The sequence below is a fragment of the Cydia splendana genome, chromosome 11 (assembly GCF_910591565.1).
Source record: "Cydia splendana chromosome 11, ilCydSple1.2, whole genome shotgun sequence".
Lineage (NCBI taxonomy): Eukaryota > Metazoa > Arthropoda > Insecta > Lepidoptera > Tortricidae > Cydia > Cydia splendana.
In genome coordinates this window covers 12,709,460-12,781,548 of record NC_085970.1, presented here as the reverse complement: position 1 = coordinate 12,781,548, position 72,089 = coordinate 12,709,460, and the positions used below count along the sequence as shown (strand labels likewise).

The 72,089-nt window shown below is 39.6% G+C and overlaps 3 protein-coding genes across 3 annotated transcripts; 1 reads left to right on the top strand and 2 right to left on the bottom strand.

The window, feature by feature from the left end:
- Positions 1-17,314: 17,314 nt before the first annotated feature.
- LOC134795134 (acidic mammalian chitinase-like) lies at positions 17,315-22,476 on the bottom strand. Its single transcript, XM_063766966.1, has 9 exons — positions 22,422-22,476; positions 21,925-22,107; positions 21,277-21,377; positions 20,874-21,005; positions 20,468-20,595; positions 19,748-19,868; positions 18,960-19,145; positions 18,701-18,826; positions 17,315-17,344 (listed from the first exon to the last, which is right to left on the bottom strand). The coding sequence occupies exons 1-9, from the start codon at positions 22,474-22,476 to the stop codon at positions 17,315-17,317; spliced, it is 1,062 nt and encodes a 353-aa protein (XP_063623036.1).
- Positions 22,477-25,997: 3,521 nt separating this feature from the next.
- On the top strand, positions 25,998-38,559 carry LOC134794797 (acidic mammalian chitinase-like). Its single transcript, XM_063766592.1, has 9 exons — positions 25,998-26,088; positions 28,813-28,992; positions 29,567-29,667; positions 30,203-30,334; positions 30,871-30,998; positions 36,533-36,653; positions 37,172-37,357; positions 37,968-38,093; positions 38,353-38,559. The coding sequence occupies exons 1-9, from the start codon at positions 26,004-26,006 to the stop codon at positions 38,557-38,559; spliced, it is 1,266 nt and encodes a 421-aa protein (XP_063622662.1). The 5' UTR covers positions 25,998-26,003.
- Positions 38,560-62,384: 23,825 nt separating this feature from the next.
- Positions 62,385-67,276, bottom strand: LOC134795133 (acidic mammalian chitinase-like). The gene is made up of 9 exons (XM_063766965.1): positions 67,222-67,276; positions 66,722-66,904; positions 66,056-66,156; positions 65,649-65,780; positions 65,239-65,366; positions 64,613-64,733; positions 63,843-64,028; positions 63,584-63,709; positions 62,385-62,513 (listed from the first exon to the last, which is right to left on the bottom strand). Exons 1-9 carry the CDS (start codon positions 67,274-67,276, stop codon positions 62,385-62,387), a joined length of 1,161 nt encoding a protein of 386 aa, XP_063623035.1.
- Between the last annotated feature and the right edge of the window lie 4,813 nt (positions 67,277-72,089).

The following is a 72,089-nucleotide window of genomic DNA, read 5'->3' as shown; positions in this document are numbered from 1 at the left end:
TTTTAATGATGTTACCGAGACAAAGTGATCGAAATCATCTAGATTATCTTATTACCTATACATTTATGTAAAAAACAAGTCATAAAAGTTTGTATTGTAGCCCTGAGATTGATTTATTGTTAAAAAAAGGCGTAACTTTGGATTTTTTTTCTATCGAGCAAAGTTTATCTAATCATGTTTTAGAGATCGATCACATATCTACCAGATCCTTAAGTATGAGATATATTTTTTTCACAATTCTAAAATATTGTTTCCTATATTTCCGAAGGATTCAAAAAACTGATTCGCTGAGCTCCTACGGGAAAAGCACGCCTTAATAACATGTACCTAATCAAATCTGCTACAAAAAAATCTACGAAATATGTGCATTGTGCAACTGATGGGTAAGTATAAACCGTTGTAGAGTTTATAAATTAAATAAACATAATCGTTTTCATAGCTCTTCCAATAGTGTCAGTAACACAAACTGCTATAAATTCAGCTAACGTAGGACCATCAATAAATCCCGGAGTCCGGCGATGCGATCAAATCGCGTGAAACAAGGACCCCCGTCAGACGTCTGACCTCGTTCGATGGTACAAAACACAGTTCTAATACATACTTGTAAAAATCATAATTAGATACTTAATAGGACTATTAGGTACAGGCGCCATCAGATATATCGGAGCGGTCAAGGTGCTCACAAATATCTGAACACGCCTCTATTGTCAACGCGTTAGAGTGCGTGTTCAGATATTGTGGACACCTTGGCCGCTCCGATATTTCTGATGGCGACTGTACTTGTCGAACGAGCGAGAAAAGCGAAGTAAAGTTCTCAGAGTTAACATAGAAAACTGGCTAGGGGCATGTTCCGGCATTTCGAAGTTTTTCGATTTTGATAGTTTGTTCTACGATAACTTCAGCACATTTGTTCTGATTAAAATGAAAATAAGTAATAGCGTAGTTGGCATAATTTTAAGTTTAAGTTCTAACATATACAGGATCGATCAAGGGGTTATGGTGTTAGAAGGCCCAAAGTGATTTGCAGGGGGGTCTAGGAAACCATGCTATATATTAATCAACATGTAACCTGTCTTTCTCTATCAAATTTCGTACCTAGTTAAAATATATGGTGTACACGACACCCATCAGTAATGTATAAGACCATTAATCGACAAGTAACGTACCATGACGTTAACCCTGTCGCCGCTGCCCTAATTCAGGGCGCTGTAAATCCGTCACGACCGTCACGGAAGCCGTCGCAAATTGAAATTGATGACCAACTGTGGACGTCGCTAAAGATGGCTTTTTTCACTTTTGTACTGGCAGAGGGAAGTTTTCGGCACATACTTACACAAAGTATTCTAGAACGATAGAAAATATAGAAGAGTCAAAGACTCTTCTATACAGGGTGTCCCTAGCCATTGGACAAAGCCGAAATGTACATATGCATTAGGGTATTTAGAACCAGTATACAAAGTATCATAACAATCGGTGTAGCGGTTACGAAGAACGATTTTTTTTTACTTTGGAGCAACCTGTATGTGTTAGTAGCTCCTGAGGTATGAAATCTTCTTGGACCGTTTAGATTATCTTTTTTATTTATGACATTAATAAGATTCTGACTTTTGACAAATATCATCATTGCCGCACATTTTCAAACAAATTGTCAAAAGCACTGCCAATGATTAAAATACAGTATGTTTCTTTTTGTTGTCGATTATTGGAAATAACTTTTGTTTGATAATTTATTTTTTATCTTTTGTTATAATTCTGGGACCTATTCAGAGAGATGACGGCACCTGGAGGATCCGGAAAAATGCCGAGATCGAGGAGTTAGTGGCCGAACCCAATATCGTCGGCGAAACGAAAGCGCACAGACTTCTCTGGTTCGGTCACCTACTCAGAATGGGAGAGGATCGGGCTGTCAAGAGGGCGTTCTTGGGACGACCGACTGGTAGCCGTCCGGTGGGTCGGCCCAGGTATCGCTGGGAATGACATCGCCTGTTTTGCGCCACTGTTGTACATGCACCTGTAATGGATCTTTTGTTAGACCAAGACAAGACGGCAACGATTTCGATAACACACGCAGGGCAAGCGTTATTTTAAACGTCAAACTTCTATGAAATTATGACGTATATATGTCGGCGGCCGATCGTAAGATCAGCCATATCGTGAAATTCCTAGGCACTTTGACTCCTTCCCTGAGTCGACGGAGCCCCGCTACGAGGGGCTCCTATTTCTGGGCAGTTTGCCCTTCGGGCATCTGAAGCAACCTAACGAACCTATCCTACCTATCTATTGAGTTAGTGTGACTATCGTCAAAACATTACCCAGGAACATTACGATCTGCCTGATCGTACGATCGGCCTACGACATATACAACACTTCCAGTGCGTATGCTATCAAAACGGGTGCAGACTTCTTGGTCTAACCCTAGCTAGTTTCTACTCGAGTATTTATTCTTACCAAGTGCTTAAAGTACTGCTGCTGCATTTTCTAAAATGTACTCCTGTCCCAACCGAAATAAAATTCCTATGTAGCAGCAACAAAATAAAACGGTACCGCGACACTTTCAATTTGCATCTCCAATTGCGGGATACGTCGCGTTAAACGGGTTTACATATTAAAATGAAAGGGGAAACCTCGTGAATGTCTAGCTTCTCTCAATTTAATTTACATACGCAGTCGCGATGAAAAACGCGACACTCGTCAAAATTAAAGTCGTTTTAATTTTTCTTGGATTGACTGATATTCTTATTTAGAGTAGGTACATAAATACAGTAATTTTATACATTTTGCGTTTGCGTCAAATCCGGTAGTTCTGATTTTTTGCTGACTTGTTTATGATGTTGGGCCAATGAATAATCCAAGTTTGAGACCTCGAGCGCCGAACGCAACTGAACCGAACCGTCATGAACCGTGATAGCTACCTATAACAGACAGTTGAAATTTTCACAGATTATGTATTTCTGTTGGCGCTATAACAACAAATACTAAAAAGTACGGAACCCTCGGTGGGCGATTCCGACTCGCACTTATCCGGTTTTTACAATTTACTATACTTTATTGCGATTTATGCACATAAGTCGATTAAATCACATTTTCTTACAAATCTCCGGTCGATACGGAGTGTTTATTTAAATTACAATTATTAAATTAGCTGTCGAGTTAAATATAAAATGATATTTCGTAGGTTTTATGGTTTATGTACCTAAACTTATGTTTAGGTACATGTCGGGGTTCAAGCCCAAGACGTCCTTATATCTACTGCTTGAGAAGGTATATACAGTTGTCATCAGATATAAAAATATATGAACACGCACTCTTACGCCTTGAAAATAGAGGCGTGTTAAGATAATTGTGAGCAATTTTGGCCGCTCCAATATATCTAATATCGCCTGTAAGTACTAGTTTCAGACACAGAAATACAACTTAAATTATTTTTGTACTTTTTATACATTGTAGGAATCTAAATTTTATTTAGATAGGTACAATAGCCTGTCTAAATTCTTCATAGCTTTAGAATCGTATACAACCAAGATCGAAGGAAATTCCTGTAAATGAAAATATTCTCGCGAATCCGATTTTTTAAATATCCGATTTTTAAGATGTTGGTTCCAATCTTCTATTGAAATCTGGGGGCACGGCCGTACCCCCGCCAAGACGAGACAAAGGGCAAAAGGCAGTGCATATCTTTTCTCGGTACGTTTCGTCGTATTTTCGAACCCTCGTAGTTTCGGCTTGGATAATGCTAGAGAGCTGAAATTTTTTGTATACTATGTAGTCAGTTACTGGACTTATCAAAACCAAGTTTTATTAGGCTACCTATTATACTTAAAATTTTAAAGATACTTTAATTTTCACTGTCCGAACCATATGAAATTCGTGTCATAGAAAATACAGACTATACTTCCTGAAGACCTAGAAGGCTGAAATTTGGCATGTAAAGATAGGACTGTATGGTGATGAGAAATCAGTAACTTTCGCCCTGCAACCTCTTGAAATGGGGGTACTTCAAAATTGCTGTAAACTTGAAAACATTGGTTCCTGAAGTCCTAGAATCGTGAAATTTTGTGTGGTAGCAGTGATTGGAGTGCTAATAAAGAAACAACAATAAAAAAAACAAAAAGTTTTCGAAGTGCAGATTTGAACCAGCTTCACGTAAACTAGTCAAGTAGCGCCCTCTATATTGGCAATGTTCTTGTCGTTATCTTTTCGAAACCTTACTACGGTCACAGACCACAGAGTAACATAGACCTATCTGCATATGCATAAAGTTCAATTTCAGTTTTGACACTTCGGTGACGTGGCGTCTGAGTGACAGCTTTTGTGTTTGACACGGCGTCGAAAAGGTTAATGTAATTATGTACCATCATAGTTATTTGTTGGTATAGTCAAACATGATAGTGATTACATGAAATTAAAAGGCTCGTTTATTTTATAAATATTTATTGAATTACAATTCATAATGAACTTTGTTGATACGGCGTAGCGAAAGTTCAGTGCATAGGTATGTTTTTGTTAATTTACTTAATGTTGTAGTGAAGTGTAGGTCACTACTTTAGTTTTGTGTTTGTGTATCGAAACAAGATTGCTTTGGTTTAAGGGCCAGTGTTGGAAAGTGTCTTCGTAAACTGAAAGAATCTTGTTTTATAGGTAACTGCATAAACGCACGTGGAACAAGTTTAAATGTTTGAATACTATACAGCTTTTGTTCGCGTGCGTGATGCCGTCACATTCTGTCGACCTTACTGCTGAACAGACTAAATTTTGTATCAGTGCTTATTCTCTAGACAATACATATCTTCACATGAACTTCTCATAGTTTACTTTTACGCCCTGGTTTAACTGTTATACCCAGCAATGCCCGCTGAGATGAGAGGGTACTTGTCTCCGCAGATGCCACCGAAGTCATCCAAGTCTACGGCCCAGTACATGATGCCTCCCAGGCCCATGGTTTTGGCGTATTGTGCCTGAAAATACAAAATACCTTAATTTTTTGAAATAAATAGATGTAAAGGAATCTAAAACGAAGCAAAGTACGCTTTTCCAGTCAGCTTGATGAGATAATTAAAGTAAAAGTTGCAATTAGATTGCGACATTTACGACTGCAGCTGCGGTATCAGGCGATCACTGTCAATTTCGTTGATAAATTGAGTTACTGTTGCCGGATTGCTGTCGTGATCAAAACTTAAATACGCAATTCATTTTAACAAGGAGATTGACAGTGACATTGTCTGTTTCCTGCAAGAAATAAATAATTCATCCTTTATGAATCCAGTGCGGTACTATAGGTAATATGTGACGTCCCACGGTCAAAGGTACCTTATGGCGGGTATGGAGTTATGCATACCCCAGTAATCTACAATAAATAAGCTATCGAAAACACAAAAGATCAACCTTCTAGGTTACGTAGTTACAGAGATATGATTTTTTGAAAATAATGTTGTGAAATGAGCAACTTTACGATAGAGAAGTTTTAAGTTTAGCCGCCTAAAAAACTATGTTCCTGAAGTAAGTTACATAGTTGACTACAAATAATAATACCTTATATATCTGAGATTAAAAAAATATTGCGACTTGTTCTGTAATGCAAATAGAAACTTTTGATATCAACTGATTTATGTGTATACTAACCAATCTCTTGAAAATAAAATTTTATTTCATTTTCACGATTGATTGCAATGAGCTCTCAAGATTTAAATTTTATCTATTAGAAAACGACACTGACAGACAGTTTAAGCAAAAAACAATACCGATTTAGAGGTGAAAATGTATTTTCTGACTTTTTCATATAAAATCACAAAATTGAATATTTTTACTTTTAATGTGACACACAATCAATTTTTCTGAGCACATATGAAAGAAATTCTGTCATTCAAATGAAATAAATCCTAAAACCCCAACTAAATACTATATTTAACCCCTTATGCCACTTTAAACTTACATAACAATAGCAGTATTTGCTCCATACATTTACGAAAAGGTACCTTATGGAAATAAATCTAATAATACATCACTACAAAATATCAATCATATTACAGTTTATCTTTTATGAATAGAAAATATTAATTTACATTAAACTGCCCCAATTTTAATTAGTTCTACGTCATAATAATCTTAAAAAAGACCAATAATTTGTATGTAATGAAAAGGTACCTTGTGGTCAAGTTACATGATGAGGCATGATGATGATGGAACAGTTAGGATAAACTAATAATATTTTGGGGTTAAGATGGTATAAATAGTCTATTTCTTATCAATAATATATTTCGGTTGCTATTGAAGATAAGCGGCATTGAGGTTCAATGACCTCAGATATTCCATAAGGTAATGCGTCGGGTATTGGCATTTTTCAGCAAACCAATGGCTGATTTACTGCATGCGACCAAACCAAATGAAGATTATTCTAGTTAAGAAAGACTTGACGAGAGTAACTTTGGTATAATAGCAGTCTACTTGGATTTGTGATGTCGGTCTATGTAAGGTTATAATATTTGCGAGGCGCCCCAACCAGAACTGAAATTATCAAATTAGTTTTGCAGAATGCTAATACAGTTCTCTACCAAACTTCTTTTCCCGTATTGACTAGTTTTTTTGGGAATTTACAATCTTTTTTCCATAAGGTACCTTTTCTACTAAACTCTGAGACGACATTACTAGGCTTATAACTAACTTATAACAAAAATAAAAACAGGTAAACAAACGTTACGCATTAAGGTTTCAGATCACACAATAAAAAAAAAATGAGCATTTTTTCACCTCTTTACAAAACATTTCATATCTCCGAAACTAGAAACCCTCATAAGGTACCTTTTCCCGTGGAACGTCACATATAAGCTTTGAGAATAAGGCTTAGAGGATATAACCAACGGAGACGCCATGTCTAAAATTTTCGGTACACAATAGTCTGCCGTTTTTTGCGGGGGAGGGGCACATCAAATGTATAGGTACGTCATGTCAGATAAACGTCAGTTAGCTGAAGTTCTAAGGTCCCGTTTTCTAAGGGGACCTTGCACTTTGGAGACAAAGCAAACCGCTTGGAACAGATGTTCCTGGGGGTGATCTGAGCCGATTAAGCCCGGTTGCCAAAAGGTTCCCCCCAGCAGGTGGGCAGGGGCGGGGGGGGAAAAGTGCCTCCGGCGCGCCTCACTCTAAGCTTTATATCTGCATACATCTCGCAACTATATCAAGTTTGGTGTCTTTTTCGTGTAATACGGGGATGAAGAATTCATTTCTGTGCCTAAATTTTTACTCACCCATACAAAAAAATCGAGAAATTCAAAAATCAAAAAAAATCTTCTCACTTTTTTTTTCGAAAATCCTCTACAAAATTAAAACTATGAGGATTATCTCTAGAAAAAAAATACCTGTGAATAGCCCAGTTATCATACTATATAGAATAGTAAACATGTCAAATATTTTTCCTTTATAAATCTGTAAAAAAAATGTTTTGTGTCGCGCGGCGTACCGTGCTGAAGTAGGTACCTACTCGCATTTAGTTTAGGCACGCGTTCGCTTTAAAACTTTATTCTACATACGCAAGTAGGTACAGAAAGTAAATATTTAAAAAAAAAGGGGATTAAAATACGATATATCTGAATATTGGATTATCCTATGCAGAATGAGTTGTGTACCTACTATACTGGGGGGCTACCGCCAATACCGAAAATCGTCAATTGCGGGCAAAAATGACAGCTAAAACACGTTTTCTTACCGCGAAGACATCCGTCATCGAGCGGCCCGTTCGAAAGACGATTATGGATCGAATATCGTTCCATAGACCTACCGCGAAACGGAATTTACGCAGTTTTTGACAGCACGAAATTCGTAAAGAACTGTCAAAACACACGTTACCTCAAGAGCTAACGTTGTTATTTCGTTTATCACAGTGCTGCCAGATAACTCACCTTTCAGCTTTTTATCCCGTTTTTGTGGCAGTGAATCCGCCCATTACTTTGCAATTATTTTGAATGTCCTTAGTTTTTGAGGACTGCTGCGGGATTAATAAATAGATATTTGGGGATTATGCTCGATCAACTCGCGGTTTCAAAGCAGTGCTCCTATTTTTTCAATTTCATGACCTGGCAATTTCACAACTGTCATAATCATGTATCATGCCCTTCGTGTATCTTATTAGTATAGTTGATTGTGCTGTGCTGAGTGAAATTGTACTGTTTGTTTGTGAATAACAGAAATGTTTCTGTCGCAAGAGAACCGGGCTGAAGAAATCCGGCAACAAGCCGCTCGTATAGGTGCCTAATGCGGGAAAAATTCCGCTAAGTGAAAGTTCTGGACGCGGAGTTTGTAAATACCACGCGGCATATTGTATATGTCATATTGTGAAAAGTTTTTAAGGAAATAAATATATTTTGATTTGATTTGATTTGATATTTCCACCTCCACGACGGAATAGCTGTAGGACCCTGTTCGATAAGGTATACGTTTTAGATTCAATACATTTGACATTCACAATAACAGGTCTAGAACATTGTAAGATGTATGTTTCAAATTTTCTAAGTTCTAACTTCATGGGAAGCTTTGCAGTGTCTGTCAGTATCTAATTAAAATAATATATTTGTGTACCTATCATACAGAAGATATTAATTTAATAATATAAATGTTATGGGACAATCTTACCCAAATTGACAAAGCCCCAGAATAAGCTCAAAAAAGTTTGTGTTGTGATATAATATATAATAGATACACACATGGAAAACACAGACCCATGACTCAGGAACAGATCTGTGCTCATCACATAAATAAATATTGCCGGGATTCAAACGGATGACCATGACTTCACTACAGTGTTACTAAGCCAGGTCTGTCATCAAGTTATTTAAATCCGATTTTATTATAAGAGGATTAAGTTACTTACATTATAATCACTTTTATCTCCGTCCTTTTAAATTAAGACTGCTGTTGAAATTAACAGCGGTGACTTTTACTAATATTTTGTTATAAACTTAAATAGATGTCGTATTAAAGAAAAAGTGGTAAAGCTAATGATTTTGTTTTTTCTTTAATTCATTACATGTGACAACTATTTAAGTTTGTAATTTACTGTAATTCATATTACTATTCCATGTCATAATCAAAGTATTCATGTATGGAATAAAAACACATGTCATTAAGCCATAAAAATAATTTCTTTTTAAACTTGTTGATTGGAAAGTCTTTTATGTAACGTTAGGTTCGTTCATTTCATTCACGTCGGTCAATTCTATGGATTCGAAAGACGTAAGCCGAAACGAAAGAGTTTCGCGGTAAGGACGAGTTGGTTCGTTCGAAATAATTTACGTGCGGATGGCACTCGATCGTTCGATTTTCACGGTTGCAGCCCAGTGCAGTGGCGCTCGCGCTCTCTGACAGTTGGAGGGAGGGGGTAGGCAAGCGAGCGTGGGCGCGGGACGGGAGTCGTCGACGCAACCTGTAGCGGCAAGGACACGTCTTGGGCTAATATTTGTCACAAGGTTAAACACGTAGATAGTTGATGGGCATTCTTGCTGCGATAATATTTATTCTATATCATAAATTGTGCTGAAAGGATTTTAATGACATTCATGGATTGTGAGTACCTACTATTTTATATTTTCTCTACATATTATGTGTTCAAGAATGTATTTACCTACCTCTAATGTTTGTTTGCTGTGAAAATTACATCAGCGATGTTTATTATACATGCCTCTGACCGCGGCTTCGCACGCGTGAATGGCGGTTATTATGCTTTTGGTTTGACTATTTATTTTCTTGCACTCAGCACTACTAAAATACTAAAATATATTTACCCAGCGTTTATGAAAGACATATACAGCTTTATAACCTAAAATATAAGTTATCACTTTTTTAACCACTTTAGTACCTACGTTATGGTGTCATAAAAGGGTTCATAGTTTTTCTTAATTTGAATGGTGTGGAAAATATATCTTAATTCCTGTCGCCATGTTTGTTAATGGTTACGGTTTTGCAAATTTTAGGTATAAAGTTGTTTACGTCTTTCATCGACGCTATAAGAATACACCATATTGTTATACGCTTTGTTAACCAGGTGGGAGAAAATGACTTGAGCATGTCTGATACTAACCAAGAAAATGATAATCCCACCAAATGGGAGCTTTGTTTTTTTTGTCAAAAAATAACGCAAGAAAAGCTTATTAATCCTTCGTGCAAAGGCTATGATTTGGTGGCAAAAAATCTAATGCAATTTCATGAGATTGGGGAATTACCGTTTGCTTTAAAAGAGTCTTTGTTTACGTGTGTAAATAACCTTAAAAAAGTCTTATGCGATAACCATGCGTCATGGCATAAGTCCTGTTATTTGGAATGTAGTAACTCAAGACTTGAACGAGCCCAGTTGCGAACCAGAAAGAAGCCCCAAGATGACCATCCTCAATTACCAAGTGTCATTGTCAACACTCGCAGTCGCCAATCCACTGTTTACAATAGCGACACATGTCTGTTTTGCGATTTACCAGGTACAAAAACTTTACCTCTTAGTCAAATTATGAAGCAGTCATGTAATGATACTATAATTAAATGCGCTACGATATTAAAAGATTATAAAATATTAGCAAAGGTATCTGAACGATGTGATTTAATTGCGTTAGAGGCGAAGTATCACCACATATGTTTATGTGAATACAGGCGTAGGGCCGCCACTCCAAATGACGATATAATAAATAGTGACAAAAACAAAAAGGAGCAGGTTCAAAGCATAACATTTGCTTGGCTTGTTGCATACATAAATGAGGCACGAGAGAGCATAGAAAACCCAATCTTTAATATGGCAGATCTGGCTAAACTACAAACTGAGAGCATGAAAGATTTAGGAGTAGACTGTACTGTTCACTCTACGAGACTGAAAGAAAAACTATTAAAGGAATGCCCCTACCTCATTGCATGCAACCAAAAAGGAATGACAAGCCTAATTACATTTAAAGATAACATAGATTTCGCATTACGATCTCTAGCTACTCGGAATTATGATAGTGAAGGTGATGCCCTTAGCAAAGTTGCGAATATCTTGAGATCTGATATGTTTAATGATGACAACCCCAGCGGTATACCGGCGTCACTTATAGCCCTAATCACGATGATTATGTACGGTCCTACTTCAACATTCAAAGGTGAGGTTAATAATGACGGTGCAAGTCGTCACATCGCTGAACTCATTGTTTACAATGCTATTAAAAATGAAAAAAATAAGAGTAAGACCGCTAATCACAAGCATCTGCAATCCAGAGAAACACCTACTCCTGTCTTTTTGGCTGCGAAATTGTATGCTGAGACGCGAATAAAGCATCTGATTGACTGTACATATCAACTTGGTCTGAGTATTTCATATTATTATTATTTGTATGTCTTTCCCATCACGGAACAATGGTGTTCCGGACCTTTGGGAGGCGTGCGCGGAGCCGAAGCCAACACGTAGAGGCCCTTTTGACACTTTAATGAAATGTAAGGGGTACACCGAGCGGAGGCTGCCCTTGCCCGTGTCATGGGACGCACGCAGAGGCAGCACCCGCCAGGGTGTAAGGACTATTGAGAGTTGATGGAATCTAAAATTAACTAGGTTATTGGGTGAAAGCGATGGACTAAGAACTGAGCTATGGGGTAAAAAACCGGACGCCTGCCTAATAAAACGGTATGCAATTTTATTTCCGGCAGACGGTGACTCGCCCTCACAAGATGGGCCCCCACAAAAAGCGACATCTAGGATGGCTCAAGGGCAACACCGGTGTGAGCGGCTCAGGGGTGTCGAGAGGTGTGCGCCGCTTTCTACCCAGTGGCTGTTAACAGCCACTGTGCCAACTCGCGTCTTATGCATATTTCACTTCCACCCCTGGAGCTTATAGCTCTAACGACTCCACTCTGGCCGGCCGGCTAAGGCAATCCAGAGGCAGAGAATCCTGTCCTACCCACCCTCCTTGCGGGTAACAGAACTCTCCGGGAGCACTCGGGTACGTGAGGTCGCTAATCCCCAACAGCTCGCCACAAGCTGCCCTGCGTTGACTGATTGCACTGGTAAAACCAGCGGGCGATGGGGTCGTCACATCCCTACGCCACATTATTATTATTATTATTTATTTATTTTCATAAGACACAGTACAAATGTTTTACATTGAAATAGGACTGCCAAACTGCAAAACAGTTTGATGGCAGTTAGTAAAGCTCTTGATATACATGTTTGTGTCAGTTAAATATTTATAGACATGCTGTATTATTTTAACTTAATAACTAAGCATGCAAATTTAAATCTAGTTATTCTATTATAGGCCTATAAACGACTACAAGCAATTATCACGCAAAAAGCGAATGCAGTCTGTGAATTGTATCACAAAGATAATGTAGTTTGCCCACCCAAGCTTAAGAAGGGTTTGTTTACCACTCTGCAGTGGACAATATTGACCACAATCCGACATCAACCTCCGCAAAGACTGCTTTTCATGGGACGGTGATTACGCTCATGCAACATAAATTCCCAGAAGAAACAGGTATGTTAATTAATTACATTGTGCAACATGGGACGTAAGTTAAATATTGCAAACGAGAGTAAGTTAAATCGCGACGGCTTGCCGGAGCGATTCATAGACTCGAGTTTGCTATATTATTACGCCCCGAGTTACACACAATGTTTTTCATCACACTTGCGATACAAAAATTAAGTATAAAGACAAAAAACTGTTCACTAAAAACTTCATAACTCCCTAGGGAAAACGCTTTTTCTATAACTCCCGCTAAACCTGCATGCAATTCCACATTTACTGAGTGAGTGTGATGAAAAAATATAATATAGTCGCACCAATAAAAGTCTGCAGCGGATTTGATAGCCTACGCAGTGTAAGTGTTATGTATACGTCATAATTTCATAGAAGTTTGACGTTTAAAATGACCCTTGCACTGCGTGGGCCATCAAAATCGCTGCAGTCTTTTTACGGTCTGACTCTATGTACATTGTTATTGAAAGTCTAAACTTTCCTATGTCTTGTAATATTTTATTAATTCCAGGTGTAACCCGCGACTTTGCAACACAGTCGGACGATATTACTCCTACATTGAATATGAAGGTCAAGCAGCTTCCTTCGGACTACGAAATAGTTCCTCCATGTTTTGTAGACATAAAGAAATCAACATGCCCACAGTCCGAAATATACACTCATGTTGAATCAACTACCACACCGTTGGTTATAGAGAAAGACTGGCTTGAGAGTACACTGTCAAATGAATTCAAGCCATGGGCTGCGCATCATGCTGCAACTGACAAAGATATCCAAGAGCGACACAGCACAGACATAGCTATCTTGCCGTTGTTCAAAGAATATGCTCATACACCCGCTATGATGCTGCACTCAATGAACATAGTATCCAAGGCAACGAAGTTTATTAATCCCGACCAGATTCCCGTAATTGTCGCCGATCAACCACTCTTCGCTCTTTTAAAACAACTGCAATATTTGTTCCCCTTAAAGGTAGGAGAAGACAAGATTTTCATAATGATGGGTGGATTACACATTGAAATGGCTGCTCTTCTGCTAATCGGACAGTGGTTGAGTGGAAGTGGATGGGTGGAAGCCTTAGTACAGGCAAATGTGACTACGCAGGGTAGATCGGAATCCATGTTGACGGCATCACACGTAACACGCACGAGATATGCTCATCAGGTATAATAAAAAATAAATTTATTCATTTAACATTTTACTGTACAAGTTTTGGTAAGTCATAATCTAATTCTAAATCAAATTATTGTTTTAGGTAACTGCCGCAGCTCTGTATTATTTGCAGAAAGAGGCATACCAAGCCCAATTGGATGTCGGCGATGAAGCACAAGGGCCGTTAATCACTTTCGAAGAATGGCGTCTAGAAAAATGCGCTAGCACCCCTCAATTCAAATATTGGGACTTAGTGCTGAATCTCGAGCTGATGGTCTTACAGTTCGTTGGGTCCATCAGAAAAGGAGATTATAAAATATACCTAGACTCCATAAGAAGATTATTGCCGTGGTTCTTTGCATTAGACCACATAAATTACTCCAGGTGGCTCTCAGTTCATCTCAGAGACTTAGTGAACTTAGAAAAAATGCATCCAGACTTGTTGAAGCATTTTGAAAAAGGCCAATTCGTGGCAAGAAAGACTGATAGGCCCTTCTCTGGCATAGCCCTAGATCAAGCACATGAGCAAATTAATGCTATCCTAAAGGGAGATGGTGGTAAGAATGCAAAAATTTACTAAGTACTTACATGTATCTTGATTTCGCATTAAATAACTACATATTGTTAATATTCTTACAGGTATGATTGGCATTACCGAAAATCCTGACTCTTTACGCAAATGGATTATCGCTGCGCCTGAATTGGCTGCTTTAATTGAAAGCTTCGAAAGTGAGATTCTACAGACCGAATCTGTCCAGGATCATCGTCATCATTCCGACACTGCCGCTAATCAAGAACTATTCATGGGCGAAGTGAAATCTTTAATAGCAACGATTAAGGAACTCGGCAGTCCATTTCTGGAAGAGACGAAAGATCTTTATAATATTGATACAAAGAATGTTGCTTCTTCGGAAGTAGTACAAACAGTTTTCAATATAGAAAAATTTGGCAATGAGCAGCACCAAACTTTTTGTAAGGAAAGACTGAATGGTGGGAAAAGTTTGCTTGAGCCGATCAAACTCAATAAGTATGCTCGATTTAGTACCAGTTCAAAGAAGTCTGACAGCAAAACGAAAGCAAAATTAGTTGGGCTCAAAAATGATTGTAGTCTCTTCAGCAAGCTATATATAGCTACGTGCGAGCACAGAACAGGGAACCTGGATTCATTTTTCGCTCACGAAAATCAAGCTACACCTCCATCATTATCAGTCATGGGAAATATGCGATCTGGAACCAAATCAGATCTTTTGAAATTCCTTATCAACCATTGTGACCCAGCTCACACACCCATAGTGCCGAGTTCACCACCAGTATCAGCCAAAGTTTTAGATGGTTCCGCCTTGGTGCATATGCTAAGCCCTGGACACAACAAAATATTTCATGAGTATGCTGACAAAGTATTTATACCTTTTTTGCATAGAGAATTTGCCACTGTATCACGTATAGATTTAGTATGGGATAGGTATGACACTGAAAGTCTCAAAAATACAACAAGAGAGAAACGTGGCACTGGACAAAGGACACGAGTTACCCTAAACACTAAGATTCCCAAGGGTTGGGCAAATTTTCTTAGGGATAGTACAAATAAAGAGGAATTATTCCATCTTCTGGCGTCCCAGTGCCATACCGCAAAATATGCAAGCAACAAAGAATTGTACGTGACGGATGGAGAGGGAGTTCTCAGCAACAGTAGCAGAGACAAACAAAAACTAGAACCATGCAACCACGAGGAAGCAGACACGCGCATGATTGTGCATGTAGCAGATGCTGTAGCCCAAGGTCACACGAAAATAATGTTACGCACAGTGGATACTGATGTTGTTGTTCTCGCAGTTGCATGTATATCACAATTGCCGGAACTCCAGGAGTTATGGGTACATATTGGCACAGGAAAGAATCACCAGTTCCTCTCGTGCCATGCTATTGCAGCTTCTTTAGGTAACTTTTGTAGTTCCTACGAGACAGGTCATCTGGTCACGTAATGCAAACTTTCTTTAAATATATGATATAATTTTTTTACAGGACCAGAAAGGACAGAAGTTTTGCCATTCTTCCACGCCTTTTCCGGTTGCGACACTGTTTCTTTTCTGTGTGGAAAGGGAAAAAAAAGCGTATTTCAAGCTTGGAGCGCATATCCTGCTGTAACGGAGGGCTTTAAATATGGCAAACAAGGCAATATTGAGCAGGCGTTGCCAATATTGGAAAAATTTGTTATATTCTTGTATGACAAGTAAGAGTTTTACAATATTAAGTATGAACAGATTTGAGTTACGAGGTGAGAATTGATCCCTAGACATTATTTTAACACTATATATTTTGTTACTGATTTCAGATCAGGTACAAGTACGAGTGTAAATGAGTGCCGAAAAGTGCTATTTACAAAAAGAAGTCTCCAGTTAGAGAATCTGCCTCCAACGGAAGATGCGCTCCGTAAACATATTCTCCGTGCAGCTTACCAAGGAGGCTATGTTTGGGGACAGATTATAGCCCCTCAGCCAGTGGCGTAGCTAGCATGGGTGGCACCCGGGGCGGAAATTGTGGGTGTCACCCCAAAATTCAATCAAAGTTGTAAAATATGTTTAATAATATTAATGCCAAAATATTATTGCTACATACCAGGTGCCAACGAGGAACCCGAGAGATTTTAACCACGCATTTCCGAGGCCAAAGAAGGAAAAAATATTAAAAGAGTTAGAGTATTAGGTACGTCAATTTCACGAAAAATAAATTCTTTTTTCAATTTTTTTGTACGTAATGTACAGTCAGCCAAGAAAGTGGTCTACCTCTTTTCGACTCTATCATCTGATTGATAGAGTCGAAAAGTGGTAGACCACTTTCTTGGCTGACCGTACCTACATAAAATATAAATGCTATTTGTAAAACAATACTCAAAAAGAATTTTAACTTTTTTTGTAAAACCTAGTTTTTGCAAAGTGTACTTGTCACTTTTTTACATTATATCAATAAGTATTTGGACTAGGTCCCATAGTAGCAACATCGCCATAAAAAAAACATTTTGCACTAAGTAACAATAAAAAGATGCTTTTTTTAGCCTGCTGGTGGTACTGGACTATGAAACTAGGCGAATTCCAAAACAGTTTATAGGACATTTTAGTCTTTAAATATGATCAGGAATATTCTGTCAAAATCTCTCGGGTTCCTCGTGGGCATGTTGTATATTATTTCCTTAATGGCGGTTGTGCAATCTGCCACAGTTTTACGAATTTTTATAGATGGCACTACTGATGTTCACGGTCGGGTGTCACCCCCCAAATGGGTGACACCCGGGGCGGGCCGCCCCCGCCGCCCCCCCCCTAGCTACGCCACTGCCCTCAGCAACAGCTACCATCCCCTGCTGACTGGGGCTGGTCCAAAGAAAATGGATATTGGGAGCCCATATGGACAAGCCTACCTGCGGCGGCTGCTGCTTGTTTGGAGCTAATTCGTTGCCGCTGCAAAACAAAATGCGCAGGGAGGTGCAACTGCATTAAAAAAAACTAAAATGCACGGACCTATGTGCATGTAGTGGCAATTGCGAACAATAGATAAATATCTTAATTTAATCCGCATTTTTTGTAACCTAACCTAACCTAACCATGTTAATTTTATCACATTTATAATAACTATACTGGCAAAAGTTTGCCCAACATCTTTATTTATATATTTAATTTATATAATATATATCACTTCCAGAAGTAATTTGTTAATGTAATCTACAATCAGAAGAATAACAACTTATCAGAAATCATCTAAACATACTTAAAAATCCAAAAAGCTGCATACCGCTCTTACAATGCAGGTACGCCGCGCGACACAAAACATTTTTTTTACAGATTTATAAAGGAAAAATATTTGACATGTTTACTATTCTATATAGTATGATAACTGGGCTATTCACAGGTATTTTTTTCTAGAGATAATCCTCATAGTTTTAATTTTGTAGAGGATTTTCGAAAAAAAAAGTGAGAAGATTTTTTTTGATTTTTGAATTTCTCGATTTTTTTGTATGGGTGAGTAAAAATTTAGGCACAGAAATGAATTCTTCATCCCCGTATTACACGAAAAAGACACCAAACTTGATATAGTTGCGAGATGTATGCAGATATAAAGCTTAGAGTGAGGCGCGCCGGAGGCACTTTTCCCCCCCTCCCCTGCCCACCTGCTGGGGGGAACCTTTTGGCAACCGGGCTTAATAAGCTCAGATCACCCCCAGGAACACCTGTTTCAAGCGGTTTGCTTTGTCTCCAAAATGCAAGGTGGTGGACCTTAGATCTCCGACTAAGTCCATACATATGGTTGACATGTGGTTGACCATTGGCCGCCTATTTTCGACAGAGGGGAACGCCTGTTAATGGCGGCTCCAAGGAATAAGGTATTTGACTACCTACTAGTCAAATCAGTTTCTTTTTTCGAACTGGTATAACGATTTTCCTACTATATGGAATTTATATGAAACACTAGCATGTGACGTCACGATCAAATTACCTACTCTTTAGTAAGTAAGTAAATAATCTTTATTGCACCAATAATTATACATACATTTAACATACATGTAAAACTACGAAGAAATTTTAATAGGGTTTATAGTTTTATTAGGGTTTTAGAATAGAAATTGTGTCTAAAAATAACTGCTGTCTACGTTTCTCTATTAATCTTCTGGTGCTTTATTTCATGCATGGTGTAAAATAATTTATTTTAAATACAGTCAAATAGCCTATACTATATAGACTGTATCTCTAGGTATTTAAAAAAGAGTAAACAAAATCTACCCTCAAATGGCTTCTTAAGCCAGTAGAGGGTAGGTGAAAACATTACATGATAAAATAATGTAGGTTAAAGTCAGGTCGATCAGTGACAGATCCAGGTGGTTTTATATTTGGTTGTTTAATCAATAAATGTTGTAACTACCAGAATGTATAAACTATTTGTTTACTTTTATTTAAGTACCTAAAGATACAGAGTATAGACTAATCATATCCGTCAGTGATATGTTAGTTTATTAACAGATTAGGGCCCGAGCCCGAAAAAATCACCTGAGATAATTCATCCTATAGCCGCTTTGTACTCACCTTCGCCTTAATAGTGTTGGGGTTGTCGTAGCCGACCCAGAATAGATCCTTATTAGCATACACGTAGTTGCCCTCAACCTCGGTAATGTTCCATTCTGCGGCGTTGTTCACTTGGTCTTCGCAAATCTGAAATGATTGCAAAACTTTTTAATTCAGTATCGCCAACTCGTCAGCCAAGAAACTCTCAAATTTGGGGGCATAGTCAAGATGTCAATCGTACATCGACATACGCCAAACGTAAATCCCTGTATGTAAATACCTCATAGTAACTGTAAGTTCCAGCTTCTGCAACATAAGGCCCGGCTGCTCCAGCTCCGGTGACTGGCGCTCCGGTGGAAGTGTTGTTCAGACTGGTCAGGGTAAAGGTCTTGCCATACGCTCCCAGACCCAACACCAGCTTGGAGGGAGTCGCGCCGTTGCTGATCCAGACGTTGACAGAGTTGTTCTATAATAAACAATTTATGTACCTACCATCACGCTCCGCGATTGTTGCGCCATTTAGGGTCCTAGCTAAATTGGTTGTTCAATACTTACGCTATAGAATTTCCAAGCAAGATCCCTAAATGGCATAACAATCCCGTGTGGTGACTGTACACACACCTTAACCTGAAACGCTTGCTAGGTTTCGTGGAGGAGCTGGGGTGGTTAGAGTAGCACTACCTCGTTTTCACGCAAAATTGTCACAATTTTTGTCATTTTACGGAAAATATCTATTAAAACGATGTAGTTATAATAAAGAGAGAACATTTATATTTATGGTTATAAGGAGTTACTAAGAACTTAAAATCCTAACAAATAAACATTGAAGAATTTCACGGAAGGAATTGAATAATTATGGAGACATAGGCGCCTACAATGTTTGCGAAAATACTCCGACTTTTTGTTTAATGATCAAAGAAACGCTAAGCTACTTTAAAGAGCAGTTACATTTTGAGACAAGAAAATTAAAAAGTTAAGTCAACATGTATCCATAATTTACCTTTGACTAACGTGTTATTAGATATGTTAGAAGAAGAAATGTTAACGTTAAAGTGATTAATTACTTACAACATTAAAATTTAAGTCGGCGTCGTCAGTTAACTGAGCGTAGAGAGGCGCGTTTACTCCAGTCTCAGTATTCCAAGAGCCGTAGAAATCGTACAGCATCAGGTGGAAGTAGTCCAGGTATCTAGAAATAGGTATTAAGGAAGTAGAAAACAGGACCAGTGCGAGTCGAACTCGGCTACCGAGGGTTCCGTACTTTTACAGAAACACGTAATCTGTGAAAATTTCAACTGTCTAGCTATCACGGTTCATGAGATACAGCTTGGTGACAGATAGACAGACAGTGGAGTCTCAGTAATAGGGTCCCGTTTTATGGTACGGAACCCTAAAAAAACCGGCCAAGTGCGAGTTGGACTCGCGCACGAAGGGTTCCGACCATTACGCAAAAAACGGCAAAAAATCACGTTTGTTATTGTATGGGAGCCCCAAGTTATAGCGGCAACAGATATTCATCATCTGTGAAAATTTCAACTGTCTAGCTATCACGGTTTATGAGATACAGCCTGGTGACAGACAGACAGACGGACAGACGAGTCTTAGTAATAGGATCCCGTTTTCCGTCGGGTACGAAACCCTAAAAAGGTAATAAGTAAGTATAAGTGCAGATTTGCAAGTTGCCGAAGGTTTCTAAAAAGTTGGAATAGTTCTAAGGAGGAAAAATTCACAGGAAACGTAATGGAAATACAAGTTTTAAAAGTAAGTAGATTTTCTTTCAACACTTACTCGTTAAGTCCGGTAACGTCGTAGGACAAATCGATGTTTGACTGGGTAACGGCGACGGCGGCGGTCAGCAGATAAGATTTCGCTGCGAATGCTTCCTTCAACTCCTTGACTAAAGTCACGAATTGTTCCTGAAAAATGGTCATATTAAACAACTCCTTAATGTATAGCACATTCACTCAGGTCATTCCTGGTACCCAGATGACGAGCAAATTGTTAAGACTAGTCAAAAAGCCGATTACTTAAAAGGAAGAAAGGCTAAAAAAAAGAACGTTAAATTAGTGAAAAAGTATCGACCATAATATACTAACAGAAATGGCGGAAGCAGAACCGACTTGCCATTGTTTCATCAGTAAAAACTGCTATCTCATAACGGAAAAAAGAAGAGAATTATGAGTACGTTAGGTACCTTGTCAGTGTCTGCTCCACCTCTTTGTGCAGGGTACTCCCAGTCCAGGTCCAAACCATCGAAGCCGTTGGAATCAATATAGTTGTACAAGTTACTGACTAGGGTTGCCCTCAAAGTATCGTCGTTGACAAGCTGCAATACAAAAAGATACATAATTTTACTCAACCGTCTTATAGTATAAAACTTCAACCTACACACATACAATCATTTGGATATCTCAAACTTGGAATCTTTTATATAGGATTAACATTTATGAGATAAGCTATGACCTTAATAAAAGAATAAATGAAAAGACTAAAAAGCGACAGAACCAGATAAAGAAGTCTTTGTACTTCAGCAGCTAACTGATGGCAAAAATGTTTTGATTATACTTATAGGATTTTTCAAATACAAGTTTGCTTACCGCTGTGAAGTTAGTTGAGCCTTCATTCCAACCACCAATAGCAGCCATGATTTTCAAATCGGCATTCTTCTCTTTTAACGCAATGAGGTCAGCAACAGAATCTAATCAACACGTAAAATTAATCATTGTGTGTGCGCTTACAAAGCTCAACTTTGCTATCGAGAAATTCACATAAATTGATTTACTTACCTTTAACTACATTAATAAATTGGAGTTACATATTTTCAATCAATCCTAGATAGAGTCTGTGCGGAAAGAGAAATGGAGAAGAGTCGTGGAATGTATGGGGTTCCACGACTCTTCTCTTTCCGAACAGACTATATTCAAATTCAAATGTCTATAAAGTTCTTTCTTATTCGTCGATGTGACGTTTGTGTTTGTGAAACCAGTGAATTAATTAATCCTAGTTTGTGATTGATCGTTCGTCGGTTTTCGACAAAGAATAACCAAATGTTAATAAGGACTAGACACCAATATTTGTGATCAAACAGGGGCCCATTTCTCGAACGGTATTAGACTAATATTATTTATTATTCTACGTACTGTCAAATCGTATAGGTTGCCATAACAACACACTAATAATAATAGACTAATATCGTTCGAGAAATAGGCCCCAGAGGGATAATTATGATAGAACACTTCACTTACTGCCCTTTCCCTCGTAAGTAGTTTCTTCAGGAGCAATAATGCCTCCCGTGGTTCCGTTAGGCAAGAGGAATGAATAGACAATATGCGTGCATAGATCAGTAGGCAGGTCACTCACGCCGAAGCGGCCGACCCCGGGTCTCTCGTTGGCCCATTCTCCGTAGTAACACACCACTACGCCGCTCGCTGCAAATATTTACTTAATTTAGAAAATTCGATTTATTTCTTCATTCGGATTGCCAAACCCCAGGATCCCCTATTGAGCCGACGGACTACGCAGTTTATAAGGAGGAGGTTCTCAATTCGATCGTATGCTTTTAATTTATAACTTTTATTACATTTACACATGTCATTAGATGTTGCAATTACCAAATGAAATAAACCTATCACAAAATATACACAAAACAAACAATATACCATGCGAATAAAAAAAATTGAGATTATTCATACAAAGTGAATTGAAGATGATGTACCTATTTAGAATCTACTCCTACACTTACCAGCAGCCAGGCTACCGCCGAGGCACAACAACGCGCAAACTACTAAAACCTTCATTGCCAAAGGTTAATAGAGCAAAGGCTACCAATACGGATATTCAAATGCCTTTTATTAATACCTCTATCTTATCTATACAAAATTTGGGATAGCACTTGGGGTTCTGTGGAAAAACTACGCCTTTATATACTCTTGTAATCTATTATATTTCGTGTTTACACAACTGCTATCTTGATTGATAATTAAGCATATAAAACGCAAATAGTTAAAAACGAGCCAGTCTATATAAATGTAAATGTATATTTATTCTACTCTTAATTTTAAATTTTGGTAATTTATTTACCGTTCGCGTTTCATTGTATTGCCATTGTCATAATTGTATAGTGGTGGAATCTGTTCAAATTTCAACAATTAGCGACGGTAGGTACCTAGTGTGGGCACAGGCACAGGTGCCAAGGAACATGGGAAAAACATATTTATTTACACAAACGGGTCTACCGCGATTTACCTTAAATTCTAACTTAATTCTATTTAATTTTGTTATTTATTAATTAAATATGTGTACAAAACGCGAGAGTTTAAAGTTATATGGGAAAAAACATCTTAATCTCGCCTTCTCTGCTCTCTCTTTAGTCTTTGATTTCAAAAGAATTGTAAAAACATTCAGGGCCCCTTTTTTTAAGACACCAAACCCCAAAACCGTACGTAAACTAATAGTCTAACCAAGCTGTAATCAAGCTTAAGCTTAGAACACACTGCGATTAATTTCTTGCAGTTTCAGAAACGCAAAAATTGTAACGTGCGGCATGCTTTATAATTATAAGCGCACGCACTTGCTTGAAACAGCAAGAAATTGGACTGGAAACCCTAGAAATTAATCTCAGTGCGTTCTATGCCTTAGTCTGGTTATATCTAGAAACTAGAGAAACATACGGCAAAATAAAAATTCACGCTTAACCGTTTGGTCCAAAGAAAATTAGAAAAACGTTGTAAACAGTGGTAGGGTACGATGCCCGCGCAACGGGAGTCCGTTTCCCACTTAGCTTAAGCTACCTTTTTCATTCATCTTCGATATTTCACGGAATACCTTAAATTTATTTTACTTATATCCTGTTAGTCATACAATTCTACAACGGGACTTAATCACGTATTTAAGTTTTAAGATTTACCTCCGACGTTTCGAGGACGGCGTACAATTTAATAATGTGTAAAAATCGGTAAAGTTTCAATCAGTATCCTGTTAGTTGTTTTATGTATAATTTTAACTTGGTCTTAGAAATATATTATTGATCAACTCAACTCATTTCACCCTGAAACTATTAGCGCTCTCATTTTGTTCGAGCAACAAAATGGTGGAGTGGGTCGCTTTACTACTTACTTGGATTCGTCTAGGAATCAAATGTGACTATGTAAATATTCTTGTGCACAATACAGTTAAAAATACACAGAAAATGAAATACAGTTAAAAGCTAGGTAACAAAAACATCTTATCGCTATGAAGCGATGTCTTCTAAACAATCTTTGGGTAGCAAGTAACTAAGAATTTAAAACATTGAACGGGTACCTAGTGCCGATATACATTTAATTCAACAAACTGAAGACGTAAACAATTATATACCTACTTTAATATTATACATACAGACCTACCTAATATGTATAATAAATATGTATATACAAATTATTTAAAACATTTATTTACATACAATATATATACAGTGGTACTACTAAACGAAATTAATAACTAGCTTAAATCTAAAATAGGCCCTTGAGGCATTGTACCAAGGATGCTGGCGGCATTTCCTCGCTGTATCGCAATGCTGATACGTTGTGCGAGGTAGCCGCCAGCTCTTCGGTCACCAGTTACGTCAACCAGACGCTTCGCGATTTCTGCGAACAACTTATGCGCGCTGGGACCCCATGGACCTAGAGTTTCAACACCAAATGGTACAAAATGGTACTCTCTACCGAGGCTCTTATATTTGTTACGTTTTAGAATTTCGGCGCTTTCCGCCGCTCCGCCCGCTTTTACAGTAGTCCGTTGGAGGTGGGACGGTGCCAGTGTGTCTACGCAGGTAGCATCCCACACTAACATCCGTCCCAAGCTCCAAGGAACTAAGGACACTCCATCGGGCCTCTTGCCATCATCTCTGATAATGCCAGTCGGCTCAAGAAGAGCAGGCACATTGATGGTGGCAAGAGACCGACGGACTATGTCATTAAGCGACGCATGTCTCGAAAAACGGCCTGCACTTTTTTGACAAGATAATCCGTGGTGTCCCAGTCGGTCCACGTCCGTGCCACAAGAGCATATGTGTGGCGTACACACCGAAACCCCGAGTCGCAAACCAGTCGCCAGTCTAAGGGAGGCCCATCGTTGTATATACATACATACATAATATATTATACTACCATAATAAAGGCAAGTTAAGGCAGCGAAAGGTAATGAGTTTTCAAAAGATTTATGGACTACAAGTAGGTACCTACTTGTTTATAATTATCAAGCTAGTAAGTACATATGTACATAAGTACTTGTATCCGGTTCTACGTGTTGCCTAGGTGTCTAATCGATATATGTACCAATTTTAGTTGATTATTATTGGTGGATATAAGCCGGCTGGATCTATTTATGGGTTTTTACCTAATGCTCTATTATCGAATAAGTATTTATCATAATAACTGTTGTTCATTCACGGGATCACGGGACAGGCATTGCCTAGTGTGGAGTTCTGTAAAAACTGTATCCAAGTGAATATCTTTCGGAAATAAACGATTTTCATTATCATTTTTATTTAATTTATTTTTATGTACCTACCTAATGAGCTGAACAAGTTTGTTCTATCCACCAGCATATCTGTTACAGTTATGAATGTCCGTATGTTTTCCTGTGGGTAATTTGCCTTTTAAGTTTTAACAGCATAAGGACTTACTCGAAGGAGCTGGATAAAAGACATACTTACTTAATTAAAGTTAGATAAAAGTATCAAATTATTATTTTTAATACGCAGGTCACAAAATAATACCATCTTAATACAAAATGCTAACTGCATGCAGCAGTCATGTGCATGCTGGTGGCTTTATGACCCAATGAATCTTGAAAATACTTTACGTAAAAAATATTTCTTTGTATTTTTTTTAAGCATCTTAAGTGCAAATAAAACTGATGATTCAAAAACTTAACAAATGAAGTTGCATCTTTGGGAATTAAATAAGAATAAACGTTAATTTTTTAGTTTGATTATTTTTAATGATTAACAGCCATCATCTGAATTTAAAAAGCATCGTTGTAGTTGATTTTAATTTAATATGATGGAATATCGTATGAACATTTCGACAGCCATTTTCTTGTAGGTTTATTTTTATCAAGACGCACGCGTCTGGTTAATGAATTTGATTTGGTTTTTTCGCAAATCCACATCTGATTGTTTTGACGCATTTGGAATAATTTTATGATATCATTATCTTTCTATTATTGTTGCTTATTGTGATGTCGGGTTTGATTAGGACCCGTGTATGTTATCTCAAAGATAATATTTACATCGGCAAATTAGCAAGCAATAAGATTAGTTACGTGTTGGCAATAGCTTGCAATGACGCGTGTACTCTTTTTGTGTGCGCTGCTGTGTTTTGGCGGCAGCTTGGCTTGGCCTAGCTTGGGAAAATCCGCAGAAAATGGTAAGTATATTTCATGTCATTAGTTTTCAATCTCGCCACGCGTCGTCATACAATTGTGTTAGGAATTTTGATTTTATTTCGATGGATGTACCTAAAATATATTTATTTATATAATTGGAACAGATACAAAATATATAAATGTACCTAAATACATTGTTTTAAATACTTAACAGATATAGAATAAAGTCTAGTATTTATTTTAAAGAAGACTGACAACTCTTGTATTGTACTCGTACAACGCCGCGAAAATTACCAAAGGTTGTAGACCATGGTATAATTAGGGCGAGCGAAGCGAGCCCTATCACTATTCGACAATCTATGCATTCATGTGGTACACTTTACGGAAAAACTATCGCACTTATAGCTTTCAAATTTAACATAGTAATTTAAATTAATGTCGAGATGTGTTATCAAACATAAAAATATCATTTTATAAACCTAAAATAATAAAATAAAGGAATAACATACAAAGTTGTATTGTATTGTGTTGTATACTACTAGCGCCATCTGTTAGAAAAAATATGAATTAAAATTCGTGCTAATGTACTATGTGCTAACAAAGATGAATACAAAAAACTGGTCAAGTGCGAGTCGGACTCGCGGTTTAAGGGTTCCGTACATCACACATTTTTAACAATATTTTTTGTACGTGAAACGACGTGAGTTAAACTTCTTGAAAAACCCGAATTGGTCAGATCAAAAACCAGATTTAACATGAAGTGTTACGGAGCGGTGGCTTATATCTCTGCAACTATGCAAAGTAGCTTGGATAGGAAGATTACATCCCGAACAATAGTACCTAAAACTGTCCAAATGCGAAGAATGAAAGCCGAGATCCGCGTAGAGCTGAAAGCTCGGAGCGTCCGACGGGTTCGCGTTTCCCACAACTTCCGCAAGTGTTTTAAAAGCGAAGGCCGAAGAGAGGTAATACCTATAGTGCTTTTTTAAACACGTAACAATAGTAACCTAATCAATCAGTAGTACAAGTACCATTACGGCTGTGTGCCAGATACAGCCTAGTCGCATTTTTTGTCTTGAGTCCGACTCACTGAATAATGTACATAAAATTTCCTACAAAAAAGGTCCTTAGAATTTATTTTCTCCCTTCAATATTTTTTTTTTATATTGATCCTAGCGAAAAAAGTGGCACTTATTTTATAAGAAATCTGAAATAGATTATTTAAGTAAAATATATTTTATTGCTCCGGGCTACCGTTTACGAGTTATTTACGAAAAACTAAAAAAAAAAACGATTGTAGAACAAATTACAAGTAACTTTCCCATCTTAATAATATTTTGTATTGAGATCACCCTGACTCACGCTTTATATTATTTTTTATCTCCCATTTATCAACAGTTTTGTATAATAAACTATATATTTTTTTAAACGTAATAAGTGCAGCTTTACGACTGTATTTTGTGTTTTTAGATTCCTGCTACACTTTAAAAAAATTTGGTGATTATAAAAAAAATAAAAATACGTTTTTTAGTCTTTTCTACTTTATTCTTTTTTTTGTTAGAAAGTGCATTGTTTTTGTTCTTAAAATAGATTCTTCATCCTCAATTTATCCGAAAATGATGTATTACATGCCCTAATAGGTATAGTTTTAGAGAAATGTTGCTCCAAGTGAAGCGCCGCAGCGTCGATCTGTCCCCCCTCCCCCCTCCCCCCCACTAAATGAGAGGTGGCTCACGACGGCTCCCGGTCTGTATCTGCTCAAGACCAGCTAACAATCAACTGTGCCAAGTTTCAGCGCATAGTCTCAAAATGCAAGATGTCGTGCACTAACAAACCAGCTACTATGATTTAAAAAAAAAAGCTAAAAGTCAGTTGTCAATTTATGTCATTCATTCAAATTGTTTGCGGTTTATAAGGGGTTTATTTTAAATAATATTAATAATATCTATACTGAATGAGGTTCGCAAACTATTATTTAAGCTCGTAAATAATTACGATAATGTGCGAAGTCGACGTGTAGCGGTGTATAACGAAAAACTGCAATGTTTACAACTCCTAAACAAATGTAAACAAATTAGGAGGTTGGTGCTCTATAAATATTTTGACACTTAGTGTTTTAGCATATTTGGCATAGTACTTATGTTTTTTTTTTTTGGCGATGGATTAATATTATTATCGAGCTAGGTCTTATTTACACTACATTTAATTTTTCGTCTTGTTACAATGGTATACGGTGAGAAAGTGTTAACAAATGTGTTTATCGTTGACTGTACTTTACATAGTGGTAGTAATTATGTGAGCTGACTTTGAGTGCACGTCAACGTATATTTAACTTATATCCTTAGATGCCTTACGTGTGCACAGAAAATCAAAAATATTTTCTAGTATCAAAACTATAATTCCTACTACACAAAGTGTGACCAGCTCAAGATTTTTTGAATTTCCCGCCAAACTTTTGTGTAATATTTCAGTAGCCAGACTCTACCTAAATACATCTTAATCTAATCAAAATCATCCATTACGTAATTTATAGATTTGTAAACTAGATTAAGTAATTATTTTATGTATGTGATCAAGTGTACTACCTACCCATATACCTATAATTATACCTACACATGCTTATTACTTCATGCTTATTACAAAAGGAGAAAAAGAGAAAGTAGGGAGTTGAGAGAGATGGAAAGTGGAACGGAACCCTGACTGATAGAAAAAGTCGCTGTAGATAATTTAGACAAAGTATATACCTACCTATTTTTTTAAATCAGACGGTGTGGTCTTCTGTTACTACGGCGAATGGGCCAATACGAGACCCGGAGCCGGCCGCTTCGGAGTCAGCGACTTACCCACGGATCTCTGCACACACATCGTCTACTCTTTCCTGACGCTAGACGGGCCTACAGGGAATCTGATTTACCCTCTTGAATCAACGCATGAAGAGAAAAGTAGTAAGTGACACTAATCAATCGGTATGGTTTTGGTAATAAATAATCATATTTGTTGTTTATTTTGTAATTATTGGTTACTTTTATTACCTACTTGTAAAAAAATTACATGCAAAAGTATCCCTGTAGCCTATTTGCTGAATATTTGTTAGACGGCTACTTATGACGACGCTTGCTTACCAACGCGAGGCTCAGAGCCGAATGCTTCGGAGTCAGCGATTTACGAGTAAAGTGGACCTTTGGATCTCTGCACTCACATTATCTACCCATTCCTCACGCTTTAAGGAGGCCGTCTTATCCGCGATTCGGTTTCCTGTGATTATCTGTAAATAAATACCTATAACATTGTTGATAGGTATGCATCCATATTCGCTCCGTGCATGACTGTGGCGTGGCGGGGCCCTAGTGGGTGTGGGTCATATTGCTTATTTGACAGTTGGCTGCTGCCAAATAGAATGAACATATCGTCTCACAAAAGTTCATGTTTTCATCACGTCGTGTGTAGGCCTCGCTTGTTTTTCCGCACCACCAACTACAAAATAATAGCGCCATTATTTGTTTGTACATCTGTTTTCAGATTCCGTAGCGGATCTAATAGCCTTGAAACAGTCCAATGCCAATTTAAAAATCTTGGCTGCTATTGGCGGTTGGGTCGAAGGTTCGGATAACTTTTCACCGGTAAGAACATTATGAAATGTCCAAGAATTCTGATATGACGATTCAGCATATACAGAGTGAAATTTTAACCAATGTTCATACTTTGCGTAGCGACTTTATAGATCTTAACGAACAACTTTTATTACGGGACCAATGCCAAAATCGCAAAAAAATTGTCGGCTGTCCCATAGAAATCAGCGACATCACGTAAGCCGGAATGTATGAAACAGCCAAATTTGTTTCGCGATATCGGCATTGGTCCCATAATAAAAGTTGTTCAGTATGACCTGTAAATTCACTACGTAGATAGTATGAACGGTGATGGTTAAAATTTCACCCTGTATTTAGGTACCTTAATAGGTAAATTCTCATTCGATATAATACCTAAATACATTTAGAAACGATATGGATTAGATGTGTCAGTGTCAAAAGTGACGGTTTTGTTTGAAGAAAAGTCACATTTGACACTGACATATCTAATCCATATCGTTTCTAGATCTATTAAGTGACGTATCTTAAAGTTCGAATCGGGCTATATTATTATTCTTCTGACCAGGTGGTCAACGACGATACTCTGAGGGCAACCTTCATCAGAAACTTGTACGACTACATCGACACCAATGGCTTCGATGGCTTGGATTTGGACTGGGAGTACCCTTCGCAAAGAGGAGGCCTAGAGTCTGACAAGGTCAGTTTTGGCTAATTTAAAGCATCCGGCCCCTACCATTACGCTTTTATTACTCCGAAATTTTACACGAATGGACTATGTAAAATATTAAATAGTAATTTTGAGGTAATTCGCATAACATTTTCCAAGGTCCACACATTCACATATATTCTTACAAAACAGCTGTAAGTAAATATGTCCAGCTGCTGAGTTTATGACATAAACATTCTTAACCCTTTGAACGCTATACGTTATAAACAAAAACGTCACTCACACGCCAAGGTCCCGGGCGCAAGCGAGCTAATGTAAACCTTACTTGAATGAGTGAAGGTTACTTTGACAGCGTACGTCATAACACCTATAGTTATCCATGGGGATGTGGGCACGACTATTAACGACGACTTTAGGTGTTCTTGGCGTTCAAGGGGTTAAGCCATATTTTACACCTTTCTACGTTTTATTTGTTCACCTACACTTTGGAATTTGAATTAATCAATAGTATTAACAGTAATGTAAAATAAACAACTACTAATTAGCGTACTATTGCTATGTTTCAGGAAAAGTTCGTTTTGTTGGTAAAGGAGTTGAAGGAAGCGTTCACGCCTAAAGGATACCTACTGACCTCCGCCGTGGCCGTCACACAGTATCACATTGACTTGTCTTATGACGTCCCAGAACTCAATAAGTACGGATTTAAACAATACATACTTAAATGCTTGTTGAAATAGAAAGTATTATCTGAGTAATTGGAGATTGAGATTGGAGGGTAGACCTAGAATACGAGCGGTTTGGCTCTGCGAGTTTTAATCTGTTATAAATAGTTTTTACGCATATAAACACGATAATTATGTGATACGGAGTGTGACAATATAACAAATATTCACGGTTAATGTTCGCGTTGTGATTGCAGTGCAGTTTTAGGCAAAAATACGACATTGTTATTTCGTCGTAGTCAAAGTGACCGTTAACAAAGGCCGGTTGCTAAGTCATGGCGAACAAAGTGTGTCATAATTGTGAGGCCAAATCTGTAACTAAATCTACAGGACGTACTTGTGATGTGGCCACTTGCCATCTAAGCTATCATTATCGGTGTTTGGACCTAAGCGAAGAGCAAATAAAGGACTTAAAAAAACTGAAGATCGCTTGGACGTGTCCAAGGTGTATGCAGAACAGCTTGTTGGACAATAGCATGGACTCTCAGGCGAGTCAGGCGGCATCAAAAGGACCCAAATCATCATCGTCACCATCAGATGGACGCACGCACACTACACTGCAGGCGTCAATCCAAGACCTTGTGCAAAGCAATAACGAGATACTAAAACGTCTGTCGGCAATTGAAAAAAATACAGCCGAAATGAAGGTATTACATCAGCAGGTTAAGGAACTTCAAAACCAGCACGAAGAAGACCAGCGTAGGATCGCGGAGCTGGAGGCGCGCCTGGAGCAGGCGGACGACCAGGCTCGCGACTGCGCTGTGGAGATCCGTGGTGTTCCGGTAACGGAGAACGAGGACTTATACGAGCGTGTACAGCAACTGGGAGCTGCGGTCGGAACCACCCTGGTGCGAGAGGACCTATCCATCTGCAGGCGTACGCGCGTCGTTAATGTAGCCGGTAAGGCGCAGCAGTCGTCTCAGCCCATAGTTGTCAGATTTGTACATAAGAGGAAGCGAGACCAGTTCCTGCGTAGTGCACGTACCGATAAAGCGAATCCCTTGACATCTGCAGCGATACTTGGGTACCAAGGAGCACTAAGGAATACTCGTATATACGTGAATGAGTACTTATCAAGCGCCAAGAAAAACCTACTATATATGGTGAAACAGCATTACAAAAACCAGCTAAACTATGCGTATGTGTGGGTGCAGGACGGGAAAATAATGATACGCAAAGACGGCAGCTCACCTATTATAGGTATCAAGACGGAAAATGAATTTCAGAGCTTAGTGAGTAAAGTGCGTTGAACAATAATAATAGTAAGTAATTATCTTGTTTTTCTTTCCAAGGACCGTAAACTTCCATATTTGTATTAAGTATATTTGGATTAGTTTAGGCAAAAACACAACAATGTATGGTTTGTTTACAAATGATTACTATCGAATGTTTAACTTAGTTTTTTCTAGCCTGTCAATACTGAATAGTGTTACTGCACCATCAGTTACTTATGTACAATATTACATACTATACATACTATATGACCTAAGCCATCTGGGAATTAATTATTTAAACTCAAACATCTTGCATACAAAATTATACATCTTAATGATCATAGCCTTAAATAACGGATATTTTGAGGTATTCATAATATTTACTTGTATACTTATAGCGAAAGCAAGTTTTTGTGTTCTCCTACATTTATTACTGACTATGTTATTTTTAAAATTTAGTTTTTATAATGATAATCTCAGGAATATAAAATGGTTAGTTCTTAACACTTGCCTATTGTTTATGACTAATACTCGGCTTGTTCTAAATGTCTATGTTTTGTTGAATATTCTAAGCATATCTCTGATTGAACGCATTCCTTAGGAACATGGGTACGTTGCATAAACTGTCTTTGGGTCTTTATAATGTAAGGAGTCTAAATACGGAATTCGATAATATTACATCAACACTAACGGCAGAAAATTTGGATGTGCTAGCGTTAAACGAGACTTGGGTGGGTGACAATTTGTTATCATATGACATTCCAGGGTACCAGCTGATACATAAGCGGCGTGAGGGGGGACGGCGCGGCGGAGGGGTGGGGTTTTATGTGCGCGCACGGCTTGCCGTGCGCCCGCTGGCACTGCCTGCCGCCGCCGCGGGTCTCGAGCAGCTGTGGCTCCATCTCACGGTGGCGAGGCACACGTGCGTTATAGGTACAGCGTACCGGCCGCCACATGTACCCGTGGACGCGGCGCTTGGCTCGGTGGCCGATGTGTTAATGGAGTACCTACCAACCGTGGATTATGTGTTTTTCCTTAGCGATTTCAATATCGATTTATTAACTAATAGTCGCAAAATCGACAATTTATGTAGTCAATTTGGATTAAGCCAGTTAGTAACCACTCCTACTCGGATTACTACAGAGTCACGTACATTGCTGGACATATTATTGACGAACGCCTATAGTCTCTGTAAACAAACAACTGTGCGTCATAATCCCGTTATTAGCGACCACGGATTGGTAATATCGCGGTTCAATATTCCAATATTAAGGCCACTTTCGCGAATAATAACTTATAGAAAACTGGATTGTGTAAACCGAGAATCTTTCGAACATGACCTAAATGTAGTTGACTGGGAACAAATCGTGTATGAAAACTCGATAGATAAAAAAGTACATGGTTTCGTTAATATGATATTGCAGTTGTGGGATCGCCATGCGCCGGTAGTCTCGCGGCGGGCGGGAGCGGCGCCGCGGCCCTGGCTCACTGGCACCGTGCGCCGCGCCATGCTGCTGCGCGAGCGAGCCGGCGCGCGCGCTGCCGCCCAGCCGCGCGACTCCGCCGCGCACCGCTACTACCGCCAGTTGAGGAACCACGTCACCGAGATGGTGAGAGCGGAGAAGCAGGCGGCGTTCACACGTGAGATTAACTCGCATATTACTAACTCAAAAAGAATGTGGAACGGCGTGCGGAAATGCATAGCTACCAAAAAGGCTAGTAACGAAATACCCCAGTTTCTCAACGATCCAGACAAGATAAACAGCAGTTTTCTTAAGCTGCCGCCTACTTCGCCAGTACCTAAACATCTGTTAGAACATTTTGCATTGTCGGACGGCGCGAGTGGTGGTAAGTTTACATTCAAGGATATTGACGAGAAGGAGCTGCTGAAGATCATGGGGACTATAAAAACTAACGCCGAGGGAACAGATGCTATTTCCATAGACATGCTAAAGCTCACAATGCCCAGAACTATTCCAGTGCTTCTCCATATTATTAACACTTGTCTACTTGAGGGTTGTTTTCCTACTAGTTGGAAGGAAGCGGTCGTCACACCACTGCCAAAAAAAGATCAAGTTAATGACTACCGCGATCTCCGACCAATTAGCATCCTACCAGCTATGTCGAAAATATTAGAGAAGGCAATGACCAAGCAGTTATCTTCGTATCTTGAGGGGTCTGGTGTAATTCCGGATAATCAGTCAGGTTTCCGAGCAGGGCGCAGTCCTGAGACTACCTTGTTAAATGTCGTAGACGAGATAGTTCACGCCACAGACAGAGGGTTAGTATCTATACTGGTTTTATTAGATTTCTCAAGAGCGTTCGATTCTTTAGATATAGAGCTTCTACTTTGCAAACTTCGTTACTATGGGCTAGACAGTGTGGCGCTGAGGCTCATGAAGAACTACTTAACAGGCCGGAAGCAGATGGTAAAGTGTCTGAATAAAGACGGAAGACCCACTTACTCATCTTTCGCAGCTGTGACCCGTGGGTGCCCTCAGGGAGCGTGTATCTCGCCTCTGCTCTACGCAGTGTACACGGCGGAGTTGCCGCACGCCGCGCAGCACGCGCACTGCGAGATGTTCGCGGACGACACGCAGTTGCTGCTATCGTTCGCGCCGGAGGACGCCGCAGGAGCCGTGCGTCGGCTCAACGAGGACCTGCAGCGAGTGTGGGAGTGGGCGCGGGACAACGCGCTCTGCCTCAACCCGGGGAAAACCAATGCAATCATGTTTGGGGCGAGGAATTCTGTTAGACGCGTGCAGTCGCTCGGTCTTCCCGTACGCCTATTAGGCGGAACAGACATACCTTTTGTGGATTGTGCTAGGAACCTGGGCTTGTACATGGATTCGGGACTTAAATTCGAGAAACATATAAATTTGAAGATAAAAGCAGCGATGTACAAGCTCAAGTCCTTGTATAAAATAAATGAATTCCTTAGCGCTGAAGTGAGGCGAATGCTGGTTGAATCTGTAATTTTGTCCCAATTTAATTATTGCGACACAGTCTACGGCCCGTGTATATTACAGAAAACAAGTCAGCGTATACAAAAAGTTCAAAACTCTTGCGCAAGATTTAGTGAGCGGCTTGGGCGTCGCGATCGTATAACTCCAGCGCTCAATCAATTAAATTCGCTGAAAATGTCCGCGCGGCGGCGGGTCCACCTCGCGTGCGCGACGTTCCGCGTGTTAGCACGGCAAACGTCGCGCGCGCTGGCCGACAAGTTGCGGCGCGCGGCCGCGGCCGACTCCGCGCGCCCGCGCCGAGCCCTCCACGCGCTGCTGCTGGTACCGCCCGAGTATCGTGCGGCCGCGTTCAGGGGGTCATTTCGTTACGCTGCCACCAAATGTTGGAACGATATCCCCCCTCCTGTGCGTGAGGCAAAGAGTATCCAACAGTTCAAATCTAGACTTAAAAAGTTGTACATGAATAATCAAAAAGAGTTTGAGAATATACACGTGACCAGCCCCGTGAGGGATGCGTTCATAAAGTTAACTTTTAGGTAAATACTAACCACACGAAACATATGCTATTAAATACTGTTTCTGTATTAAGTACCCCGTAAGGAAACTATTGTTAAATACTAATGTTTTGTTTTTTATGTGAATTTCATAATTTAAATATTATGTAATCTTAATACCATTCCAATTAGCTGACCGAGGGCGGGTTTAAATTCAGCAAGCTGTACCCGCACCTTTTTCATTACTTACACAATTTGTTACACAATGTTTAGATTAATACTTACCTACTTACTCCTTATACCTAAGATGGACTAATTACCTACCTAACCCTTATACTATACCTAAGAACTTATGTAAAAAGTAATGAAATAAACGCATTTGTATTTGTATTTGTATTTGTAATGAGTAATCTAACGTCAAGTTTCACGATTTTTACATTAATTATTTGCTTCTGAACATTTTCATTTGTATTTGTTACTTTATTTTTATTTATTGTTACGATGTCGTATTCGAAACGTAGGAAGTAATTTATTTAGGTATTTTAAAAGCTTATTATTTTCTTTCTTTAAACGGATGTAGGTCATACATATACAGGAAAGTGTATTTTATATGTATATTCAAAAGTAAAGGATACTCTGAGCCTAATTTCTGGTAATCCATATCGGCCAAAACTATTAATACATTTCATCAAATATATGTGCATTCAATTTGAACCTTCAGAAAAAAAGGATAAATAAGTAACAGACTAAAACTTGTGTATTGGCCTAAATAAATTGGACCAAATTGAGAATATGAATTACGGTTAAATACACCTACCTATGTACGTTTTAGTTACTTGGACTTCATAAACCTGATGACGTATGATTATCACGGCACCTGGGACGAGGGGACAGGTGTGAACGCGCCACTTTTTCCCCAGGAAACTGATGACCCCAACCTCAACTTGAATGTGGTAAGCAAAGCTATTATTCTATTAAATGACCCCTTACCACGGTTTCTACTTAACGTGACTTAACACAATTATAGTCCATAGACCAAGCTAACTCAGCACATCTAAATTCAAAAATATCGCCATAGCAGGCGTGGCTCACTCCGCGATTTCGTCGCTTTGCAACAGGTAGCTACAAGTACATCCGTTCCACACCAATTTTGGTGGCTATAGCCATAAGCCGCGCGTGGCGCTGTCGCCACCTAGCGGCCATATCTGTCCTGATCGTAACAGACGCGTTTTGTTAGAGAGTGAGTCTTCTGTACCTAGTACTATTATTTATTCTGTGGCCATAGACACGGAAAGTGCTTATTCCCGCACTAGTGAGGGAAAGTAGCACCATAATATGTACTGTTTAAGAGTATTGTAAACTGCGTGAGTTGTACAATAAAGAGTATTGTATTTATTGTATTGTATTGTATTGTATTGTACCTACTGTACTCAGTCAGCAGTAGTTATATTAATATCTCTAATACCTACAGAACCACTCTGTCCACGTCTGGATCAATAACGGCGCGTCCCCATCCAAGCTGGTCCTAGGTCTGGGAGCATACGGAAGATCCTTCACCCTGACGAGTTTGGACAACACCGGGATTGGGGCGCCTTTCGACGGGCCGGGAGCAAACGGCCCTTATACTGAGGAGCCCGGGTATTTTGGTTACAATGAGGTACGGTTCTTTTTTAGCCCTGTAGGTAGCTTTGACACCAACTACATTGGTGTAACATTAAAGGTAACATTGAAGCTGAAGAATAGCATAGGTGAAGCTTGCCACCAGCCCTGATATGACGACCTCGACCACTCTGACAAGAGTGTGACGACAAAAAAGAAGAAGATAATATTAGTTACTATTTTACGCCAATAGAAATGAGGAATTACAACCACGACACTTTAAATTATTAGTCCAATACATTTTTTTAAATTTCTTTAGGCGCAAACAATTGACGAATTCCTTGAGCAATCGTAGCCATGATGACAAGCGTTTAACATCAATAGAAAATTAAAAATATACCGTGAGGGCAGGTACAGTCACGCTTCGTAATTGAAGAGCCATTTAGGGTCCTAGCTGAATTGGTTGTTCAATATTTACGCTATGGAATGTCCAATTTAGCTAGAACCCTAAATCCCTCAGATCTCAGATCTGTGACATCGACCACGAATCTGAACCTGGACTTATCAGGTCCAAATACTGCCGAGATAATGGATTCTAAGTTATAAGAAGATAATATTGAAGTTTTTATGTATTCAAATGTAGTTTTTATATACCTTTTGCATTTTAGCTCTGCGAAGACCAGCAGAACAATCCTTCTGCATGGAACATCACCGAGGTAGAGGGAAACTACGTGTATGCCAACAAGGACCTCTTCTGGGTCGGCTACGACAACCCGAACACTATCTATGCTAAGGTAAGATCTATAGGTATTTATATCACTATCTATTGACGCCTTGGCTGTCATTTTCTGTAAAAAACAGTCTGTCGATTTTTGCGGGGGCAATACAATAGCCATGTCAGATGAACGTCAGTCCATACAAAAGTTTGCACAATAGGGTATTTGACTGTATTTAAAATAAATTATTTTACACCATGCATGAAATAAAGGAGTAGAATATTAATAGAGAAACATAACTAATTTATTTAAATTTATTTATTTCATTTTATTACAGGCACAATACGCCAAGGAAATGGGTCTAGGCGGCATAATGTACTGGGCCGTGGATTTGGATGACTTTAGCGGGATCTGCGGGGACAAGTACCCGCTCATCAGACAGGGCATCGAGGGATTCAGATCATCTGCTTCTATTATCAGTGTCGCAAAGCTATTATTAATAGTATCACTATTTAATTGTATTTATAGACTTAGGTTTTTGTAATATCAGTAGCCGACTTATGGATGTAAAAATTAAAATGTGAATAAAACTACTAAATTAATTAAGTTGTTTTTATATCGACCCTTAAATATTACCCTTATGGATGGAAGTCATTTCAGATGTAGTTTATTTTTTAACTTTTTTTTATTACCTTAGTCCTAAGTATGAAAATCCCTTATACTTCAAACTGGCAATCGTACAACAATCATTCATTAACATAAATTATCCTAGTATTTGATTTAGATCTCAACATTTCGTTACATTTGGTTAAGAGGAGGAGACAGTCGAGTACGAAACCTCGTTTTTACGCAGGATATTTCGCCTAACCTGGCGTTGTCCCTATCGCACTAGTTTTAGGAGCCACTTCCGTTAGCGAGACGGATATATTCACCTAAAATATTTCAATATCAGCTCCCGTATCCTTTTAAGAATCCAATGTCCTTTTCTTCAAACAAATACGTCACTTTTGACACTGACACATCTAATCCATATCGTTTCTAGATCTATTAATTGACGTATCTTAAAGTTCGAATCCGGCAGATCGTCGTGTCTTGTTATTTTGTCAGTCTCGGTACAAAAAGTATTGAAGTTGACTAAAGTAGCACTCGGAGTGGTCATTAACAGCCATTCCCCTCTGTCGAAAATAGGCGGCCAATGGTCAACCACATGTCAACCACATGTATGGACTAACGTTTATCTGACATGGCTATGTTTACGTTACGTATACATTTGATGTGCCCCTCCCCCGCCAAAAAACGGCAGACTATTTTGTACCGAAAATTATAGACATGGCGTCTCCGTTAAGTAGCATGACAAAAACGAACACGTTTCCGCGAAAATACGATGGAAAACAATTACGCACTACCTACATCTGTATCAATAGTTTCAATCCAATGACAGATTTTATGGTTCGAATGCCGCTCACTCAGAACATTAAGGGAATAATGCTCGGGTAATTTCTCGTACCTTATTGCATTTTGAGTGGCTTTTACTATCATAACCGTTAGAAATTACAAAACCTTATTAGTAGGAATTATAATTATATGAGATGTCGGTAAAAATCACGCGGCGCGCTCATTATTTCTTCCATGATAAATATCAAGAGGTGAAAATATTGGGAAAACGGCGCCATCAAAAGATTAGATAGGTACCTATCCCTTATGTTTGAATGAGCCAACGTTTTTCATTTACCGCGATAGTTACTCATGAAATTGTATTTCTATTTTATATGACTTTAGTGTTTCAATTAATGTATGAATATACATATTAGCAGCAATCATAATATACATATATTAATTAATATATGTCAAAACTTAATTAAAATTTCCAACCCAACTGCCTAAGGGAACATTCACACGCGCAATAACGTAATAACTTAACTTAAAATAACTTCTAATTTCAATATTTTAGCGTCAGAAATACGGTTGAAATAATATAACTATATAAGTCTGCAATTATTCAGTTGGTTAAGCGAACGGGATGTTAACAATGCAGAGGTGTGTGATTCACAAAAAGGTAACTTTAACTTCGTCATAGTTAGGCCAGTATAAACCAGCAGCGGGTATCATGGTTGCATTTTTATCACCTGTTATGTCATGCGTCACTTTCGCACTTACGTTATTGTTAGAACGTGACAGGCATGGTGAGAAATGATAAAGAGCCGACCACCTTCATAGGCCTACTGTACGCATATGATGGTCGTTTTTGTCTACGTGACAGCGTGATAAAACCGTGTCCGTCTCTTTCTATACCGCAGAGTTAAAAAGTGACAGTTATTTTATCACGTGGATAAATGTGGATAAAGCGATCCATAATACGCTTGCTGGAGGCCAGTTCTAACGTACATTTTGATGACAAAATGATATCTTGAATTTGATATCATTCCCTTGTGCGTCTCGCTCGCGCCTATAGACCCGGTTTCACCACGCTGATAGATGTCGCCTGGGGTTGCCGATTCACCATAATATGCTGGTTCAACACGTATGTCTATGTCACCATCATTACTTGCCGACCCAGAAATGTCCATGAATTGCCAGTGTCAGGTGTTAATTGTCAAGTTGGTGAAATAACATCTGCATGATTTGTGACAATTTTCGGGCCCAGGGTCTAGCCTAGCCAATTATTTTATAAAAACGCCAATATAAAGTGAAATAGTGTATGAAAATTATTACGTGACTTTTCGTTGTATCTGTAATCCCGATACATTTTTACTTATCGATCGGCATTTGTCGAGGTATGATTTTGATGTTGGCTAAGCCCCCAGGGTTACTGGACATGGCGCATAGTCGGGTAGATTTTTTTATGAATATAGAGAGAGTCGTCCCAAATGTTATCGGCCTGGACAGACAGCGATTATTATTTAAGCTTTGGTCTCTTAAGCTTGCGACTTGCATGTTTGCATTTGCAATATAGGAGAATACTACTGTAGTCGGTTTTGAAAGATATGCATTGCACAGATTTAGATATGCAAGTTTCGGAATGTTTCGAAAAAGTTGAATAAGTTCACGGAAATTCCAGGATATTTTTACAGGATTGTGGAAACGGAAAATTTTGATTCCTATACAAAAATATGAGAAGTTTCCGAAGTTTTTCTAAGTGGAAATTTACGCAAATTTGGAAATCGACTTATTACGGCTGATTTTTCAGTAAATAATGGGCACACATAATAAACTGAAATTACTTAGTTACCATTCCTATACTATACTAAACAAAAATTGCCCAAGCCTTGCCAAAGCCACTGAGCTGAAGGCACTAATTTCAGTTTAAAATTATCTCATGTTACGAGTAGATACGTTACCTCAGCTTCATTATTTTCAGACTAAATTTAGCTGAGTGAAATTTGAAGTACATTTTACATTGAAAAATATAATATTTTACAATAAAGTTTTACGGAAAGTTAGTTTGGTTAAGTTAACCGAATGTTTTGTGTACTGATACTGATACTGATACTAGGGGTAACTCCAGCCAGCAGATCCTGCAGCAAGGACTAGGACGAGGAGACTACAGGGGGGAGGCGAAGTTGAGGCATATAGCCCTGTAAACTCGCATGATACTGCTGATTCAACCTAAGCGGCATCGAGGCAATGGAGGTGTCAGCGTCACTTCACACCGGCTAAGCCTCAAACGCGAAATCAAACAGAGTACGCGTGCAAACCGGCTTATTACGCAACAACCTCTGCCCGCAGCCTGCCCGAGACACCGGAGCACCCAGTAGATAGGACTGGAGTGTAGGGTTTGCAGTCAGGATAGTAGGAGAGACGGGAAATTTTTAGCCGACCCGAATACAAGGCATCGTGAAGTCAGCATGGGGTAGATAGATACTATACTTGGTGTGAAATAAATACTTGGTTGTGAGGAAATATGACTGCTTTTTTTTATAATAACACCCCCCCCCCCCTCCCGGGCTCCTTCTTCATCTTGTCTTTATTACGTAGTCTCTGATCTAATCAAAGCGTGCTAGGTCCGTATTAGATATCCTACCACTAGTGCCGCCACCGCTACAAAATACAAAATTATTTATTTGTCCAACATAGGTTATAGGGTGTTACAGTTCAGTCAGTTTCACTATGTGGCGCCTTACGGCATACAAATATTACAAATGTTGAGAACATGCATGTCAAAATATAATAGGTATTTACAAGTCCTTATCATCTAAAAAATCTTTTATTGAGTAGTAACACTTTCGAATCAGTAACAGTTTCAAGGCTTTTTTAAACTGATTGAGCTCTAGTAATTGCATGTCTTGTGGTATTTTATTAAATATTCTTGGGGCCATTCTGACCACATTTTTTTGGAATAGCATCGTTTTGGGTATAACAGAATGTAATATTTTACCCCGTAATCGTGAGCTTCTAAAGTTTAAGAATAGATGGGAGTTACATTTCACAAAAACACACATTTCAAATATATATAGGCTAGGAAGAGTTAGAATCTTAAGATTTTGAAAATTAGGCTTACAGGATTCTTCAAAGCTAATACCACACAAGGATCTTACACACTTTTTCTGAGCTAGAAATGCCATTTCTTGGTCTGTAGAGTTGCCCCAAAATATTATGCCGTATCCACTCTAAGTGGATGATACAAAGGCATGGTAAGCAGTTAGCACTGCAGATGGGTTAACCCTTTTTCTTAAATTATACAATGCATATGAATATTGGTTCCGTGTCTGTTTCCGGTTGTTGGTATATTTTTTCCGCTTGTTTCTTTAGGCTGCTTCTGTTTTCCGATATGTGCTCCCAATAGGATCGGGGTCGGTTAGTATAGTGTCGGATGTCGTGGTTAAGTGAGTCCTCCCACGTAGGTATATATCGGGCGTCCCTCCTTCCTCTTTTTCTCTTTATATTCCAGAGCTGCGTGGAGTAGGTGAGGGTTTTTTCGTCTAAGTGTGTGCCCGTAGGATGAGAGCCGGCGGACTTTAATGATTTTTGTAATTGTTTTCCCTTCCAGGATTTCATTAACTTTTTGCCTCGGGGTGTCCCTGGCTACTAGCAGCATTTCCTTAAGAATGTGTCTTTCGTATCGCCTAAGGCGGGCTCTGTTAGCTTTGGTCAGGGCGGTTGCATTTAATCCGTACGTCATGGCAGGTGAGATGAACATTTTGTACATTAGCCTAGCTATTTTCCATTCAATTTTCTTATCCTTTAATAAATCTTGTTAGTATCTTTGAGCTTCTTACAGCCTGGTCACAGCGAGTCTTTATCGTAGCTCTCCTGTCATGACCTGAGGTGATATAAGTGCCAAGATATTTAATTTCATTTACTGGTTGTATGGGTGCATCTCCTAGGTACCTAATCTGATGTTCGGTTGATGTGACTGTTGTTGGGTCTCTTATTACTAATTTGGGGTGCATTACATTTGTTATAATTACTTTTCATATATTATAGTTTGATATATCGTTATTTTGAATAACGTAATAAATGGCATACTACCGTAATACCTAATTAACGGTATACATAATGTTATTATTGGTATAATGGTCATAAGGTATTTTTACACTTCGTCTAATATACATTGTCATAATTATTACATACTCTAAAGCATATTATTTGTTATAACAAGTGACTACACATAATTATTTATGTGGCATAATAGTTGCATGACATAAATGGGTTAGGTTAGGTTGGAATTGTGACTCCGCACAAACGAATACCACCTAACAAAAGGAGGGTTAGGTTAGGTTAGAACTTTGACCCTCCGTAGAATACAATACTCTGGCAAAAAAGTGGTTTAGGTTAGGTTTGAACTGCGGCCCCCGTAGAACGAAAACCGTGAAAAAATTGGTTAGGTTAGGTTAGGTTAGGTTAGGTTAGGTTAGGTTAGAACTGCGAGGGGTGCGGGATTGGTAGACCTCCTCGTGGTGCACCCTGGGAGGGGGAGGATAGCCGCTCAGTTGCGCGCTTGCTATTCTCCCCCTGCGAACTACCAGTCACAGAGTGGTTATGGCAGTCGAGTCTTCTCCTGCGTTGGCTTTAGTGCCGTGTTGTTGTAGATGGCTGCTCCCGAGATGCCTCAGCTAATCTGAGGTGTCAGGGGATGCAGCCGTCTTGGAGGTGGTGCGTTTGCATCGTTTGTTGTCGGGGCCCGGTTCAGGGCCAGCGGCCGCTTGGCGGCGTGGGATGGCGAGCCTTCAAGGCTTGCGGCGCGGCGGGTCTGGCGGTCACAGTCATGTGGCTGCTAGATGGGTTTCGGCCCCCCGTCGGGCAACCCGTAACCCGCACTGAGCGGGCCGGGGGCGCTGCTCATTGAGAGTAGCGCTGCGTGGAGAAAACCACTATAATAAATCCCCAATCCTAAGGTGAGCGGACCGTGCCGATGGGATGCATGGCTGGAGGGAGTCCAGTGCCAAGCGTGCGGGGGAGCTCACCCCCGAAAAAAGAGACGACGATGTGGAGCATTGGTAAAGTACAATGAAGGCTGATTGCGAAAAAAGTCCCCTGGCGGGTCTCCAAAAGGAGGAATCCCGTCCGCTCACTTCGGTGACCGGCTGCCCTCCGTATGCAGGGGTGGGCAACAATCGCCTCGTAGGCCGGCAGGTTGCCGGTCTCCGTGAACACAACCTTGGCGAAACGAATATGGACATTGATGCTACGTGGAATAAGGACTTTATTGAATGGGTGGTGAAGGACTGCGACCTGTTGTCGTACTCCAACACCAACGACCTTTGCGTGAACGCGGGAGAGTGCTCGAATGGTAATTTGGGTGCATTGAGGCTGAGGGGTGGCGGTTCGCCGTCGCGAGAAGAAAAGGGTCGTTCTGACAGCGAATTGACCCCAAAAGATTCTAGAGCAGCCACGGCGGAGTTGCCAACGACGGTAACTCCCCCACAGGGTGAACTTTCGGAGCCCTTAACGAGTACAGGGTTACGGAGTCGACTGAGGAGCCGGAGATCGCTCCCAGACATCCGCGTGTCTTTAACCCGCTGTGACTCTCCAGCTCCGAAGAGTAGCTCCACGCAGTTGCAGACTGCGTCAGTAAAAGAAAAAGAGACGGAAGCCTGTGGTGGTGAAAACGAGGTAAATGTAGAAGAGTCAGCTTTGATAGACTGGCATAGAGATGAGCGAATTGAGTCAGACTCGGCCATGAGCTGCGACTCACTGAGTGACAGTGACCGACGGTTTTTGCGGAAACGCAATCTGAGCGGTTCTGGGTCGGAATCAGACGGGACCGCCGAGAAGAAAAAGACGCAGCCCACATCAAAGCGGGGTCGTGATCACGCCATAACCACTGGCAAGTACGCGGGTATGGCCAAGACCCGAGAAGATTACAAAGCAGCAAAGGAGCAATACCGGCGGCAAGAAGCGGAAAAGGCTGAGGCAGAGCTGGAATGCATGACCATCCGCATGCGGCCAACTGTGGAGCGAAGTGTGGCGTCTGGTACAGAGGTAGAGAGCCAGCTAATGTCGGACCTTAACAAGCAAGTTCTTGACAGCGTGGCCGTGGTTAAAAAAGTGGTAGCTACGTCCGGGAACTTAAAAGGCACCTACCAGCGGAAGCTGAAGGATGCGGCCACTGCGATTACTGATTTCGCCCAAGTGATGCTAGAACGCACCACCACGGATGAGACCAAATTGCTACAGCGGACTGTCTCCCGTCTGCAAACACAAATAGCGGACCTTCAAAAGGAACATGAAGAACTCAGAAATGAGCTGCGACTCGCTAGAGCAGCCCCATCCCCGTTGACACCGGCCTCACAGCAGTCGCTCGTGGCACCATCTAACGTGTCCCAAGAGGAGGCCGAGCGCACGATAATGATGAACGTGGGCACAATGGTGAACGCCCGCCTGGAAGCCTTAGAGGACAGGCTCCTTCCAGCTAAAACTGTGCGGCCACCGCTGGCCGCAGACAAAACAAAAAAGACGGCCCAACCTGCATATCAGAAGGACAACAGGCCGGCTGCAACACCTCGCCCAGTCCTGACGGAACAACCTACCGCTGGACCTAGTAAGCTAAATAAACCAAAGGCACCCAATGGTGTGCAACCATCTTCTGCTCCTGGGAATGAGGGGAAGAAAACGGCAGCAAAAAAGGGCAAGAAGAAGAAGGGAAAGACGGCTCAACCTGCGGATGCACCGCGTGAGCCTCGTCCATTACCACCTGTTCCGGCTAACGTGGACGAGACATGGACAAAGGTGGTTAAAAAGGGCACAAAGAAGAAGGCAACAAGTCCTTCAACGCAGCAAGCAGCCCCCAAGAAGGCACGTAAACTACGCCCTCCACGCTCAGCGGCGATTGTCCTCACGCTGAAGCCGGAAGCTGAGGGAGGTAAAACTACCTACGCGGACATCCTTAAGGAGGCTAGATCTAAAATCGACCTAAAGGAACTACAGATCGAGGGAGTCCGGTTCAAACGAGCAGTCACAGGGGCTACCATTATTGAGGTCCCCGGGACGACCAGCAGCGAGAAAGCAGATGCTCTCGCGGATAAATTGAGGGAGAAATTAAATAACGAGGTTGTCCAAGTCTCCAGGCCTACAAAAACCGCTGAAGTCCGCATCTCAGGGCTGGATGACTCTGTCACGCCTGAGGATGTGAGAAAAGCCGTGGTCAAAGTGGGTGGGTGTCACATAGACCAAATAAAGTGTGGCGAAATCCGCCAGGACTTCTCAGGCCTAGGTTCCATTTGGGTCCGCTGCCCAATTACGGTGGTTAAAAAGTTGACTGACAGCGGCCGACTGATTGTTGGATGGGTATCGGCAAGGGTCCAACTGCTGGATCAAAAGCCTATGCGTTGTTTCCGCTGCCTTGAAGCAGGCCATGTCCGCGCGCAGTGTCAGGCTCAAGAGGACCGCAGCGACCTGTGCTACCGCTGCGGACAGTCCGGCCATAAGGCGGCCACGTGCTCTGCCACACCGCACTGCGCTGTTTGCGCGGCGGCCAATAAACCGGCAAGACACACAATTGGGAGCAAGACATGCTCTGCTTCCAAAACCAACAAGAAGGGGAAGAAGAATGGCGATGGCTCCCGAGCCCCCTCGCAATCCGTCCACCAACCCGCCACTGATGCGGTCGAGGGTGAGCAGGCAGCGCCAATGGAAACCACATAATAATGGCGTTAAAATTTGTGCAGGTGAATCTCAACCACTGCCTCGATGCTCAGGATCTCCTGTTTCAGAGCATGGCGCAGTGGTTGGCACATGTGGCTATCCTCTCCGAGCCATACCACATCCCCCAAAGGGACAATTGGGCTGGGGACTACGATGGCACGGCGGCGATTATAACTCAAACATCTACTGGCTTACCGCCCTTCGAAAAGGTGGAAAAAGGGAAGGGATTTGTGGCCGCGCTCCTTGGTGGCATCACAGTAGTCAGTGTTTATTTCTCGCCCAATAGGAGTGTGGCCGAATTTGAAGCCTTTCTAGTAGAAGTAGGAGCGGTTATTGGTCGCTGTAATCCGCGTCCCGTGATTGTTGCGGGTGATTTTAACGCCAAGTCCGTCGCATGGGGATCCCCAGCAACGGATGTACGTGGGCGGGAACTAGAGGAGTGGGCAGTTGCGGCTGGTCTGGTGGTTGTCAATCGGGGTTCTGTCGACACATGTGTTCGAATACAGGGTGGTTCCATTGTCGATGTAACCTTTGTTAATGCTGCCTTGGCCCGTCGTATTCAGGGTTGGGAGGTGCTTGAGAGTGTAGAGTCCTTATCCGACCATCGTTACATACAGTTCAGGGTCTCCGCACTCCCAGGTACTCTGAGCGGTCCAATTAGTCAGTCACTGCCAGGTGACGGTCCAAGATGGGCACTAAAACGCCTAGACAGAGAGGCATTGGTTCTTGCTGCTGAGGTCCAGGCATGGAACCCGACTCCGGCGTATCCAATAGATGTAGACGAGGAGGCGAAATGGCTCGGCGAAGCAATGTCGAACATTTGCGATGCAGCGATGCCCCGAGCCAAGCCTCTTCCTCCTAAACGTCAGGTCTACTGGTGGTCTCCGGAGCTCACGCAACTCCGAGAGTCATGTGTTGCGGCGAGGCGCCTTTATAGTCATCAGCGAAGGCGCAGGCTCCGGGATCCTGCCCGGGAGACAGAACTATATGCAACATATAGAGAGCGTGCAAAAAGCCTGAAGATCGCTATAAAGCAGGCAAAGGAGGGCTCATATCGGGAAATGCTCGATATGTTAAATAATGATCCTTGGGGGCGACCATATAAGATGGTCCGAAACAAACTTCGCCCTTGGGCTCCCCCCCTAACGCGAAGTCTCGAGCCGGATCTACTGCGAAATGTGGTGGAAGCGCTGTTCCCGGCCTGCGATAACTTCGCACCGCCAGCAATGGCACCCCCCGCTGAAATTGAAGGTGACGAGGAGGAGATACCCGACGTGTCTGATAATGAACTTGGCGCAGCTGTGCTAAGACTTAAGGCCAAAAACAAAGCCCCTGGGCCTGACGGCATACCGGGTCGGGCCTGGGTCTTGGCCAGTAAGGCTCTGGAATCACGAATGCTGCAAATGTTCTCAGCTTGCTTTCATCAAGCCAGGTTTCCACGGCAGTGGAAGACAGGCAAGCTGGTTCTCATAAAAAAGGAAGGACGCCCGGCAGATTCTCCATCTGCCTACCGCCCAATAGTGCTGCTTGATGAGATTGCGAAGCTCCTGGAGCGCATAATAGCCAGCCGTCTCATCAAGCACCTCGCTCGTGTCGGACCTGATGTGGCAGATTGCCAGTTTGGTTTCCGCAGCGGCCGTTCAACAGTGGGCGCCATTCAGCGTGTTAAGGCTCTCGCTGACGAGGCGGTGTCCCGAGGCGAGGTAGTCTTGGCAGTGTCCCTGGACATTGCCAATGCCTTTAACTCGTTGCCTTGGGGCTGCGTTAAAGAGGCGCTGCGGTATCACCAGGTACCAGAATATCTAAGGCGGACAGTCGACGCGTACCTCTCGGACAGGTCCGTCACTTACCCGGGACGGGAAGAGTGGGCAAGATATCCAATGTCTTGCGGTGTTCCACAGGGGTCGGTCCTAGGGCCACTCTTGTGGAATATTGGATATGATTGGGTCCTGAGAGGCGCAAACCTGCGAGGCGTAAACCTCACCTGCTACGCCGATGACACTTTGGTGACAGCTCGCGGGAAAACCTTTAGGGAGGCCGCCATACTGTCAACGGCAGGAGTCGCTCACGTCGTCGGTCGGATCAGGCGATTGGGACTAAAGGTGGCCCTACAAAAATCAGAAGCTTTATGTTTCCACGGGCCCCGCAACGCGCCACCGCCGGATGCGCATATAGTGGTGGGTGGAACCCGGATCGGCGTCGAGTCCACAATGAAATACCTGGGCCTCACACTCGACAGCCGGTGGAATTTCCGCGCCCACTTTCAGCGCCTGATGCCGAAGCTGCTGGGAGCAGCTGGCGCTCTAGGGCGTATACTCCCAAACACGGGGGGACCCAAAGCGTCATGTCGACGGCTGTACATGGGGGTCGTCAGATCCATGGCCCTGTACGGAGCCCCAGTCTGGGCAGACATTTTAAAGAGAGAGGAGGTAGCTCTACTAAGGGCGCCTCAAAGGGCAATTACAACTAGAGCCATAAGAGGGTACCGTTCGATCTCTTTCGAAGCGGTATGTGTGCTGGCAGGGACTTTACCATGGGACTTAGATGCGAGAGCCCTCGCAGCGGTTCACCGTTGGCGCGAGGAGGCGCATCACAATGGAGACTTGCCAGCACCGAGAGAAATTGTAGGACGACGAGACGCCATTAGACTGGAAATGGTGGACGTTTGGGAGCAGAGGCTGGCGCACCCTAGCGCAGGCCGTCTGACTATTGAAGCGGTTCGCCCGGTTCTTAAAAAGTGGCTAGACCGGACATATGGTGCCTTAACTTTCCGACTGACTCAGATCCTCTCGGGACATGGATGTTTCGGGAGGTATCTTAAGGACAGAGCCAGAAGAGAAATAACTGCAATATGCCACCACTGCGACTGCCCGGAGGACACTGCCCAACACACACTAGAAGTGTGCCCAGCCTGGGAAGAAGAGCGCCGCACTCTAAGCGCTGTAGTGGGACAAGACCTCTCGCTGCCCTCCGTGGTCCGAAACATGGTGGACAGCGACAGGTCGTGGAAGGCTGTGCTGGACTTCTGCGAGGCGGTCATGGCGCAGAAAGAGATGGCGGAGCGCGGTAGGGAAGACGATCCAGCTTCCCAGCCGATACGTCGCAAGCGCGTGGGGCGACGGCGACTCGCATATGACCGCCGACTTCCCCCTTAAGGGTTCCTGTGGGCGATAGGCTCGGGGACGTCTGTCGCCTACACAAGGGTCCCTGGGATGGCGAGCACGCCGTAATAATGGCGCGCAATTAGGGAGGTAGGGGGAATATGAAATTTCGTCCAGAGTTGTGTCCGGAGTCCGGACGGCCGCTGGCGAGGTTGCGGAAGAGTGCCGCAATGTCCCTGTGACCTCGCCATATAGCGTTGAGCCGGCCAAGAGGGGTTTTAGTGGGTATACCGTGGGCCTCATTAGCCTATACGGGAGTCCCACATAACCATCCAGGCCCGTCCCCGCGCCTGGGTGGTATGCGTAATGCATTTCCCCTCTATAAAAAAAAAAAAAAAAAAAAAAAAAAAAAAAAAAAAAAAAAAGGTTAGAACTGCGACCTCCCTAGAATAAAATAGCTAGCAAAAGCAGTAGGGCTGCGTACTAGTTATAAAAAGTATGTAAAACTTTACGTTATCAGTAAATTAAATATGACAAAAAAGCCTCAAAAAAAAAGAAAATAATGATCGCGACCAGTATGGAAGACAAAATAACGTGGAGATCACCGGCGTTCCGTTACGTTCAGGGGAAAATTTGCGTACCATACTTTATAACATATGTACCAAGGTTGGCTTTGTCCTTGAGCAATCGGACATTGATTGTATTCATCGTATTAGAGTTTTCTCTACGGATGCGAAGCAGCAAAATCTTCGTCCGCCCTCGATTATCGTCCGTTTCACCCGGCGCGCGCGTAGGGACGAGCTGCTGGCGGCGGCCCGCGCACGCCGTGGCATCACCACGGCTGACGCCGGGATCGACGGGCCTTCGACCAACGTTTATTTGAACGAGCACCTTACGCCCGCTAATAAGTTGTTGTTAAAGCGTGCACGCGAAGTAAAATCTGAGCTCAACTATGCTTATGTGTGGGTGAAAGAATGTAAAATCTTTTTGCGTAAAAGTGACACCTCGAGGGTAATACGTATCGTCTCCGAATCCGACCTGTTAAAACTTAAGTGACTTTTGATTCTAATTAATTTGTGCCATCATCTGTATATATTTTGCATTGTTTTCTTATTTTATTTGCGTGTAGTATTCACAACTATACCTTCGGGTAATTTATAATTAAGTAACTTACTACCTTTATTGTAATAGTCAACCTAGTAATATATGAAACTTTAGGCCTATTTTTAATAATTTTTGTAAGACTTATTTGTAAAAGGCTGTTTGTTTTCTAAATAAAAAAAAAAAAAAAAAAAAAAAATGTCATACAATATATGTATTTATACTTGATAAAATTGTATGAAGTATTACTTTATACAAAAATATAATATAACAAATGTCATTATAAAACATGTCTATATACTATTTGTAAATTATATTACACTAGGCATTATATCAATGACAGTTTAGATGAAATCACAATATAATAAAGGAAACGTATAATAAAAATTACATTATAACATATAATAATATATCAAATGGCGTTATAACAAATGTATGATAGTTTTTTTATAATTATATTAAACATTACACACCCACTAATTTCGTTTTTGTTACGTTTATCATAAGGCCTACGGTGTCTAATAGGATTTTTAATTTCCTTACTATATGGTCGAGGACATCTATATGTCGGCGGCCGATCGTAAGATCAGGTATGTCGTGAAATTCCTAGGCATATCGTGAAACGTGAAAATCTTTGACTCGTTCTCTGAGTCGACGGAGCGCCGCTACGCGGGGCTCCTATTTCTGGGCAGTTTGCCCTTCGGGCATTTGAAGCAACCTAACGAACCTATCCTACCTATATATTGGTTTGATGTGACTATCGTCAAAACATTACACAGGAGCATTACAATCTGCTTGATCGTAAGATCGGCCTACGACATATACATGGGACTAGTATAATTAGATCGTCTGCGTAGGACAATATTAATGGCAGCTGGATTTCATTGTCTTGGTCCAGTCTGACAGCTTTGTCTTCTTCTTCTAACGTGCGTAGTACGTCATCCATTAAAATGGTGAACAACCGAGGAGACAGTGGACAGCCCTGTACCCCTTTTCCTTTCTGGACCGCTTCCGAGCACTGTCCGCACTATGATATAAACGTTTTCTCGTTCATGCACGCTTTTACGACCCTATTGGTGAGGGGGGCGTTCGTGCGTGAGTACATATATATAATGTCCCTGAGTGCGTTTAGATCAACATTGTCAAATGCTTTCTCGATATCCAGTGCTGCGATAAACAGTCTGGTACCTTCCCTCCAGTTTTTATCTAGGACCCGGCGCAGGGTAAAAATATGATCTTCAGTGGATCTATTAGCTAGAAATGTGGCTTGGTAATTGCCTAGTGGTTTTATTGTGGCGTCTAATTTTTATAATAAGAAATTTGCGTAAATTCTGTAACCTACATTACAACTTGATATTTTTCTAAAGTCCCCTATAGCCTTAGGATGTGATTTTTTTGGTATAGGCACCTGTTTAGTGAGTGCCCATTCTGCCGGGACCTTGTTGTTAATCCAGGCATCTCTCATAATATTAGTGAATTGGGAAATAAACTCCGGGAAGCGCTGGTGGCCTAGCGGTAAGAGCGTGCGACTTTCAATCCGGAGGTTGCGGGTTCGAACCCCGGCTCGTACCAATGAGTTTTTCGGAATTTATGTACGAAATATCATTTGATATTTACTAGTCGCTTTTCGGTGAAGGAAAACATCGTCGCATATTCGATCACCAAAAACAGCCACCCAGGGACTATTTTCGAGTGAAATAACACTCAAAAAAAATTCCAACGAATGATCCATCATTTTTACTGATGAATTGATCCTACGTGATGCTACAAACTTTATGCTGCTCTAATATTGAATATTGTATGTAAGACTGCTACTGTAATGGGAGCTTAAATATACCAGAATAAGGTTGTATTTTTCTTGTACGTCTAGGTGGAGCCAAATTGACGTTTGCATGTTTGGAGATAAGACCCGAGATGGGAACAAATGTAGCATTTACCTCTTGATATTTTCAGACATGATCAATATGCTTTTTTTCTCTATTTTGTAATAAATAGTAATCATTTAGGTATGAAATTTGTTTGAAAAACAAGCCTTCTGATCGCTATCTAAACTTGAATAACAACTTTTAAAGAAGTTTATAGGTGTGTCTTATAAAGTTAATTTAATAAAATGTACCTAATCAAATCTGCTACAAAAAAAATCTACGAAATATGTGCAACTGATGGGTAGGTATATATCTTTGTACCTAGAGTTTATAAATTAAATAAACATAATAGTTTTCATAGCTCTTCCAATAGTGTCAGTAACACAAACTGCTATAAATTCAGCAAGCGTAGGACCATCAATAAATCCCGGGGTCCGGCGATGCGTGAAACAAGGACCCCCGTCAGACGTCTGACCTCGTTCGATGGTACAAAACACAGTTCTAATACATACTTGTAAAAGCACATAATTAAATACTTAATAGGACTGTTAAGTACAGGCGCCATCAGATATATCGGAGCGGTCAAGGTGCTCACAAATATCTGAACACGCACTCTATTGTCAAGGCGTTAGAGTGCGTGTTCAGATATTGTGAACACCTTGGCCGCTCCGATATTTCTGATGGCGACTGTACTTGTCGAACGAGCGAGAAAAGCGATGCGAAGTTCTTAGATTTAACATAGAAAACTGGCTAGGGGCATGTTCCGGCATTTCGAAGTTTTTTGATTTTGATAGTTTGTTCTACGATAACTTCAGTACATTTGTTCTGATTAAAATGAAAATAAGTAATAGCGTAGTTGGCATAATTTTAAGTTTAAGTTCTAACATATACAGGATCAATCAAGGGGTTATGGTGTTAGAAGGCCCAAAGTGATTTGCAGGGGGGTCTAGGAAACCATGCTATATATTAATCAACATGTAACCTGTCTTTCTCTATCAAATTTCGTACCTAGTTAAAATATATGGTGTACACGACACCCATCAGTAATGTATAATACCATTAGTCGACAAGTAACGTACCATGACGTTAACCCTGTCGCCGCTGCCCTAATTCAGGGCGCTGTAAATCCGTCACGACCGTCACGGAAGCCGTCGCAAATTGAAATTGATGACCAACTGTGGACGTCGCTAAAGATGGTTTTTTTCACTTTTGTACTGGCAGAGGGAAGTTTTCGGCACATATTTAAACAAAGTATTCTAGAACGATAGAAAATATAGAAGAGTCAAAGACTCTTCTATACCGGGTGTCCCTAGCCAAAGCCGAAATGTACATATGGGTCAAACAGATCACTGTGTTATGTCTTTCCTGTAGACATACACAAGAGTTAAGGGCTATAAAGGTTAATTTTCTTATTTAACCCTTATCCACGTGAAAAGGTCCTCCTTTTATTTACAGAACTATGATAAAATCATTACTTACATGCCCACAAGCTGTTAACTATTGCCCACAGGAGAGAAAAATGTACTGTTCGCGATAACACACTAGTTTTCTCTCCTGTGGGCAATAGTTAACAGCTTGTGGGCATGTAAGTAATGATTTTATCATAGTTCTGTAAATAAAAGGAGGACCTTTTCACGTGGATAAGGGTTAAATAAGAAAATTAACCTTTCTAGCCCTTAACTCTTGTGTATGTCTACAGGAAAGACATAACACAGTGATCTGTTTGACCCATATGCATTAGGGTATTTAGAACCAGTATACAAAGTATCATAACAATCGGTGTAGCGGTTACGAAGAAATTAACAAACTACGATTTTTTTTTACTTTGGAGCAACATGTATGTGTTATAAGCTCCTGAGGTAATAAATAGTATGAAATCTTCTTCGACCGTTTTGATTATCTTTTTTATTTATGACATTAATAAGATTCTGACTTTTGACAATTAATGTCATCATTGCCGCACATTTTCAAACAAATTGTCAAAAGCACTGCCAATGATTAAAATACAGTACTTATGTTTCTTTTTGTTGTCGATTATTGGAAATAACTTTTGTTTGATAATTTATTTTTTATCTTTTGTTCTAATTAAAAAAAATATTACCGTTAGAGCATTTCTGAGAAGTAACCCTACGTGGGATTTCAGGGTTTGTCCAATGGGTAAGGTCACCCTGTATACTTTGTTTAAGTAGGTATGTGCCGAATGACATCGCCTGTTTTGCGCCACTGTTGTACATGCACCTGTTATGGATCTTTTGTTAGACCAAGACAAGACGGCAACGATTTCGATAACACACGCAGGGCAAGCGTTATTTTAAACGTCAAACTTCTATGAAATTATGACGTATATACAGGGTGTCCCATTAGTGACACGTCAGAGTGACATTGGAGGTAGACCAGGCCAAGAGGACCCAAACCAACTTAACATCACCAGTAAAAGTGGCACGGTTTTCGAGTTATTGCCAAATGAAGGTTTTTCATGAATTTTGACCGTTTTTAACCCTTTAATTCGCAATGTTAAGTATGCTCAACATTAGAATCAAAAAAATATTGCAACGTAATTTTCACTCAAACTCAGTACTTTTTTTAATGAAATGATACTTTAAAACCTAACGCATCTTCGACGAGTGAGATTATTGCCCAGGCGCACGTATTTTGACAGTTAATGGCAAAATGGTGCCACGACAGCAATTGACCTCAGGACGCAAGTTAATTAAAAAATATTAAAAAATATTTATACCTATAATGTCGATTGAAATACTATTTCAATGTGTTCATGAGGGTGTGTGCTTTGTGTTTTTATGTTTTTATAACACAATAGAAGCCTAATTAACACAGGACTGGGTTCCCATTATGCGTGTTGAGAATGCTCAACATTGCGAGATTCTTAGAAATATACTTAGTGGAACGCATGTTGAGCATTCTTAACACTGCGACGATATGAATAAAGTACATTCTTGTTAGTCTGTTAAGTAATTTTAACAGTGCGAAGATAAGGTTAATATAAAGGAAGATGCAACATCCACGACTTGATGAATTCAAAGGTGGTGGACAGCCAAGATGACCGTTTTGCAGCGAGCTCTTCCCATCCCAACGTGCAGGATCGATATCACACACGTTTAGGTGACGCTTGAGCATGTCCGCCGTGCTTCCGTTTGCCCTCTGCTAATTCTGAGTAGAATATAGCTTTAGGCAGGCGGCGATCGTCCATCCGAAGAACATGCCCACACCACCTGAGCTGACGCTGCATCAATAGTGCCTCCATGCCGTACATCCCGGAACGACGCAGAACCTCAGAGTTTGGAATACGGTCCTGCCATTTAATTCTGAGTACCTAAACATTAGACATCTTAGGTGGTGCGTGTCTAGTCTTTTGATATCTGGCTTGTACAGGTATCGTGTCTCTGCGCCATACAGGACTGGGATTATTACGGCCTTATAGATGCTTATCTTAGTCTCAAACTTGTTATCATGGGAGCGGCTTTGGCGATGCGAGATGGTATTTCTGAAGCCAGGGTGTTGTCATGTCGTATAGGGATCCCAAGATATTTAAAATAAGACTTCATCTAGTGGTTTCCCATCTAGATTCAGTGGTTTTGAATCAGATTCAACTCCACAGGGTGGTTGTTGCGGATTTGTGTCTTGGAAATACTTATTACCAGCCCGAATTGTTGGCAAGAGCGGTTTAATGCATCAACGTAGCTTTGGAGATGCGCCATACTGCCAGACATAAGGCATACGTCGTCAGCGTAGAGTATCTCTAATGTGGAGACTCGTCGCACTTTAGACTTCGCCCTGAACCTTTAAGACACCTTTCTCAGGCCCCTCACATTTAGTTGTCTCCACTGCGAAGCATATATATGGCAAATAGTTAGTGTGGGTGTCATGACACATCCCTGCTTCACTCAAACTCAAAGAGTTCGTTTTCCTGTTGAACCTGCTCTTTCATACCATCGTGGAATTGGCGAATGAGGTTTACGAACTTCTTTGGATATCCAGATTTTATAGATAAAAGTAAATAATGTTTGGTTGTTGTATCGGCGACAAGCAGGAGCTACTTTTCAGTAGCTTGTCTTTCCAGACTATGCTACTGAATAAATTAAGACTACAACACAACTAGCAATGGAGCTGCTAAAAAGAAACTAGAAAAGTGCGAGGCGGACTCGCCCACGAGGGTTCCGTACTTTTTAGTATTTGTTGTTACAGCGGCAACAGAAATACATCATCTGCGAAATTATCAACTGTGTAGCTATAGCTACCACGGTTCATGACTTTCATGAGATACAGCCTGGTGACAGACTGTGGTGGAGTCTTAGTAATAGGGTTCCGTTTTTACCAAAGGGTAAAAACGGAACCCTATTACTATGGGTATGGAAACCTAAAAACAGGGCTGGGCCCTGTTTTTTGGAAGTTTCAAGATCCAAGACCTCCACATCTTGTAGTTCAGTATATAAAATCAGTGTACACCTTGAACGTATTGCAAAATAGGATACACGAAGATATTCAAAATTGATATTATGTCTCGCCTAGTAGCAAAAACAAATGGGTTCTACTCTTTTCATGACGCTCAATAGAAACTTTTTATTAAAAACTATAATATTTTTATTTCTTCATTATCTCTGAATCATGCGCAATGTTGAGAGTACTCAACATTGGTTGCCAATAGTGATATTGTGAAAGTTGGGCAATGTTGAGTATTCTTAACATATGTTTTCTAGAAGATCATATACAAAATATTTTTTTTATTATTTTTCTGTACTTTATATTACCCCTAAGAACTCATTTATGTGCTTAAAAGCAGAAAAAAATAGTTTTTTTTTTTGAGCATTAAAGGGTTAACATTGTTAGTGCCAGTGTGCACTCAGAAAGGTCTCGAAGTTAGTTTTTTTTTTATGTGTACGGCATCATGAATAGTTAATTAAGATAACAGAATAGGTATTTTATCGATAAATAATGTAAAATGCAAAAAAAGTACTGGTTTAATCTTGAATTAAATTCACAGCGAAACATTGATTTCGACCTTGACCACCTGTCGTGAAAAAAAATTACTTACTAGTAAAGTAATGAGCAAATAACGTCAAGCTATTGAGCATGTTATGCAGATTCAAAAATGGTATGACACATGTACCTTCCTGCAATAAAATAGGAATTATTATTATCTTTCGAAAGCCTCATAAAAAATAAGTTAAAACTAGGAAATCTGCAATCCGTTGCTACTTAGTAAAAATAACGATTTATGTTCAGATTTATGTAACTCTGGATACAGAAATAAAAAAAACGCCTAATCAGTATTTGCCGAATGCCTAAAAGAAAGAGATGGAAAATGGTTATCTCCCTTTTTAAGGATATCATTGAGTTGATAAAGGTTCAAAGAAAATAAAATATTGCAGGTTGAAGTTTAATCAATTTATTAAAATAATTTTGTTTTACAATAGGAGCTCGAATTGTTTTTCCCCGGTTCGTATGCACGCTTGGCACCGTCTTGTAAAACTTCAAGTTAATTTTCTTAAATAAATTTCGGATATGTTTCGTGCTGCCTCGAACATGCCGCCGTAGTTCCTCTTGGGACGTTATTGGCTTGGAGTAAAATGTATCTTTAAATTTAAGTATCCCCAATAATGGGTTTAGGTCCGGGGAACGTTAGGCCATGCCACTGGGTCCAGTCGGCCGATCCATCATCTTGGAGCTGGAACCACAGCAAGATGGCTGCCCAGAACACTACGCTCGCGATGTCCGCGACCACCTAACACAGAAATTCCCAGATGGATCAGCCGATTGGGACCAGTGACATGGCCGCCGCGTTCCCCGGACCTAAACCTATTAATTTTTTTTTCATTGGGGATGCTTAAAATGCCTAAAAGATAAAGTTTACTCCAAGCCAATAAGGTCCCAAGAGGAACTACAGCGGCGTATGTTCGAGGCAGCACGAAACATATCCGAAATTAATTTAAGGAAATTAACTTGAAGTTTTACAAGATGGTGCCAAGCGTGCATACGAGCCGGGGAGAAACAATTCGAGCTCCTATTATAAAATAAAATTATTTTAATAAATTGATTAAACTTCAACCTGCAGTATTTTATTTTCTTTGAAGCTTTATCAAATCAATGATATCCTTAAAAAGGGAGATAACCATTTTCCATCTTTCTTTTAGGCATTCGGCAAATACTGAATAGGCATTTTTTTATTTCTGTATCCAGAGTTACATAAATCTTAACATAAATCGTTATTTTTACTAAGTAGCAACGGATTGCAGATTTCCTAGTTTTAACTTATTTTTATGAGGCTTTCGAAAGATGATAATAATTCCTATTTTGTTGCAGGAAGGTACATGTGTCATACCATTTTTGAATCTGAATAACATACTTAATAGCTTGAAGTTATTTGCTCATTACTTTATTAGTAATTTTTATTCACGACAGGTGGTCAAAGTCGAAATTAATGTTTCGCTGTGAATTTAATTCAAGATTAAATCAGTACTTTTTTGCATTTTACATTGTTTATCGATAAAATACCTATTCTGTTATCTTAATTAACTATTCATGATGCCGTACACATAAAAAAAAATAACTTTGAGACCTTTCCGAGTACACACAGGCACTAACAATGTTAAAAACGGTCAAACTTCATGAAAAACCTTAATTTGGCAATAACTCGAAAACCGTGCCACTTTTACTAGGGTCATGTTAAGTTGGTTTGGGTCCTCTTGGCCTGATCTACCTCCAGTGTCACTGTGACGTGTCACTTATGGGACACCCTGTATAGCACTTGCAGTGCGTATGCTATCAAAATCGGTGCAGACTTCTTGGTCTAACCCTAGCTAGTTTCTACTCGAGTATTTATTCTTAGCAAGTGCTTAAAGTACTGCTGTTGCTTTTTCTAAAATGTACTCCTGTCCCAACCGAAATAAAATTCCTATGTAGCAGCAACAAAATAAAACGGTACCGCGACACACTTTCAATTTGCATCTCCTATTGCGGGATACGTCGCGTTAAACAGGTTTACATATTAAAATAAAAGGGGAAACCTCGTGAATGTCTAGCTTCTCTCAATTTAATTTACATACGCAGTCGCGATGGGAAACGCGACATTCGTCAAATTTAAAGTCGTTTTAATTTTTCTTGGATTGACTAATATTCTTATTTACAGTTGGTACATTAATACAGTAATTTTATACATTTTGCGTTTGCGTCAAATCCGGTAGTTCTGATTTTTGCTGACTTGTTTATGATGTTGGGCCAATGAATAATCCAAGTTTGAGACCTCGAGCGCCGAACGCAACTGAACCGAACCGTCATGAACCGTGATAGCTACCTATAATAGACAGTTGAAATTTTCACAGATTATGTATTTCTGTTGGCGCTATAACAACAAATACTAAAAAGTACGGAACCCTCGGTGGGCGATTCCGACTCGCACTTATCCAGTTTTTACAATTTACTATACTTTATTGCGATTTATGCACATAAGTCGATTAAATCACATTTTCTTACAAATCTCCGGTCGATACGGAGTGTTAATTTAAATTACAATTAAAAAATTCGCTGTCGAGTTAAATATAAAATGATATTTCGTAGGTCCCTAAAACAAACTTATGTTTAGGTACATGTCGGGGTTCAAGCCCAAGACGTCCTTATATCTACTGCTTGAGAAGGTATATACAGTCGTCATCAGATGTAAAAATATATGAACACGCACTCTTACGCCTTGAAAATAGAGGCGTGTTAAGATAATTGTGAGCACTTTGGCCGCTCCAATATATCTAATATCGCCTGTAAGTACTAGTTTTAACGCATTCACAGAAATACAACTTAAATTATTGTTGTACTTTTTATACATTGTAGGAATCTAAATTTTATTTAGATAGGTACAATAGCCTGTCAAAATTCTTCATAGCTTTAGAATCGTATACAACTAAGATCGAAGGAAATTCCTGTAAATGAAAATATTCTCGCGAATCCGATTTTTAAAATATCAGGAGGCGCTCTAATGGATGTTGGTTCCAATCTTCTATTGAAATCTGGGGGCACGGCCGTGCCCTCGCCAAGACGAGACAAAGGGCAAAAGGCAGTGCATATCTTTTCTCGGCACGTTTCGTCGTATTTTCGAACCCTCATAGTTTCGGCTTGGATAATGCTAGAGAGCTGATTTTTTTTGTATACTATGTAGTTAGTTAGTGGACTTATCAAAACCAACAAGTTTTATTAGGCTACCTATTAAAATTTTAAAGATACTTTAATGTTCACTGTCCGAACCATATGAAATTCGTGTCATAGAAAATACAGACTATACTTCCTGAAGACCTAGAAGGCTGTAATTTGGCATGTAAAGATAGGTCTGTATGCTAACACATATATGGTGATGAGAAATCTGTAACTTTCGCCCTGCAACCCCTTGAAATGGGTGTACCTCAAAATTGCTGTAAACTTGAAACCATTGGTTCCTGAAGTCCTAGAATCGTGAAATTTTGTGTGGTAGCAGTGATTGGAGTGCTAATAAAGAAACAACAATAAAAAACCAAAAAGTTTTCGAAGTGCAGATTTGAACCAGCTTCACGTAAACCAGTCAAGTAGCGCCCTCTATATTGGCACTGTTCTTGTCGTAATCTTTTCGAAACCTTACTACGGTCACAGACCACATAGTAACATAGACCTATGTGCATATGCATAAAGTTCAATTTCAGTTTTGACACTTCGGTGACGTGGCGTCTGAGTGACAGCTTTTGTGTTTGACACGGCGTCGAAAAGGTTAATGTAATTACCATCATGGTTATTTGTTGGTTTAGTCAAACATGATAGTGATTACATGAAATTAAAAGGCTCGTTTATTTTATAAATATTTATTGAATTACAATTCATAATGAACTTTGTTGATACGGTGTAGCGAAAGTTCAGTGCATAGGTATGTTTTTGTTAATTTACTTAATGTTGTAGTGAAGTGTAGGTCACTACTTTAGTTTTGTGTTTGTGTATCGAAACAAGATTGCTTTGGTTTAAGGGCCAGTGTTGGAAAGTGTCTCCGTAAACTGAAAGAATCTTGTTTTTATAGGTAACTGCATAAACGCACGTGGAACAAGTTTAAATGTTTGAATAATATACAGCTTTGATGCCGACACATTATTTCGACCTTACTGCTGAACAGATTAAATTTTGTATCAGTGCTTATTCTCTAGACAATACATATATTCACATCAACTTCTCATAGTTTCCTTTTACGCCCTGATTTAACTGTTATACCCAGCAATGCCCGCTGAGATGAGAGGGTACTTGTCTCCGCAGATGCCACTGAAGTCATCCAAGTCTACGGCCCAGTACATGATGCCTCCCAGGCCCATGGTCTTGGCGTATTGTGCCTGCAAAAACAAAAGTAACTTTATTCTTTTCAAATAAATAGATGTACAGGAATCTAAAACGAAGCAAAGTACGCTTTTCCAGTCAGCTTGATGAGAAAATTAAAGTAAAAGTTGCAATTAGATTGGGACATTTGCGACTGCAGCTGCGGTATCGGGCAATTTCACTGTCAATTTCGTTGATAAATTGAGTTGCTGTTGCCGGATTGCTGTCGTGATCAAAACATAAATACGCAATTCATTTTAAGAAGGAGATTGACAGTGACATTGTCCTTTTCCTGCAAGAAATAAATAATTCATCCTTTATGAATCCAGTGCGGTACTCCTATAGTACCAATATAAGCTTTGAGAATAAGACTACCTACTAGTCAAATCAGTTTCTTTTTTCGAACTGGTAAAACGATTTTCCTACTATATGGAATTTATATGAAACACTAGCATGTGACGTCACAATCAAATTACCTACTCTTTAGTAAGTAAGTAAATAATCTTTATTGCACCAATAATTATACATACATTTTACATACATGTAAAACTACGAAGAAATTTTAATAGGGTTTATAGTTTTAATAGGGTTTTAGAATAGAAATTGTGTCTAAAAATAACTGCCGTTACGTTTCTCTATTAATCTTCTGGAGCTTTATTTCATGCATGGTGTAAAATAATTTATTTTAAATACAGTCAAATAGCCTATACTATATAGTCTGTATCTTTAGGTATTTAAAAAAGAGTAAACAAAATCTACCCTCAAATGGCTTCTTAAGCCAGTTGAGGGTAGGTGAAAACATTACATGATCAAATAATGTAGGTTAAAGTCAGGTCGTTCAGTGACAGATCCAGGTGGTTTTATACTTGGTTGGTTAATCAATAAATGTTGTAACTACCAGAATGTATAAACTATTTGTTTACTTTTATTTAAGTACCTAAAGATACAGAGTATAGACTAATCATACCCGTCAATGATATGTTATATGTGTTGTGTGTTGTTATATGTGTTGTATGTGTAACAGATTAGGGCTCGAGCCCGAAAAAATCACCTGAGATAATTCATCCTATACCCGTTTTCTACTCACCTTCGCCTTAATAGTGTTGGGGTTGTCGTAGCCGACCCAGAATAGATCCTTATTAGCATACACGTAGTTGCCCTCAACCTCGGTAATGTTCCATTCTGCGGCGTTGTTCACTTGGTCTTCACAAATCTGAAATTATTGCAAAACTTTTTAAATCAGTATCGTTAACTCGCCAGCAAAGAAACTCTCACATTTGGGGGCATAGTCAAGATGCCAATCGTATATCGACATACGCCAAACGTAAATCCCTGTATGTAAATACCTCATAGTAACTGTAAGTTCCAGCTTCTGCAACATAAGGCCCGGCTGCTCCAGCTCCGGTGACTGGCGCTCCGGTGGAAGTGTTGTTCAGACTGGTCAGGGTAAAGGTCTTGCCATACGCTCCCAGACCCAACACCAGCTTGGAGGGAGTCGCGCCGTTGCTGATCCAGATGTTGACAGAGTTGTTCTATAATAAACAATTTATGTACCATCACGCTCCGCGATTGTTGCGCTATTTAGGGTCCTAGCTAAATTGGTTGTTCAATACATACGCTATAGAATTTCCAATTTAGCAAGATCACTAAATGACATGACAATCCCGTGTGGTGACTGTACACACACCTGAAAAGGTTGCTAGGTTTCGTGGAGGAGCTGGGGTGGTTAGAGTATCGCAGCGCTACCTCGTTTTCACGCAAAATAGTCACAATTTTTGTCGTTTTACGGAAAATGCCTAGTAAAACGATGTATAATAAAGAGTGAACATTTATATTTACGGTTATAAGGAGTTACTAAGAACTTAAAATCCTAACAAATAAACATTGAAGAATTTCACGGAAGGAATGGAATAATTATGAAGACATAGGCGCCTACAATGTTTGCGAAAATACTCCGACTTTTTGTTTAAAGATCAAAGAAGCGCTAATCTACATTAAAGAGTAGTTACATTTTGAGACAAGAAAATTAAAAAGTTAAGTCAACATTTATCCATAATTTACCTTTGACTATACGTTAGAAGAAGAATTGTTGACTTTAAAGTGATTAATTACTTACAACATTAAAATTTAAGGAGGCGTCGTCAGTTAACTGAGCGTAGAGGGGCGCGTTTACTCCAGTCTCAGTATTCCAAGAGCCGTAGAAATCGTACAGCATCAGGTGGAAGTAGTCCAGGTATCTAGAAATAGGTATTAAGTAAGTAGGAAAACCGGACAAGTGCGAGTCACTATCACGGTTCATGAGATACAGCCTGGTGACAGATAGACAGACAGTGGAGTCTCAGTAATGGGGTCCCGTTTTATGGTACAGAACCCTAAAAAATCCGGCCAAGTGCGAGTCGGACTCGCGCACGAAGGGTTCCGACCCTTACGCGAAAAACGGCAAAAAAATCACGTTTGTTGTATAGGAGCCCCAAGTTATAGCGGCAACAGATATACCTATACATCATCTGTGAAAATTCCAACTGTCTAGCTATCACGGTTCATGAGTCACAGCCTGGTGACAGACAGGCAGACCGACAGACGAGTCTTAGTAATAGGATCCCGTTTTCCTTCGGGTACGGAATCCTAAAAAGTTGCCGAAGGTTTCCAAAAAGTTGGAATAGTTCTAAGAAGGAAAATATCACAGGAAACGTAATGGAAATACAAGTTTTAAAAGTAAGTAGATTTTCTTTCAACACTTACTCGTTAAGTCCGGTGACGTTGTAGGACAAGTCGATGTTAGACTGCGTGACGGCGACGGCGGCGGTCAACAGATAAGATTTCGCTGCGAAGGCTTCCTTCAACTCCTTGACAAAAGTCACAAATTGTTCCTGAAAAATGGACATATTAAACAACTCCTTAATGTATAGCACAGTCACTCAGGTCATTCCTAGTACCTAGATGACGAGCAAATTGTTAAGATTAGTCAAAAAGCCGATTACTCAAAAGGAAGAAAGGCTAAAGAATAAAAAGAGAACGTTAAATTAATGAAAAAATGTATCGACTATAATATAAGAAATGGCGGAAGCAGAACCGACTTGCCATTGTTTCATCAGTAAAAACTGCTATCCTCGTAACGGAAAAAAGAAGAGAATGATGAGTACGTTAGATACCTTGTCAGTGTCTGCTCCACCTCTTTGTGCAGGGTACTCCCAGTCCAGGTCCAAACCATCGAAGCCGTTGGAATCAATATAGTTGTACAAGTTACTGACTAGGGTTGCCCTCAAAGTATCGTCGTTGACAAGCTGCAATACAAAAAGATACATAATTTTACTCAACCGTCTAATAGTATAAAACTGCAACCTACACACGTACAATCGTTTGGATATCTCAAACTTGGAATCATTTATATAGGATTAACATTTAGGAGATAAGCTATGAGATAAATAAAATAATAAATAAAAAGACTAAAAAGCGACAGAACCAGGTAAAGAAGTCTGTGTACTTCAGCAGCTAACTGATCACAAAGAAGTTTTGATTATACTTATATATAGAATTATTCAAATACAAGTTATCTTACCGCTGTGAAGTTAGTTGAGCCTTCATTCCAACCACCAATAGCAACCGTGATTTTCAAATCGGCATTCTTCTCTTTTAACGCAATGAGATCAGCAACAGAATCTAATTAACATGTAAAATTAATAATTGTGTGTGCGCTTACAAAGCTCAACTTTGCTATAGAGCAATTCACATAAATTGATTTACATACCTTTAAATAAGTACATTAATAATTTGGAGTTACATATTTTCAATCAATCCTAGATAGAGTATGTGCGGAAAGAGAAATCGAGAAGTCATGGAATGTATTGGGCCCCATACATTCCACGACTCTTCTATTTCCGAACTGACTATATTTAAATTCAAATGTCTATAAAGTTCTTTCTTATTCGTCGATTTGACGTTTGTGTTTGTGAAACAAGTGAATTACTTAACCCTAGTTTGTGATTGATCGTTGGTCGGTTTTCGACAAAGAATAACCAAATGTTAATAAGGACTAGACACCAATATTTGTGAACAAACAGGGGCCCATTTCTCGAACGGTATTAGACTAATATGTATTATTTATTAGTCTACGTACTGTCAAATCGTATAGGTTGCCATGACAACACACTAATAAATTTATTAGACTAATATCGTTCGAGAAATGGGCCCCAGAGGGATAAATATGATAGATCACTTCACTTACTGGCCTTTCCCTCGTAAGTAGTTTCTTCAGGAGCAATAATGCCTCCAGTGGTTCCGTTAAGCAAGAGGAACGAATAGACAATATGCGTGCAGAGATCAGTAGGCAGGTCACTCACGCCGAAGCGGCCGACCCCGGGTCTCTCGTTGGCCCATTCTCCGTAGTAACACACCACTACGCCGCTCGCTGCAAATATTTACTTAATTAAGAAAATTCGATTTATTTCTTCATTCGGATTGCCAAATTGGACCCCAGGATCCCCTATTAAGCCGACGTACTACGCAGTTTATAAGGAGGAGGTTCTCAATTCGATCGAATGCTTTTATTTCATAACTTTTATTAAATTTACACATGTCATTAGATGTTGCAATTACAAAATGAAATAAACCTATCACAAAATACACACAAAACAAACATGACCATGCAAATAAAAAGATTAGAGATTATTCATACGAAGTGAATTGAAGATGATGCACCGAATTAGAATATACTCCTACACTTACCAGCAGCCAGGCTACCGCCGAGGCACAACAACGCGCAAACTACTAATACCTTCATTGCTAAAGGTTAATAGAGCAAAGGCTACCAATACGGATATTCAAATGCCTTTTATTAATACCTCTATCTTGTCGACACAAAATTTGAGACAGCAATTGGGGTTCTGTGGAAAAACTACGCCTTTATATACTCTTGTAATCTATTATATTACGTGTTTAAACAACTGCTATCTTGATTGATAATTAAGCATTTAAAACGCAAATATAGTTTAAAACGAGCCAGTCTATATAAATGTAAATGTATATTTATTCTACTCGTAATTTAAAATTTTGGTAATTCACCATTCGCGTTTCATTGTATTGTCATTGTTATAATTGTATAGTGGTGGAATCTGTTCAAATTTCAACAATTATCGACGGTAGGCACCTAGTGTAGGCATAGGTGCCAAGGAACATGGGAAAAACATATTTATTTACACAAACAGATCTACCACGATATAATTTCATTGTCTTCACCTTAAATTCTAACTTAATTCTATTTAATTTTGTTATTTATTAATTAAATATCTGTACAAAACGCGAGAGTTGAAAGATATATGGGAAAAAAACATCTTTTTCTCAGCTCTCTCTTTAGTCTTTGATCTCAAAACAATTGTAAAAGAATTCAGGGCCCCTTTTTTTAAGACACCAAACCCCAAAAACCGTACCTAAACTAATAGTCTAACCAAGCTGTAATCAAGCTTAGGGTTAGAACACACTGCGATTAATTTTTTGCGGTTTCAGAAACGCAAAAAGTGTAACGTGCGGGATGCTTTATAATTATAAGCGCACGCACTTGCTTGAAACCGCAAGAAATTGGACTGAAAACGCAAGAAATTTATCTCAATGCGTTCTAAGCCTTAGTCTGGTTATAACTAGAAACTAGAGAAACATACGGCAAAATAGAAATTCACGCTTAACCGGTCGATCCAAAGAAAATTAGAAAAACGTTGTAAAAAGTGGCAGGGTACGATGCCCGCGCAACGAGAGTCCTCTTCGCACTTAGCTTATACTCGATATATAGCTACCTTTTTTATTAATCTTCGATATTTCACGGAATACCTTTAATTTATTTTACTTATATCCGGTTAGTTATTAAATTGTACAACGGGACTTAATCGCGTATTTAAGTTTTAAGATTTACCTCCGACGTTTCGAGGACGGCGTACAATTTAATAATGTGTAAAAATCGTGAAAGTTTAAATCAGTATCCTGTTAGTTGTTTTATGTATAATGTTAACTTGGTCTTAGAAATATATTGATTGGTATATGAAAAGTATATTGGTTAACTCGGATGACAGTACTTACCTGCAACTAATTTCACCATGAAACTATTAGCGCTCTCATTTTGTTCGAGCACCAAAATGGTGGAGTGGGTCGCTTTACTATTAGGTCCTTACCTATGAAATTGGCGTTTTTGTTCATAGATATAAGTCTGATCCTAGTTTTTTTTTTTTTTTACAAAAGTACATACACAATTACAATAAAACTACAATATGATTTCGCCAAACTGCTTGACAGCAATTAATTGTTATTTTTTATTGTTAAGTGTTCAGAATTAAGCCTTGAAAATAGGTCTTTTCATGTGCTGTCGGTTCGAGTATTAAAATTACTTATATTTTTCTAATGGTACCAATTTTCAAGAAATGGAGATATTGAAAACATACCTTAAAGGTGTCAAAAATTACTGGAAAAATTTTGTTTGGTTTGAATTAGCCATCAAAAAAATATCCGCAAAATTAATTGTATGGAAATTCGTGTTTCGTTGAAATTCTCCGAACAAAACGCCAATTTCATAGGTAATGACCTAATACTTACTTGGATTCGTCTAGGAATCAAATGTAACTATGTAAATATTCTTGTGCACAATACAGTTAAAAATACACAGAAAATGAAATATAGTTAAAAGCTAGGTAACAACAACATCTTATCGTTATGATGCGATCTCTTCCAAACAACCTTGGGGTAGCAAGAAACTAAGAATTTAAAACATTGAACGAGTACCTCGTACAGATGGCTAGTGAGTAAATACTCACGGGTAAATACCGAGTAAATACTCAATATTTACTCGTTTATACCCAAATTGGTGGGTATAAACTATTTAGAGTGCTGAAAGGGACATATAAATTTGAAATTTATTTTATTTATTTATTTATTTAGAAATTTAATTCAGGCAACAAGGCCCATATTACAAATACCTTACAGACTAACATACATATGTATTTTATAAACTTAAAACTAAACACTATTTAGTAAAAATATAGGTATATTTTGTAAGCCGCTACTGGATTAAGTACTCAAAATTGTAATAAATGTATTTTTAAGAGGGGCACTCCATACATGTAACTAATAGTACCTCACAAAAAAAAATTCAGAAACCACCAACGTGTTGCACATCATTAAATGGGTCTTTAAAAATAACTGGAATGTTTCTAAGAACTTTTTTGGATAAATTGAATATTTTTGGAAAAAAAACCGTTACGAAAGGCCAAAATAATGTTTATCTCTTTATATTAACTTTCGAACCAAAGCTCAGAAAAAATAAAAGAACATATCGGGAGATTAATCGTATAATAGAGTACAAAAAACAATATTTTGAACATTGGTTGAGTCATTTTTGAGTTTTCTTTAAAAACCCCTCAATATTAAAAGGTCGTAAGTGCCGCGTAAACACGCACTTTTGTGCGACATGCAGTTATCTAAAACATCGATCGAATTTAAGTACCATGTTTTTAAAGTAGGTACCTTCTTATTTCAAACAAAATTGTTAACTATGCATTATAACAATTTGCCTCTCACTGATAATTATCTTTTTTTCAAAATTAAGCCTCCTATATGCTTTTTTATTTTAAAGATATTGTTAATGGGTCAAACAGATCACTGTGTTATGTCTTTCCTGTAGACATACACAAGAGTTAAGGGCTATAAAGGTTAATTTTCTTATTTAACCCTTATCCACGTGAAAAGGTCCTCCTTTTATTTAAAGAACTATGATAAAATCATTACTTACATGCCCACAAGCTGTTAACTATTGCCCACAGGAGAGAAAACTAGCGTGTTATCGCGAACAGCACATTTTTCTCTCCTGTGGGCAATAGTTTGACCCTAATACTCGTTAGCACTCTTCAATAAAATACAATTTTGTTCTTCAATCTCACTTTTTGAATAATTTATAATCAAACGTTTTTACCCAGCTAAATGAGTAAATACGGGTATTTATCGGGTGCTTTGAGTAAATACCGAGTAAATACTCAGTATTTACTCACCCTTACCCATCTCTAGTACCTAGTGCCGATATACATTGAATTCAACAAACTGAAGACGCAAACAATTATATACCTACTTTAATATTATACATACATACCTACCTAATATGTATAATAAATATGTATAATTATACATACATACATAATATATTATACTACCATAATAAAGGCAAGTTAAGGCAGCGAAAGGTAATGAGCTTTCAAAAGATGTATGGACTACAAGTAGTTACCTACTTGTTTATAATTATCAAGCTAGTATGTACATAAGTACTTGTATCCGGTTCTACGTGTTGCCTAGGTGTCTAATCGATATATGTACCAATTTTAGTTGATTATTATCGGTAGATATAAGCCGGCTGGATCTATTTATGGGTTTTACCTAATGCTCTATTATCGAATATTTATCATAATTTACTGTTGTTCATACACGGGTCAGGCATTAATTGTCTAGTGTGGAGTTCAGTAAAAACTGTATCCATGTGAATGTGAATATCCTTCGGAAATAAACGATTTTTATTTTTATTTATTTTATTTTTATGTACTTTATGAGCTGAACAAATGTGTTCTATCCACCAGCATATCTGTTACAATTATGAATGTCCGTATATTTTCCTATGGGTAATTTGCCTTTTAAGTTTTAACAGCATAATGACTTACTCGAAGGAGTTAGATAAAAGATATACCTACTTAATTAAAGTTAGATAAAAGTAAGAAATTTTAACGGATAAATAGAACCAGGTAACAACAGGCGGTGTTGTGACTAGCGATGTGCCGTGTGGAGAAATCTATCGGAAACGTTCTCGGAAATGTTCTCTGAGAGTCCCTTTCGTCGCAAAAGTGATGAATTATTTTGTTTAATCGCTTAGTGTAGGAGATAAGACAAATACCATAGAAGCTTAAAAGCAAATACTTGGCACCATTAATAGCAATACATACTTATAAAAAATAATACTAATGGATAAAAGACCAGAAGTAAAATAAAAGAGGCAAAAGTAAGGCAAAACTTAACAAAAGTAAATATGTAATTCCATTAAAAAATATAAGATTGTTCATAACTTATTTATGCTAATAAAAGAACGTTCTCGAGAAATTTGTAAATTTTCCGGAAATTACTTCGGAAAGGAATTCTATGAAACGAGAACGTTCTCATCGGCACATCACTAGTTTTGACGCATTTGGAATAAATTTATAATATCATTCTCTTTCTATTATTGTTGTTTATTGTGATGTCCGGTTTGATTTGGACCCCTTTATGTTGTCTCAAAAATAATAATTACATCGGAAAATTAGCAAGCAATAAGATTACTTACGTGTTAGTAACAGGGATGTAACGGATGTGGTTTTATCGGTACCGAAAACGGAAACAGATGTTTTCAGTTTAGTTTATCAGAATCGGAAACGGAATCGGAACCAAATACGGAACCGAAAACGGAACCGGAACCAGAATCGAACCTGACTGATAGATAGGTGGACGAGATATTATAGTCCGTGGTGTTCACGAGAAAAAAGTGCGATTTACGGGAAATGATGATGAAGGAATTTCCTTTTGCACAGTTACTCCTTTTGACT

What these genes read in the sequence shown, in the direction of transcription:
- LOC134795134 (XM_063766966.1), bottom strand. Translation starts at nt 22,476, where the DNA reads ATGAAGGTTTTAGTAGTTTGCGCGTTGTTGTGCCTCGGCGGTAGCCTG. An exon ending in GTGGAGCAGACACTGACAAG is followed by an intron (nt 20,596 to 20,873) that starts GTACCTAACGTA and finishes ACCATTTTTCAG; the next exon opens with GAACAATTCGTGACTTTAGT. An exon ending in GACGTTACCGGACTTAACGA is followed by an intron (nt 19,869 to 20,467) that starts GTAAGTGTTGAA and finishes ACCTATTTCTAG; the next exon opens with ATACCTGGACTACTTCCACC.
- LOC134794797 (XM_063766592.1), top strand. Translation starts at nt 26,004, where the DNA reads ATGACGCGTGTACTCTTTTTGTGTGCGCTGCTGTGTTTTGGCGGCAGC. An exon ending in CCAACCTCAACTTGAATGTG is followed by an intron (nt 36,654 to 37,171) that starts GTAAGCAAAGCT and finishes TAATACCTACAG; the next exon opens with AACCACTCTGTCCACGTCTG. An exon ending in GGTATTTTGGTTACAATGAG is followed by an intron (nt 37,358 to 37,967) that starts GTACGGTTCTTT and finishes TTTGCATTTTAG; the next exon opens with CTCTGCGAAGACCAGCAGAA.
- LOC134795133 (XM_063766965.1), bottom strand. Translation starts at nt 67,276, where the DNA reads ATGAAGGTATTAGTAGTTTGCGCGTTGTTGTGCCTCGGCGGTAGCCTG. An exon ending in GCTCAACTAACTTCACAGCG is followed by an intron (nt 65,781 to 66,055) that starts GTAAGATAACTT and finishes TTTGTATTGCAG; the next exon opens with CTTGTCAACGACGATACTTT. An exon ending in CCTCCTTAAATTTTAATGTT is followed by an intron (nt 64,029 to 64,612) that starts GTAAGTAATTAA and finishes TGTTTATTATAG; the next exon opens with AACAACTCTGTCAACATCTG.